This window comes from Gossypium arboreum, chromosome 6, assembly GCF_025698485.1.
Source record: "Gossypium arboreum isolate Shixiya-1 chromosome 6, ASM2569848v2, whole genome shotgun sequence".
Lineage (NCBI taxonomy): Eukaryota > Viridiplantae > Streptophyta > Magnoliopsida > Malvales > Malvaceae > Gossypium > Gossypium arboreum.
The window spans coordinates 10,781,955-10,854,043 of record NC_069075.1 but is presented as its reverse complement, the minus strand read 5'-3'; the positions used below and the strand labels follow the sequence as shown (position 1 = coordinate 10,854,043).

Here is a 72,089-nt window from a genome sequence, read left to right as displayed (position 1 = left end):
GTTAATTTCTCATCGCCAAAATCTGATGGCAAGTTTGCAACCCCTTTTGGTAAAGGTACTATCCCCTCCTCACTTCTTGGTGCTTTCAGTAAAGGGATTATCTTTACTATTTTTTTTTTTCCCTAAGGTATGGCCTGTTTTCATTGATACTGCGTAAAATATAATGTACAAGGTGGAAAAGGAGAAAAGATAGCGAACGGTGGAAAGACTCATGTGGCCAAAGAATCACAGTCATTGGAGCTCAGAGTTGAACAGGGTTTTTACTTGCCTTAACTACCATACATGTTTGTTTCGATGATTTGTTACTCTTTGTTTACCAAGTTAGTTCTTTGTCAAGCCTGCATTTAGGTTGTATTTTTACTTTTTTTCTTTATTTGAATGATTAACAGTATTTCCCTTGTAGGACGTGAAAACAATAAAAGATGGCATCTTTGCTAAGAATTTTAATTAGATTGCTAATTGTAATGAGTGTGCACACCCTGGCATCAATTTATAAATAGTAATATTTTTCTTTCAAAGAAGTAGAAATAATTTGTTTTCAAGGGAGTATCACTTTTATCGTAAGCATTTATGTTGTTAAACTGCCAAAGGAACATAAATTTCCTCTCTAGGTATCTTATTGTGCACTTCCGTTTCCCAATTTTTTCCCAATTTTTTTTGGTGAATCACAATAACAGGGCAAAGCCCGAACAACCAACGAGACTAGCACGACTCGAACCTAGGCCACACCTGGGGCGGTGAACACCCTTAACCATCAGGCCATCACATGGGGTTCTTCTTTTCCCAATTTTTGATATTCTTATTAGATCAATTACTTTCCTTGTTCTAATATGGCATTAATGTATGTTACATACTGGTTTTCATTTGGCACCTCGATTTTACTTTTATTTATTTTCTCATTGGTTGTTTAACTTTGTTGTCGTTCCTCTTCTGTTGGCCTCGTTGCTTCTTTTATTATCTTTTATCATGTACTTTATGGATAGTGTGTCTTGCGTTTTTAGATTCTTCTCTCTTTTTTCAAATAGTCTTGGTTTTAAGATTCATCTTTTCTTAAATTAGTATTGGTTTTAAGATCTGTGTCTGAAACTTTGCTTAACCTGGAAAGGTCCTTGCCATTATTTGCAGAACTTCCAGAAAATATTAAATGCCTTATGGACTGTGAGGCTGCCACTATCTTAGAAGGCATTCAGGATCAAATGGTTATTCTCTCCAGTGATCCAACTATTAAGCTCCCTGAGTAAGAACTTGCTTAGAACCTTTGATCTTGTGTGGAAGGGTTCATCAAATTGCTCTAACCCATCATCCTTTTCAGATCATTTGGTTCGGGACTGCAGTATGCCAAGACTGGTAGCTATTATACCAATCCCCAGTCTGTTAGAAAAGTTCTTCAGTATCCTTGATTTTCTGTTTTCCATGGCACTTATATAATAGATAATTTTCTTGTCATTCTTTGCTTTATGCGACATCCAATCTTTTTGTGCTTCATCTCCTGTTGAACCATTAACTCAAATCTCAGATCTCTTACAAAATATGGTGTCTCTAACAGTGAGGTATCATGTCTTAACCTGAGTGCTTAATTTGAAACAATCAAGCTACTGTCTCAGTTCCAAAATGTTGTTGTAGATTTGTGTGATTGCCAATACTTGTCCAGAAACTGTTGATGAAGTTTTTGCTCTTGTCCGATCCTTGGAGGTATGACCCATATGGGTATTTTCTTAAATCTGATATATAAAGAATAGGAGAGTAGGAACTTTATTATAAAATGAAGCAAAGATACTAGTTTGACATTTTCATTGTGTGATTTAGGCTAAGAGAAGCAAAATCACTGGACCACTTAAAGATGTATTGGATGAGCTAGCTAAACTTAAAACATCAACCTAATGGCATGTGGGGATGCTCTGGTAAGATGGCTTTTACTAGGATGTTACTGCTGTAGGTTCTAGCCTTCTAGGTTGTGATTATTGTTTGGATTCGATAAACCAAGTGTGTGCAGGTTACTTCACTGTTAAGAGGCAGGCGATGTGCTTTTTTTTTTTTTATTTTTTGTGGGGAAGCCTTGTTGGAACTGGTTTGAAAGAAATTTCCTCCTCTCTTAATTGGTGGTTGTACCGTTTCCATTTTAATAACCAGAGATTAACTAGACCTTGTGCAGCAGGTTTTATTAACTATTGGAATATTTTTATCTTATGATGTGAATTTGTAGTCGAATATAGATATTGTATCTGTAGCAGCATTGTTTGATGGGACTGCAGGATTTTATAATTTTTGGAATATTATATCTTATTATGTGAATTCGTGGCCGAATATTGGTATCGTATTTGGAGCAGCATTGTTTGATGGTGATTATTGAATCTGTCAGCAATCTCTTTCGATATGGAAAAATACGGTTGGATGAGTTGCTTTGCTTGCTAGTTGTGTAAGTAGGATCTAAATACTTGATGAACTCATCTTGGGGGTCTCTCTATGTCCATCCCACCATTTCTTAGGCTTAGGTGGTAATCATAGGGAGGCTTAAGAAGCTTGCTCTTTGATGTGCTTAATTGAAATAGTTTGGTTAAGAAGAACATGGAGAGATGATTTAGTTTTGTGTTGTATTGATATGTAAAAATAAGTGGCAAAAAAGAACATAGAAAGTTGATAATAACATCCTTACGAACAGGTGAATGTTGAAGATGTGCCGGTATAGGAATATGGTTGTGATGTAGCGGAGATATTGGTGGAGTTTGTTTGTGTTGCAGCTTGCAAGATGGAAAATGGTAATATGCTTATGGTGCATGTCTGTTAGATAGAGATGTTTTGACATATTGATTTATGTTTATGGAAAAAAGTAGTAATAAAAGTTCCATCATTAATGTATCAAGGACCAAAAAAAGAAAGAAGGAAAATTTAGAGATCGATACTGTTACTGCTAGATAGATGGTCCCTCAACAATAGTAAGATAGACGTGGTCGGTCAGGATTATTTGTATTTGGACACCATAGCGTAATGGTTCTAATTTCTTAGACATTGTGGTTATAATTTTTAAGAGATGTTTGGTATAGTTATATTCTAATTTCTCGTGTAATTTTTATAGGCCATAAAATGAACATTAAAAATATAAAAGAAGTCATAAGGATAAAGACTAGTTATCTGCAGCAATCTTTTCCCAAATTCCAACTCTTATAAGAATTAAAACTAGTAATTTGAACCTTCAATTATATTTAATTTAGTGGTGGTGATTCAAGCATGGTTTTTTAATTATACTTAATCTAATGAGATTCATTAATTATAATTATTAAAATGTCACATGTCTAATTACAATTAATTATCAAATCTAAGAATTAACTGAGTTTTCTAAATATACCCTTTAACTTATACGGCTCCGTTTGAACTCAACTTTTTATTTTTTTACAATTGTAATTGTAAAGGAAAATAAATGTAGGTAAGAGCATCATGTGACGGCTTGATAATTAAGGTGTTTATCACTTCAAGTGTAGTATTGATTTAAGTTGTATTAATTGTATTAGTTATTCGGGCTTTATTCAATTATTATAACTCTGATTGATTTGTGAATTAATATAAATAAATTGAAAATTAATCAAATTGATAAATTTTCTTTAAATCGACCAAATTAGTTGGATGAGTTCTAGTGATGGGACTGACATACCGGTTTCACTATGATGTAGCTCTGAAAATATTGAGCGTAACTCATTAGATTCGGTCCATAAACTCTAGCGCAAGAGCAAACTTGGAAGGCGAAGGGATGGAAGACTCATAAATATCACACCCTGCCGACACTTTTTCCATTATGATTTCCAATATTAATGTATGAATCTAATAATAATATGATAAATACCATATGTTTTTCTACTTAATACGTTGACCGGTGGTTTAACCAATTATTCGTTTTATTTTTAATTACTAATATCTTATTATAGTTATATTCTGGCATCATCTTAAATGTTGCTTGTTTTCTATTATATCTTCTATAATATTATTTACTACAACTAAAAATAATAAATAAATCCAAGACGAATTAAACCCAATTTGTATCTCTTTTTTATAAATAAATGCCATATGGCTAATAATTTATTATAACATTATGAAAATTTGAAAAAAAAAAAAAAGCAACGGGCAACGGACATAGTAATGATTGGCCATTGACAAATTAAAATAATTAAAGGAAATAAATTAAAAAAGAAAAAGAAAAAAAGAGAGCATCATATCATCTAGATCTAGAAGGCTTCAACTGAAAACTAGAAATAGCATCCATTCTCATTCTCATACTCATCTCTCTGTTGTTCTCCTCTGCAAACAAGTTTTACAGAAACGAGTGTCTGTGTGTTTTTTTTTCCTGCTCTTGGTTGTGGTGGTAAAGAAATATGAGCAAATTGTTCTAAAATTAGAAGGAAAAAGAATAATGAAGGTGAGGCATATAGTATTGGGTTTACTCTCGATTTCCGTCATTGCTCCCATCTTTCTTTACACTGATAGGGTCGGCTCCTTCGTCAATCCCTCTTCTTGTACGTCTATTTCTCCTTTTTTTTTTCTTCTTCTTCTTATTTTCCTGTTTCCATTCTTTCATGCTGATCTCTTCTTCCTCACGGTAATTTCTGCAGCAAGACGCGATTTTCTTGATGATGTTTCAGCTTTTGTAAGTTTCTTTCTTCTTTCTTTCCTGGGGTTTAAACAATTATAATGATAAACAAAAAAAAAAATTAATTTTTTATTATTTCTTGTGCAGACGGTGTCTGGCGATACCAGACATCTCAATGTTCTTCACCAGGTAGTAACATAGTAGAATGAGTTCCATTTCGTGTTCAGAGTATGCATTTCTATTGATTGATTTCAGATCTAACGCCTTCAATGTCCAATTCTTTGCCGCAGGAAATTTCCACCGCCTTGAAAGAACCCATTGGAGTCGTATATTCTGACCACTCTACAGGTTCCTTACCCAACGGTTATTTATTTATTGTTGTGTTTATTGAAGAATTAGGCAATGCAAATGTGAATTGATGGGTGTTTGATTTACTAATGACAGTGACGAGGGAGCATAAATCAACACGAGTGCTTTCTGCTACCGATGAAGAACGTCAACAACAGCAATTATATAACCCCATTAGGCAGGTCATCGATCGAGCACCCCCCGGTCTCACCACTACCCTGGATTCCCATCCTAATGCCTCTGACATCTCGGTAATTGCTTCCCCTATCTTGTTTTAGTATTTCATTTCATTTTCTAAATCTTCCCCCATTCTGTGTATGCCTATTACCTTTCACTTGCTATAAATAGGCCTATTTTATCTTCTCATATTGCCATAGCAGCGTTTTACTAGTAATTCCCGATTTTCTCGTTGATTTTATTACTTGCCTCTTATTTGAGACTGTTGTACTACTTTGGAAACTTGAATCGACCCCTTTCTGTATATACTAAACATTTGCTTTATGTTGTGCTTCAGTTGTCACCAAAACGGAAATGTGACTATACCCCTAATCCTCTTATTTTTACCTTATCATTTCTTTTTCCATGTCTTTGTGTTGAGCTGTTTCCTTCAATTTTGAATTGCATATCTAAACGAAAAATTCTCTTTAAAAAGGTTCAATGTAAACTTTAACCTTGAAGTGATTTTATTCTGTGACCCTTTTGAGCTTGTTGGCACCTTTTGCTATTTTTGTCTACCCATAATTGTTTCTCTACGGCTAAAAATAGTTTCTTGATGCTGCCACATTTCCAGGATTCACAATAAGAGTAAACGTTAAACCTAATTGTGAGCTTAGTTAACAGTTATTTTACCTTGTTTGCTTTACCAATAGGCTATTGAGCTTGAGCAGCAACCAACTCAGCCCTCTGGCAAAATTGTTCAGGAGCATTCAGATAACAAACATGACAGATTGACTGAACCAGCAGATGCTCAGGTCCGTCACCTCAAAGATCAGCTCATCCGTGCAAAAGTATACCTGTCCCTTCCTGCTATCAAAAACAACCCACATGTTACAAGGGAGCTTCGACTGCGGGTTAAGGAAGTTACACGTGCTCTTGGTGATGCAACCAAGGATTCAGATCTGCCAAAAAAGTATCTTATTTCTGAACATAGGGCTGCTGATCTCTATTTTAAGCTTTCTTTGCTTTCAGTTTGTTAAATTCCCACATCTGTTCCTTATTTCTTCAGGGTCAGCCACCACAGTTTCTATATCACTCTAATTTGTGTGTTTTTTGTTCAGTGCTGTTGATAAGTTGAAAGCAATGGATCAATCGTTAGAAAAAGGGAAGCAGATTCAAGATGACTGCGCTGCTGTGGTAAAGAAGCTACGGGCTATGCTTCACTCATCTGAAGAGCAACTACGAGTGCACAAAAAGCAGACCATGTTTTTGACACAATTAACTGCAAAAACGCTTCCCAAGGGTCTTCATTGCCTGCCTTTGCGTCTTACTACTGAGTATTATACCTTGAATTCTTCTCAACAAAACTTTCCAAATCAGCAGAAATTAGAAGACCCCCGCCTGTATCATTATGCTCTTTTCTCAGATAACATATTAGCAGCAGCTGTTGTCGTAAATTCAACTATCTCACATGCTAAGGTAATACTCTTCTATGGAGACTTAACTCGTACTTCCTTTGGTTGCTGGTGGAAAAAGAAACCGTTCATCACCTTTAATCTTAAGTTTGCCATTTCCATTTCAATTTCATTTTAATCTTTTACACTCTTGAGAGAAGTAAAGGTTGGGGTATATGCGTGTGCATGCATGTGTGTGTTTTTGCATAAAACAACTTGATAGGTACATAATTACAATTGAGCTCCTTGCTTTTGTTGACTTGTTGAACTCGTAAAATTTACTTGATTCTTTGCAGCATCCTTCGGATCATGTTTTCCACATTGTTACTGATAGGCTTAATTATGCGGCAATGAGAATGTGGTTCCTAACTAATCCACCAGGGAAAGCCACCATACAGGTCCAGAACATTGAAGAATTTACATGGTTAAACTCAAGCTACAGTCCAGTTCTTAAGCAGTTAGGTTCTCCTTCCATGATTGATTATTACTTCAGGGCACATTGGGCTAGTTCTGATTCAAATCTGAAGTTCCGGAACCCAAAGTATTTGTCCATACTGAACCATCTTCGGTTTTATCTACCAGAGATCTTCCCAAAACTAAATAAAGTGTTGTTCCTAGATGATGATATAGTAGTCCAGAAGGACCTTACTGGCCTTTGGTCCCTTGATTTGAAGGGCAATGTCAATGGTGCTGTTGAAACTTGTGGGGAAAGCTTCCATCGGTTTGATCGGTATCTCAACTTCTCAAATCCCCTGATCTCAAAGAACTTTGACCCACATGCTTGTGGATGGGCATATGGAATGAATATTTTTGATCTGGCGGAATGGAGGCGGCAAAACATCACGGAGGTATACCACAGATGGCAGAGGCTGGTAAGTGACGGAAGTTCCTTGCAAACCATGTTAGATTTAGTTCACATTGCAAGTCTTAATTAGTGTCACCTGAGTTACTAAGTGGAAGTTTGTTTGATCTGTCTTACCCGGTACAAGTATGCCAATCGCACTTAAAGTACAAATGAAAGGGGTAAAACCAAGTCTCGCTTCAGAAAACATGGGTATTGAAAATCTTTGAAACCTAGAGGTTCTTAATTTTAAAGGAGATGCTTGTTGGGATAACAGCTATTTATTGGAAGTAGCTACTTAAAGAAAGAAATACTTACTAGATTTTTAAACCCAGGTTTCCGCTTTTCCTTCAAGTGGGGTAATGGGAACTGCTGCCGAACAACTCTTTACAATTCTGTAACATATAATAGCTATCCCTCCTCAAATGGCTGTTTAGCATGGCTTGCTACACCCCTTAGGTGTTTAAGCCTCCTGATCACACTTGTACACGTAGAGAGATGTACGGTTAAGTGATTGGATCATACCCCACTTCTAGAATGGCGAAAAAAAGCTACATTTTATTTCAGTGATACTTTCCCATAAAGATTTAGAGTTTGGTTGTTGACCTTTACCCTCTATTTTGAGTGCCATTATAAATGCTAAAAAGGGTAGCTTGGAAGGTTCAATTCAGTATTTCTTCATTGTGGGCATATCCTATACTTTGTACATGGTGTCATACCGGTGTATTACCTTGTTTCTAATTTCAAAGTTAATTTTATATGCAGAATCGTGACAGGCAATTGTGGAAGTTGGGAACCCTGCCTCCTGGTCTTATAACATTTTGGAAACGCACATATTCCCTTGACAAATCTTGGCATGTGCTGGGGCTTGGCTACAATCCTAATGTAAACCAGAGGGAGATCGACCGGGCTGCTGTTATACACTATAATGGCAACTTGAAACCATGGCTGGAGATAGGTATACCCAAATATAAAATCTATTGGGCCAAGTATGTAGATTATGAGACAGTGTATTTGCGAGAGTGCAACATCAATCCATAGAAAGCCTTGATGGGATATTAAAGTGTGGTGGTGAGCCATGGTTTACCCGTGCATTTTGACATCAATTTGTAGTTATTTCGTTAAGAGGTAGCGGGTTGAAATTCATCATGCCTTGTATACATTGTCAATTTTGTTTTTGATTTTTTGGTTCTTACCGGAATGTGTGGAATTGACGTTGATGCGACTATTTTTTAGCTATTTAAGCAGAAGTGCAGCCGTATTTGTTTGTATATCATCCGTAATCTTTGTATTCCAATGCATGCAGCTAAGTTATATTCTTTGTAGCGTATTACTTTTTATGCATAACAAAATAAATAGAAGCAGAGGAGTTCACTGAAAGAGGAGCCAGTAGTAACACATTGGTTTCATTCAAATTCTACATTTAAGAGTCCCTTACAGGAGATGCTAATATTATTATATTATCAATATTGTTTATTTTAATTGATGAAATGGGATTGCTGTTGAACCCCATCTAAAAATTCCAATATCCTTGCTAGGGTGGTGAAGGCAGGTTTTTCTTGATCACTGCCAAGCAATTATCATTAGGCCTTGTATGAGGCAGATACCTAATTTTACTCTCAGGATTATGCCGTTCCAACCTGCATTGTAACATCACTCAACATCAACATCAACAATTTCAAGCTTGAATTGATCATGAAAAGAAACCCAACATTGCAAAATAACTTACTGATAGTTGAGGAGGAAATGGTGAAGAAAAATAGAAATTTCAAGCTTGGCAAGATCATTTCCAGGGCACAACCTGCTTCCTGCTCCGAAGGGAAGGAAAGTTCCTGCTTTGGCGTTATAGTCCTGCATATAGTTAAGAGACCATTATAATTTAACTAATAGGTTACGCTTTATGGTTCTTGTATACATACGTATAAAGAAAAAGATTGAAGGAAAGGTGAAAAGCGTTGTGAAACTTACATCCCATCGAGAAGGATCAAATTCTTTTGGATTTGGATAAATCTCAGGATCCAAGTGAATGCTTCTGAACCAAGCTAACACTTTCCATCCCTTTGGAATAGTATAACCTGAAAAACCAACAGCTTTGTGTGTGAATGATGTAACAATATCACTATATATCTTAATATAATCATATCATTAAAACTGACCGCTTATTTTGACGTCTGTTTTTGCCTCACGGAAGACCATCAGTGAGAATGTTATCAACCGAAGCGTTTCATCAATCACCTTCATATACATATAAATCAAAATATAAGCAGTGAAATGAAGGGTATGTTGAAGCCTTACAATTAACTGATATAACAGATGTGATGTACCTTGGAAAGGTATTCCATTTCTCGAATATCCTTAAGGGTTAAACCTTTTTGGGTGGGTGGTCTTTTCTTCACAATCCTCTCTTGCTCTGCCTGTATACAATAAAATAATACCGTCAAGTAATGAAAAAGAAGCACATTAATGCTTTGAGACTGCTTAAAAACCTTTGCTTTTTCTAGAAATTCAGGGTGTTGTTGCAGGAAAATAGTCGCCCACATCGTAGTATGGCCAGAAGATTCATGGCCTGCATTCAGGTACATCAACATGATATCAATGATTTCCTCATCATCTAGTGTTTCACCTTTCTCATCTTTAACATCCATCAGGGCATCCAACATGTCTTTCTTCTTCGTGGGCTTGTTCGTCTTCCTCTGATTTCTCCGCTCATTCACCACTGATTGAAAAGCTGCCACCAGGTTTTTCCTAGCCTGAAAAAAAGAAAATGCATTTCTCTATTATGAATTATCCCTTCTTAGCGTAAGATAAGTAACATGAGTCGCAAGAAAGATGTGAGAAAAACTCACCTTCAGGGCTCTATAGTAGGCAAATCCTGGGACATTGATTGCCATGGCTCTAACTCCATAGTTGAGAGTTGTGTATTCCCTCTCCAAAGCTTCCATTACTTCTTCGCTTTCCGAGCTTAGAAAAATATACATTATTATCCGAAAAGTGAGCTTCCGGAGCTGTGTCAAGAACTCGATTTTTCCCATCTTGGACCATTTGTCCAGGGTAGATATGACAATGTCCTCGATATATGGGACGTAAATGGACAGTGCTTCATGGCCATTGACAGGAGCTGAAGTTAAACGGCGGAGACGCTTATGTTCTTCATAAGGGATACCAATGAATGATTTTTTTCCAATGAGCTCCACCGTGGACGTTGGCCATCCAGGCTTAAATGCATCATCATCATTTAATACCCTTTTACATGTTTCAGGCATTGTTACGATTACACTTGGGTTCCCAAACATGAAAGCCTTGTAGATTCCAGTACGTCCAAATCTGCATTAAAATACATTGGTCATGAATGATGGTCAAGGATTTGATGATGTTTGATCATTTCTAAACTTGTTATCTAAGTAACATGTCGACTATTATCAGATTGGCAATAAAAACAAGTATTCAAAGAAAAACAAATGGTATCAATATTGTAGATTGTAGTAAAATGGAATATCTTAGCAAGTAGTACAACACAAAAAGACATTATAGAAGGCGACAAGAGAGGCAACTGCCCCATTCTCTAGACATAAGGTGGTGGGTCTGGGTCAAAAACATGTAATTCTGTTTTTTTTTTTTTAATGAAAAAGTTGGCATGTCTAAGGACCTCTCTTCCCCTGACAGGCTACGGCTCTAGCTGCTATGCTACTCTTGTGTCATCACACCCCATTCTTTTTTTTAAACAATGACACCACCATACTTATTTCTGCTAATATTTTTTATACCTTGTCTTGAAACTATACATAATCACATCGCTCTTTAATCTTTAAATAAAAATATAAAATTCGCTTAAATATGTTTAAATTCAAATATTTTTACATTGACAATAATACTATAACTTAAATAAGTTATAACGTTACATACTCTAAAAACTTATAACTAGGGTTCATAAAAAGAACTCCAAATTCGTGGGTCTATATGAGTTCAGATAAATTCCGTTAGTCCCAGTATACTTAACAAAATTGCCTCCCTTTTATTTTATAGTTATTTTTATATATTTTAACTATAATTTTAAAAATAGTTAATATAATACAAAACATTATGTAAAATTTTTGAGGAAATGTGATAGGATCGATGAAATTATTTTTGAAAGTCATCAACCACTAAAATATTAAATAACACCGAGTCAAAATCAGGGTGACAAGAAGCAATCTAATGTTGCCCCAGTCAAAGAAGTTAATTTTCTATAGATAACGATGGTACTCACCAGAACATCTCATTCTATTAATAAACCAAAACATTCAATTTTACTTTTTGTTTCAGCGTAAATTTAATTAGTATCGATCTATTTTGATAAATTTTTTCTGACCATCCGAAATATGGTATACCAATTAATATATTTATATTAATTTTATTATCGATATTTAGGATTTAATTTTATAATTCATATTTAAGATTTGTAACTATCTTTCTCGGTAATATTATATCTAAAAGTATTTTCTAATATTTATAAATATTTTTATATAAAATGAAAGATAAAATTGGAAACTATAGCTATACGTATAAATATGAATAGAAAAAATAATAGGTCTATCGCTACTAACTTGAGACCCCAAGCCATTTCTACCGAAGAGAGAGACAGGAATAAGAGGCCACCCTCTTCAATCAAATCAGGGTATGGAATGAAGTGGAATACAATGACGTCTCTCACTTCCCTTTCCACTCCATACTCCATTTCTATTTAGCTTTTCCTTCTTTTTCCACCATTTCTTTTTTATCTGCTGGTGGTGGTGCCCTTTAAAGCAAATAGGAAAAAAGAGCGGTGATAGGTGGCAAAGCAAAGTACCTGGAAACAAAAGAAGCGATGAAGGAATCGGGATCGTCGGACCTAAAGGCTCGGAGAAAGGACCACATGTTGCCGATGAAAGGCCACCCCAAATCCCCTGGCGGCAGAGAGTACCGCTCGTCGCCCAATCGGGTTTCATACACCCACGGATTCACTCTCTCCAACACCCATTTTAGAAAGGCGAAAGCAGCCAGAATTGCTAAGAAGGCGACCGTCCACATGGAGCCCGTGATTTCCATTACAACAGCAACCTTCACTCTATTACGGTGCAACCTAAGTTGTCAACATTTATATATGTGCTAGTACAGGAAGGAGGCATTTATGGAGAGTGGCACAAACATGGTAGTGACAGCGCACAGGCAAATAGGGAAAGTATATATGGTAGTACTAGAAATGTTAATTATATAGGATAAAGATAAAGGTAAAAGGCAGGGAATACTGGGGAAGTGAGCTTGCCTTGCTTACCCACCTCTATCTCTATGCATCCGCTTTCTACCTTGCTTTTGTCGTTTCCCAGTTTGGATTATCTCTCTCCACTCCCACTCTCTATATCCTGCTTATATTTTGTAATCATCCCTAATCTTTTTTCCTCTTTAAGCTTTAAAGGGTTGTACGCGAAGCGTATAATATTTATATATATATATATAATGTGATCCGTTTTTTATTATTATAAAAATACGTTAAAATATTCTTCATAAACTAAAAATTTTATTATACGCCTAAAAATATGAAAATTACATATTTAAACATAATGTGCAGTAAATGATAAATAATAAAAGCATATATACGAAATTAAATTAAAAAGATTGACACTAATTTAATTAATTATCGATATTATTAATATATACAAACAATGTAAAGAAAATAATTTGTATAATAAAATTGAAATGCCTAAATATATAGATACAAAGTAGGGTAAAAGAACATTTTATAAATATTGATGAGATGGGTAAAATCTTAATATTTTAATATTTTAATTTTTAAATAAAGAAAAATAAAAATATTATCATAATAATATAATGTGTGTAATTATTTTAATAAATTTCTTGATTAAATTGACTTATGATTACAACTGCAATAAAAGTAATGAGATATATTAATTAAAAGAATAGTAATTTTAAAGAATTATACAAAGCATTAGAAATAAAATGAGTAATAAGAAATCATACCTAAAAGGACGAAAACTTTAAGAAGACGATGCGAAAAAATCGACTTTAAAATTCTTTCCTTTTTATCTTTTATTTTATTTTCATTTTCTTTCTTCTTTTATACACTCTCTTTCCCTTCTTTTTCCTTTCCTTTCTCATTCTTTGGTTCGAGCCAAAACCTAGTCGGGTCTGATATGGTAACCTGCGAGGGTCCTCCTTAATGCCAAAACGCTGCGTTTTGCAACAACTTAAGTGTTTTACTATTTATTATTTAAATTTAATTTAATTATTTATTATTTTTTTATAAAATCTTTAACATTTCATTAATAATATAATAATATATTAATTTAATTTTAAAAATATGATATTGAGTTTAAATAAATAATATTTTGAAATTATTTTTAAATTTAAATATTATGATAATAGATTGTGTGAAATTTTATTTTATATATAATTACTAACTTAATTTTAATTATTAATTAGAAAATGTATATTGTTCATTAAATTTAAATATTACGACTTTGAATAATTTATTATAACATTATTTATATTTCTAAATATATGTTTCGATCTTAATATTATATTTAATTTGTAAAAATAGTGTTAAGATTAAAAATATTTTTTTTAAAACGGTTTTGAAATTTACAATGCACTATTATGCAAAGTTGTAAGTTGAATATAAAACTTTATGAAATTATAAGTTGCATATAACACAATTAAAATTTGTATAAAAAGGCGCATGGGTTTATGTTGCAATTTTCCCTCTCTAAGTACTTTCATTTAAATAAGTGAATACAATACTTGTGATTAAAATAAATAATTTATATATAACCATTAATTAAAAAGTAATCGTGTAATGATAATAATATGTGTTAATTAAGATTTGATTTTAATTATTATTATTTAAAATTTGGTTTTAGTTTTATACTTAAATAACAATTTTGTTATTGATAAAAAGGTGAAGGGGTTTAGGTAGCAAATTTCCCTCCACAAATATTTTCTTTCTTTCAAGTCAAATTTTATACCCTAAACCCTAAATTTTTATAAAGAAACTTAACAACATTGTAATATAATGCCATGTCATCTGTATGAAACAATGATATCACGTATAATCAGATCTCTTTTTAATAATTTAATGTCACACTAATATTTTTATCATGAAAAAAATTAAATTCAAATAAAAATTTTAAAATTAAATATGAAAATACTAATGTAGTATTAAAACATTGAAAAATGAAAATATATTTATTTCATACAATCTTTTCTCGTAATATAATATATATACATATATTTATATACGATAAAATATGATTCAACAACAATTGAAACAATTAATCAAACTTTTTTTTTTCATCTAATTCAATCTTTCAAATTTTATCTTAGCTATTTGACCCACATTTGTTTTTTCAAAGGTAAAATACCTGTATTAAACAAAACAAATCAACAAAGAAATGAGGGTTAAGAACAAACTAACCCAAGCCAACAGGTTCTCCCTATACCACTCTTGTATAATCCTACATTTTTTATCAAAGCAACAACAGAAAGAACATCAGATAAGAAGGCTGAGTAAAGTTTCCAATTATGCAGACGAGTATAAGATAAAGCTACCCCTGCTAAAGCATGAGTCGCTTTATTAGCTTTCCTGAGTACTCAAAACAACGACACATTGTTGAGTTAATTTATAATCGAAACGCAATATCTAATAATATTTTCAAACTCAGTTTGATGTGAAAATAGCACGGTAAACTTCAAGGCAATCCATCTCAATAATCACTATGTCAAGATGCAAACTTTCAACCAAGAAAGCACTTCTCGAATAGCCAAGGCTTCTACCATAACAACAACATCAGTTCCATGAACGTGGCCAGTGAGCCCTTTGATGAAGGCACCTTTCTCGTTTCGAATAATAATGCCATATCCCTACTCGAGCCTTGCACAACTAGCTACAGCATCAATGTTGCATTTTAACCAAGAAGCAACTGATGGCATCTGTCATTTAATTACATTCTAGTATGATATAACATGTGCTTAAACTCTATCCAAACACCATTCCAAAACCTTCTAGTCCTGCAAGGAAGACAACACAAATTGGACCATGTGAGTAGTAGAAAAATCTTTTTATGCCATACAAATAAGTTTCTAAAGAACCATAAACTCCACACTAGAAGGTTGCCCTTTTCGAACTTTGTCATAATCCGCAATATTCAGTAGATAAATCATCAACTCAGTCTCATTAATATTGGATAAATCAATATTACTTCACTACCAAACTTGGACTGCAAGAAGGCATTCAAATAAAACATGGTTGAGAGATTCGATTTGACGACACTGAAAAGAAAAAGGGACCGACATGCACTCCTTTGTAGACCTTTATATCAATTTTACGGTCCACTAATAAAATTTTGATTTATATAATTTATAGGCTAGATTGAGTTTTTGGGATTCTACCGTGAAGTCAAAGCGCTAGAAATTTTGGTAGTTTTGTTTGTTTGCCCAAGAGAGGCCAGCCCAGGCCATCATTTTAGGCGCTCACGTCGACAGCTGATTCCTGCGAACACTAATTGTCCATTGCGGATGTAACCTAATTCGTCTTCTAGCTAGCTATTTCGCTTTATCTTTGATTACTTTTTGCGCCATCGCAAATTAGAAGTAATTAATTACGTACAAGTGGTTTTGTCTTTGATTAATGTAAAGTGAGGTTTAATTAAGAGCTGGATACATGAATCTTTTTTGGCTATGCCCATTTAGGTTTGGTATAGTTTGAACTTTGAATTGGTGTCCGTCCAGTCCACAAACAAATCTCTTTATTCATCTTTCACGTCCCATCATCCGACATAGCCTACTTAGGCTTCTTTAGGCTACCTAATTAATTAATTAAGTTTTTCAAAAGAAAATTAATAATTAAGATGGATTGCTTAGCATCTTGGTTGGCGAAGAAAATAAGGGTGGAAGTGACACGATTAACGTTTTCCTCAAGTTTTACCGAGGAAAGGGCTCCCCCTATTTGGTAAATCTTACAAGGTGATTTGAAGAAATGTTTAATTATAAATATTTTGTTAAGATGTAACGGAAATTATAAATTTAACTATTTATAAAAAAATTAATCATTAAAAATATAATCAAATTGTTAATTGAAACATATATTTTCAAGGTAGTTATCAAGATTGTTAAGGGAGTTTGACAAATTTTGATAACAAAATCTTTTGAGTTATGATCTTTGCTGATACTCTGAACGTGTGTACGACCATTTATGATATTCAAATCGTTTATAGCAACATATTTTTAAGATCGGTTTGGATTACATCAAGAAAATCGACTTTCTTGCTTTGAAAAGATTGGATCAGATATGTTAAACTTTGAAGCATATTCTGAAGATTGAAGACTTATTATAGATATTATCAAAACTTACAATCCTGCAGTTTTGATGGGAAAATTGATTATAGTTGATCTTATATATTAACAAGTCTTAGTTGATTATAATTTAGAAGTCTTGTATAGTTGATGCACTGATTTGTGAGCACTTATTTTGTTCATTGAAAGCATTTCTTTAGAGTGCATTGTGTTTATAATTGATGACACTTGTATAATTGATGCACTGATCTTCAAATACTTATTTTATTCACTGAGGAACATTTCTTTGGATTTCATTGAATGTAAAATAAAGTGTTAATTGGTTTTTATCCTTAGTTTTTAGTGGTAAAACTTAGAGGAGAGTGATCTTGACCTTAGGTGCAAAAGTTATATTCTAATCTAGTCAGTGTTAGGGCTTGTAATCACTTGTTGTACGAGGTGTTAAGATAGTTGATTATCTCTTTGGGCAATTTCCCATAGACATTGGAAAACCGAATTGTATAAACATATAGTTGTGTTCTCCAATGTTCTTCATTAATACTTAAAGCAGTTGGTTCTATTTGTAGCTCTGCTTCTAGCATTGCTCAGTTTTTTTGTTGTTATACCTCCTTCACGTGTCCTTCTACGTGTCATCAATAGACAAGTAAATCGCTAACATGTCTACATTGAGCAAACTTCTAGCCAAGTGAGCCTAGTGAACCTTAGGTTACAGTACAATGGCAAACCTTCATAAGATTATCCTCGCTAGGTGTGCAGGGGATACATATGGGAATTCAGACTTATTGATTACCCAATTGTCTTAATGGGTCATATCCTAGAACGTCACATTAGTGTCATTATAAGGGAGCAATGTATAACTCCACTATTAGTGAGCTTAGGGCACGTAAGCATCATCGTCTCCTAATATATATAAACTCACCATAACACTTGAGAAAGACCAAGAGAAAAAAAAAAAAAAACTCCTTCTATCCTTATTTTTCTTTTACCTAAGCCTACAACTAGAAATATCCTTATGTAGTTGACCCAATGACTCTCTGCCCTAACCAAAGGTGAACCACCGTCAATTTAGCCTTCTTATTTTCTTTGTTAATCCAATCGGTTAACAAGAATAAAGAGAATGAAATATTATCTTAGTGAAAATTCATGGATCCTCTTATTCCTTTCCAACCATAGTAAATAAGTAGAAGAATTCCAAGCCAATCTAATAATAATAAAGAGAAGTGTTTTCCCCCACCATAACTCTAAATCCATTCCAATATCTATTGGCAAGATTACATATCAACTTAAAACCCCCAAGCAAGAATTCTAATTTTTGTTAACATGTCTTGAATTGCTAACTACAAAATAAAATGAGGGCCTGAGATGAAGAGAGACCCCAATTATAAAATAAATATAAAAACAATATTTTTATGTGATATAATAAGAATATCAAATGTCAAATTTATTTATAATGACAAACATAATGATCGATTTGAAAAAAATAAAAATATGTTATACTCCATCTGTGTTAGGACACGTCACAAGCTAAGAAAATGCCTAAAACAGTAAGTTCGCCATTAGAGAACCACAATGTCACTTGTGAGCTCACCCGTTCGACATGTCTACCTGGGCAATGGATGGCCTAATCTTTATTGGGAACATGAATTTGTTGGTCACCAAATGCCATGAGGGCTTAATTGCTTTATCCCATCAGAGTCAGAATGAATGAAAAGATCTGTCTTGTCACAAATATCCTCGTCCTATTGAAGACATCCCTCCCACACACTCTGTAATCATAGCTAGATGGTAAGTCCAACATGTTAACATTGTCTTGCATGGGAACTTTACCTATAATACTTTTCAAAATGATGAAGAAGGGGATCAACCCTTCAAGAATACTAATCCTACACTCTGTCAACACTCTTTCAGCCTTTGACCTTAACATCATCTTCACCACCACTCTTTTTAACCTTCGACTCTCCGTCTTGATAGGGCAAACTAGCTTCCATAGCAACCACTACCCTCATCTCTATACTCTTATTTTATTGTACACAGTATCAACAATTGATACGGTGAGTATGGACAATATAACCTCACATTTTAAAAATATAACCTCACATTTTAAAATTGGAACCTCAGCTAATTCAACCAACCAAACCAATAACCCAACTAACGAGATTCGAATTTGAATACTTATCTCCAAGGGCAAAGGCTTGATTAGATAAATCACTTAGTTTTGCATAGAATTTGCCAATTGTCTTATTCTTTTACATTCTTAAAGTTTCAAATTTGGTTGTAAGCATCTATAGTTTGAATTTTTTTCATTACATTTGTACCTTGATGAGTCGTTTCAAGAATATCACATGCTTTTTTAGAAATTATGCATTTGAAGATTCTCTTGAAATCTTGAGGGTCCATTCTATAGAAAATTGCATGGAGAGATTTAGAGTTGGGTGGACAAACTTTTCCCCCTCAATGGTCTAAGTCAACTCTGACTTTGGTGTTCTGACTTCATAAACTTAAGTGAATGGACGTTCCATCTAGTAATAATAGATATCCAAGCTTTTTCATTGAATGACTTAATAAAAACCATCATCATTGCCTTTAAGTAGGCATAATTAACACTATCGAGTATAAGGGAATGAGTCCGTGAAGAATATTCCATTTCAAGCAAATATCAACACTAGGAGATCCACTAGATGTGTTTAGTGGGAGGCTCAAATACCAATTGAAAGTTCCAAACCGATATTTGCAAGCAAAACACGAGTAGTGCCAGAAGCAGTCCTAAAGACTACTGCCAATTTCTTCAGACACTAAGTATGGACAAGGAAAAAGAACAATGAACACTCAATATGTTCCCATACTTCAATTTTCTACATTTGCATGACCTTGCCCAGAGAGATAGTCCGCTATCTTAGTAACTCATACAAGAAGTGATTACAACCTCTAACACTCACTACATTGGACTCTTTACTTTTGTACCTAAGATCTAAACAACTTTCCTCTAAGTTTTCTCATAAAAACTTTGGACATTAACCAAGTAAGTCACTTGATTTTTCACTCAATGCACTCAAAAGAAACATTCCTCAATGAACAATATTAAGTGCTCTCAATTCAATACATCACCTATACAAGTCTCCTTAATTTATAAGGAATTGAGACATGCTAACATACTATATAAATTAAAGTTAGTCTTCCCATGAAATAAGAAAGATAATAAGCATAAAGAATATCTTCAATTAGCTCAGGATGAGTCTTAAATATCTAAGATATACTTTCAAGTTTCACCCGATTTGATTTGGCCGGCCAAACTTAGGGAGTCGATTGCTTGATCCAAATCCAAACCAATATCCAATATATGTAGCCATTTGTAGTTTGGATATAAAAAATAGGCTGGTTGTCGTCCAAAGTTTGACAAGTTTCTGAGTAGGTAGTGCCAAAACTAGTTGGCATTGGTCCTTACCATTACTTAGAAATTGGCTCAACAAATTTGATAGGCCTTGAGCTTGTGATGTCTCTCAAGTTAATTTAGTAAAACTATATATAGAAGTAGAGGTGGAAGGTTGAAACCAAGGTTTTCAAGTTTGCGATGTCTCAACAAATTATCTATATTGTTTTATATTAAATCAAATTAAACTAGTTATTTAAAATAAATTTTATAACTTTATCCGTAAATTAATTGATTTAAGATAAAAATAAGTAATAAATTTTAATTTTAATCCGAGATAAAAATTTAATTTAATCAATCTCTCAAGATTACAATTTTTTTTGGTCAATATTAAGATTACAAGTTTGTGAGTTATATTTTATTAAAAGTATATTAAATTATAAATAAAACTATAAGATTTATTTTATGGATTAGTTTAATATAAAATATATATATTATTATAGTTTAGTATTTGTCTATATGGTTTTACATAGATAAAACATAACAATTTACTTTAATTACTCCCAAAATATACTTTAATTAAAATAGGGTTAATTCTATCAAACCATATCAAATTATGGTATATATTCTAGATTGTTCTTTAAATTTTTAACATGTTCTATTTAAGCCTTCAAAGTATTAGTACTAGATCAATTAGGTCCTTCCGTTAACCTAGCCATTAACTTGAGTGTTAAAATTTCGGCTAAAATTTAACATAGAGCATATTTGAAATGTGTGAATGAAATTGTAGACACGTTTGTACCTAGTGCATGAGTAACTTTGATCCGGTGTGATAAAAGAAATAGCCTACTTTAATTTTGTTGATATTGTTTGTTATTTTAACATTTTAAATCCAAATTATCCATGAGGTAGATACATACATATTTACAATTTCATAAATGTCTTCTAAATATATTCTAGGTCAGATTTGAACTTCTATTTAATGATAAATTAACGATTAGACTGAAGAAAGGATTAGATTGATACAATGATGATACTTTAAGAACTCAATTAGAATGTTTTGAAGTTCAGAGATCAATTTAAAATCTAAGCAATAGTTTGGTGAAATTAACTATAAAAGTCAAAAGTGCTCTCTTAAAGTTTCCTAGAGAGACAATGACTACTATGGTTGGCTTGGAGGTGAGTGGTGACTTTTTAGAAAATGGCGAGGGATGAGATCTCCCTCATTGAAGAAGAACTTATTCAATTGTCAGTGAAAAGTTCGTTAGTTGTTCCGAATGAGAACCCGAAGCTAATATTTTCTGTCTGGACTAGAAATCTTATAATCTTGACAATTTTCGTGCCCAATTCAAGAGTAGATGGAAGTTAAAAAGAAGTTTGAGATTCAAGCGGCAGAATAGAACTTATTCTTGATCTCTTTTGAGGCCGAGGAATACCTGGAGATGATTATGAAAGGGCAACCATGGTTTTTTCGTTAGCATCTGATTATTTTTGTTCAACTTCTCTGTCTAGTCGAGAAGAGTAAAATCCAACTTGTCTCTTTACTATTTTGGCTAAAGATAGTTTTGTGTCCGTCAGAGTGTGATAAGAAGGATCTTATGCATGTAGTTGGTTTTACTTTTGGTGGCTTGATCAAATCAGAAGTTAAAGGGGAGTTTTGTCTATTAATGGTTCATTTGGATGCTTAGAACTGTTACGGAGAGGAATCTTTATATCTTAGAAAAACCGAGAAAAAATGTGGCTTTCTTTTAAGTATGAAAATTTGTCGATTTTTTTTTGCTTTGGATATGGTCGAATAGGACATGGGGTTAAGGAATGTACTTGGATTTTGATTGCAGAACGAGAGAAATGGGATGATGAATATCCCTATTCGATGGCATTAAAGGTTGAATCCAATTTGATCAAAAAAAGAAAGTTTACAGTTCGGGTTTTTTACAAAAAGAATAATGAAGCAATGTTTCTATACAAGTGCTAATGAGTTTGAAAAGGAAGATGTTTTGTCCAAAAAACCATCGAAATCGATCATCGAAAGGAGGAACAGATCCGACCGGAAGTGATGGATTTGGCAACTGCTAAAGTGTAGCAAAATTTTGAGGATCATGCTAATTTTTTTCTCTGCCAATTAAGGAATTGATTAATCCGATTAGGGATTGGTGTTGCCATAAATCAAAAAAAGAAAAAATGGCACATATTCTTGAATTTAAAATTGACAGGTTAAGAAAGACAAAGCCAATATGCTATGGTGGATAAGTTAGATAGAGGAATATATTTAAATGGGTTGGTTCAACCACTACTTGGCAACTTCCATGATTGTAAGAAGAATAGTTGGTGCATATTAGGTAGAGATAAGACTTTGGATTTGTGTATGAATGAAAGGTAACCGGTAAATGTAAAAATTGTATGGAGAACATAGAGATTTTTTACAAGCCCAACTATGATAAGAATGAAAATAAAAGACCTAGAGTTGATATGAAGGACTTATATGTTTCTATTTTGCTAAATTCAAAGAGCCCCAATTTGAAGCAAACAAATGCTCTACTTCAAAAAATATTGGCAGCTGCCAATAGGTAAGTCAATCGAGAGCAATGAAACTGTTAAGTTGGAATGTTTGTAGATTGAGGAATCCATGGGCTATTTGAAGACTTCAACATTTGTTGAAGAAATATTGTCCCCAAATAGTATTCTTTTTAGAGACCAAATTAAATTGTCAAAGAATGGAAATATGTTATTGTAGGTACGACTTCTAAAATTTTATTCTTTTTCCGATTGAAGGAATTCGAGGGGGTTTATGCTTAATATGGAAGGATGGAATTTCAATTGTGTTGAGAAGCTAATTAAAAAACCATGTGAATGTGATTGTTAAGGATGAAATTGATAGCTTGGAATAGAGGATGACGGGATTTTATGGGGCCCTTGACATTTGTGAGAAGGAAGAGAAGTGTGATTTGTTTAGACATGTAGGGAAAGATCAAACTTATCTGTAGATGATCTGTGAGGATTTCAATGAGATCCTGTATATGCATGAAAAAAAAAGAGAGATCTCGAAGGAGGAAAAAAGAATGGAGGATTTTCGTAGCACACTTAAGGATTTTTCTTTTGTTGATATAGGTTTCACAGGAGTCTAGTTTACATGGGAAATAAGAAATCTTTCTGACACGAATATAAGAGAAAGGCTCGACAGAGGTGTGGCGAATACAGAATGGTTGAATTTGTTCTTGGACTCTTCAGTTAAACATTTACGTCGCTCGTTCTCAGACCATTGTCCTTTATTTATCCAAACAAATAGTGATGAAAGCAGAGGATCGTAGAAAAGGTTTCAGCTTGAACCATGGTGGATATTGGAGAAATCGTGTGAGGGTGAAGTTAGAAAACTTTGGGAGGCTACTTTTGGAAATATATTGGAACGATTATTCTTGTTGGTAGAGGGTATGATTAGTTGGGAGTGAAAAATCAGAACAAAATATAGGGGACTTGTTGATGGTCTTAAAAAGGAATTGAAGGCTTTAAATAAGCAGGAAAGAGAGGAGGACAATTTGATGAAGTTGATGGAGGTAAAATTACATCTCAATATGGAGATTGAAAAAGATGAAGCTTTTTGGGAGTAAAGAGTGCGAACCAATTGGTTGAATCATGGCGGTAGGTATACCGCTTTCTTCCATAAATTTTCTACCCAAAGAAGAAGGAGGAATAAGATTTCATTTCCTGGATGATGAGTATGGATAGAAATAAAAAAGGGATTCGAAATCAATGAAAACAATTATTTGAAATTATTTTGAAAATTTATTCATTATTAGTGGGGTTGGAAATCTATATCACATTGTAAGAGGTGTGGGAAATTGCATATAGAAAGATTTGAATAGAAGGTCGATTGAGGATTATAGGATGAGGAGTTTTATTCAACGTCAAAGGGTATGGGTTCCGCAAAGGCATTGAGGACTGATAGATTCTCTGCTTTATTTATTCAGAAATTCTGGCATATTGTTGGATGAAATATCAGTGCTTACTACTCGGAAATTCTTAATCGAGGTATGTCATTGGAACCTATTAATGTCACAAATATTGTTTTGATTCCAAAGACATCCTACTCGACAAACCTTAAAAGTTTGACCTATAAGCCTTTGTACTGTCTTGTATAAAATTATATTTAAGCCTACTGCTTATAGGCTTCAAAAAGTTTTAGAGCTCTGCATTGATGAGGCACAAAATACGTTTGTACAGGGGAGGTTGATTACTGACAATGTGATGCTTGCCAATGGACTTTTGCACACTTTTAAGAACAAGAGATTGAGAAAAAAAAAGGTTATTTGGCATTGAAGGTGGATATGAGTAAGACGTATGACTGAGTGGAATGGGGTTTTTTGAAGAGCATAATGTTAAATATAGGATTTGATATCCGGTTGGTAGAACTAATAATGTGATGCATCTCAACTACATCTTACAAAGTCTGTATGAATAGGGAAGAGGGAGATATTTTTTACCCTTCAAGGGGGTAATGTCAGGGAGACCCGTTGAGTTCGTATTTGTTTCTATTTTGTAGTTAAAGTTTGTCAGACTTCATGCAATTAGTTCGGGATGAAGGTTTATTAAAGGGTGCAAAGGTTTGTCATAGAAGCCTTCAAATTACTCGCCTCATGTTTGCAGATGATTGCATTTTATTTGGTGAGGCAAGTGCTTTGGGAGAAAATGTTCTTAAAAATATTCTAAGAGAGTATGAAAGTTGTAATAGCTCGATTTTGGGTCTAGTCGGAATAATGGTTTCAGGACCACAAATCCGAAGTAGAAACCGAAGTAGAAAAAATTGTTTTTATTATATTTTTATGGTCTACAATTTTATGGAATGGTTTTGTGAAAATTTTGTTCAAAACTTTTGACGTTTGGGCGCTCAATTTGGTCAAAAGGACTAAATTGTAAAAAGTGCAAAACTTGAGTTCTACATGCTAGAGGTGTCTAATTGCTATGAAATTTTAAATTGGAGGTCCTTAAATGGTAATTAGACCATTGGTTAAGTTTTTGGACAAAAATGGATATGGTTAGGCATGTTTCTAAAGTTTTTCATTAAGGGCATTTAAGTAATTTGGTAATTAAATGAATTAAAAAGCCCAATTAAAAACCAATTTTTGTCCATCTTCCTACCATGGCCAAATTTCACAAGAAGAAACCATGGATAGGGTTTTTCAAGCTTCCAAGCTCGATTGTAAGTCCGTTCTAGCCCTGTTTTTAATGATTTTTATGTTTTTGAAATCCTTGTAACATGATCTATCTATTTCTACCACTAATTTAAGACATAATCAAAGTATAAAATTTTAACCATGATGTATATTTGTGTATTTTGATGTTTAATGGTAAAAAATGCATATTAGTTGTTTGATAAATGACTTTTGCTAAGCGATTTTCGATGAAAATGCCTAAAAGGACCTATTTGTAAAAAGTTGTAAAAATGGGTGTTAAATTCAAATAAAAGAAAATTTTGAGCTATTATAAGCATGTATAAGATTTGGCTAGGCTTGGGTAATGAAAAAATTTGATAAAAATCATTTTACGAGCGTAGGGACTAAAATGTAAAAATGTGAAACTTTTGGGGCAAAAATGTAAATATTTCCATAATGTGATTTTGGGCTGATTTGAATAGTATAATGATTAAATAAGTTAAATGTGATATTATAGATCAAGAAAAACAAGATTCGGAACTAGAATAGGAGAAAAACAAGTATTTGACGATTACAAGCCATTACATTGGCTAAAATCATATGACGCATATAACAAAATGACCAAGTCCCTATACATGCCATAACTCAAAATACTTGAATTTATCAATACCCAAAATGATAGCTTGATAGTGTGATAGGATCTCTAGCGATCTCCAACCCGAGCTAGCTTGACGACACTATAAAACATGAGAAAGGAAGGGAGGTAAGCTATATAGCTTAGTAAGTCCGTATGAAAATAATAAGCAACTCTTATTAATATTTTATCAAGTCAAACAATTTAAACACAAGATAGTACTAATAGCAAAACAAGTTATGGAATATACTTAGGCTTGTTTTGCTATTTGCCCATGTAAGTTGGCTTATAGTGGCAACATGGTATTAAGCCTAAGTATATTCATATATGTGTCAGTGTCTATGGTGATATAATCATGGTATACTTGGTGAATGTGAAATATTTGGAAATGTGATTTATGGCATGATTGTATAATGTTTGGAATTGTGACCTATTGATGATATGAAGAATTTGAGTATAATTTGGTAACTAGATAGTAATTGAATGAAGCCTAATGAATGTAAGATTTGTATGTTTGATTTAGGGCTTAATAAATGTAGTGAATATGATAGATAAATACATAAAGTTGATATGTTTTAACCATGAATGTGGATGTTTTGGTTGCCTAAGTATGTATTGTTTTGTGCCTTTAAATTAGGGTAAGTGTATGTGTGAATAAAAGTGGCAAATGACTTGGTAAATAGCCTTATTATTGTCCACACAGGTAGACACACGGGCATGTGTCTAGGCCGTATGTGACACGGTCAGCCCCATGGGCGTGTGATTCGGCCGTGTGTCACCTGCACCTAAATCGTTGCAAAACAGAATGCTCAGTATCGAGCACACAGGCATTAGACACGGGCGTGTATCTCAGCCGTGTGAAGGATACGGCCTCGGGACACGGGCATGTGTCTTGGCCGTGTGACTTCAATTTGTTCTTGGGTGACAACTAGAGACTTACACGGGTTAGGACACGGGCGTGTGCGACCACACGGCCTGCCCAACGGACGTGTCCTAAGCCACACAAGCGTGTGACCCCTACTTTAGCAAAAATTCTCTAAGTGTTGTAAAATTTTCTAAGGTTCTCGTTTTAGTCCTGAACCACTTCCAAAGCACGTTTTGGGCCTCGCGGGCTCGTTTTAGGGACGATATGAATGTATGTGAAAAGTTTTAAATTTGGATGGAAATTTACGTCTCAGTTTTGTATGTTTCCTTGTGTTTAAGTCCGGTAATGCCTCGTATCCTGTTCCAACATCGAATGCAGGTAAAGGGTGTTACATTTAGTGGAATCAAAGCTATGGTTTAGTCAATTCTCAGACTAACCTAGTATGTGTGAGAGTCTAGCTATACATGTCATATATAATTTGTGATAGTGTGATATCTCCTAACTTTGATGAAATTATTTTGTTGAGATAGAGATACTTTCCAACCGATCTACTTTTAATAACGTTGAAAGTAATACTAAGATATTTAAAAATGTGTTTGTGATGAGTCGAAACTTGGAAAGGCATGAATAAGAGTTCATGATATGTATGTGATGATGTACAAAATGAAATAACCATAAGTTGAGAAATATGGGTAAAATGTCATTGTTCCGTTTGAACGTTGTATTCCGATGGATTGTGGTGATTTATGAAACGAAATGAAAGTTTATATTGTGATAAGCATCCATGTTTGTTTGGCATTCATATGATGTTACGTGCTTGACTTGTTTGATTAAGTGAATGCGATAACTAAACTTACTCGAAATTTATATGTATAAGTGCACTTGTTTTAATAAGATAATTGGAAAGTTTGTGTGATATAAATATGCATGTTAATTTTCCTGAAGTAAATTGTATAACTGTGATGATATTATGATGATAATGAATGTTAAGTCACATATGTGTATATATGAGAGTCGAGTTAGAGGCTTTACGACCTCACCCCTTTACTAATGTGGTATTTTATACCGAAATTTCATGAGATTTATGTTGAATAAGCTCACAAGTGAGAGACTAAAGAGTTTAGTGGAGGAATAACAAATAATGTGGTTAGAGTTGAGAATAGTTTGGCAAGTGAATACAATTTGGAAAAAGATGTCAGGTTATTCTAAAGATCATTCAGATTTCGCAATGTCACAATTAAAGAAAAAGTTAATCTCGGCTAATCGACTTATTCAGGTATGATGTCTAAAATATGTATTTGCTGAAATTTCTTCTGGATTGATTTTCGTTAGTGAATGGAATAATACGGGATTAGTGATGACAAAATTAGTCATAGAAATGATATTTGAATCGTAAAGATGTCTGAGTGTAACAGTTGTAATTGAATAGATTATGATGATCTCTTCTGGGTATTTTATATTTTCATTAATCCTAAGAGATATATGTGATTACTCGTTTTCTAATGAAATTCTTAACGTATGAGAATGGTATCTGATTATAATGTTAGATGAAAGCACTGTTGGTCTGGTTGGTTGATGATCAACATATCCTAACTCTTTCTTTGGGGTTTTATTCTATTGTGTTTGGAATAAAAGTTGATGGTGAAAATTTATGTGAGGCTATTCTTCTGTTTCTACTGGATGTTGTTTTGTTTTATATATATATATTTGGAAAATATATTATTTCTGTTACAATTGATTCCAGAGTGTGTAAGCATTGTTTTTCTTCTGATTTTCTCTGAGGAATCATCAAGATCTTTATTATTTTCATATGAGTTATGTTCTCGGACTTCCAGTACGGTATCGTATCTTGGATTTCTTTATCTCAGTTTTCTTATCATCCTTGTTTCGTAAATTATCAATCATGGCTCATCTTTAAAGTGTGTTCTTCGGCTTGTGATAACTATGTCTATTATGAGTGTATTTCTGGTTCGATCATAGGAACGTGGTGATTCTGGTATTAGAATTTCTCTAATTTTCGTGAAAGGAATTGACATCGAAAAAGGTATAGATAGTGAAAGTTCAAGCTCAAATTGTATGATGGTTTTCTTTTCTCATGTAAGTTTGATTAAGGTCAATGAGTTCAATTAGGATATTTTGTTTTCTTGAGCTAATACAATTGTAAAGATCTTTGATTAGCATGTTAAGGGAATTATAAAAAATTGTATGTTTGAGTTGTTTAACAGTATAAAGAAATGAGTATTTTGATATGTTATTATTTTATAGTTGAGATAGACTTAGTTGTTTTTATCTGAGCGAGCTGGTCAATTGAAACGTAATTTGAGTTATATGCATTTAAGTTTATCCTCAGGCAAGAAAATAAAATCTTGTACATTCATGGGTGAATAGATGGACAGTATGAATGAAGAATTCATATTTTAGAAAGTATGATACTGAAATATACCTATTAGATTTGTTTTAATCAAATGATGTAGTTATAAGTTAAAGCTGTTCCGATTGATAAAATTATCACATTTGTGAAAGTTTGAATGGTCTGTTGCATGTTAGCAAAGTTGAAAACAGTTGAAGGTATTATTAACCGAAACATTGGTTCTGGGTTTTGTTTGAATTGAGTAAAGAATTCGTGATTTTTTAGCGATGCACTATTGAACGGATTGGAATGTGTTTAATATAAGAATGTAAAGTGAAAGTTTATGCTTTCAGACGATTAAAGTCTCATTAAAAGAATTGTTCGAAGAGTGAATTAAAGTTGACCGCTAGTATGTTTGTGTTGAGAAATTGATGACATTGTTTGTTCGACGAAAAATGCCATATGCTTCTTGATTCCAAGAGTATAAAGTATCTAATGTTACAAAAAAATCTGAAATTAAGACAATGTTGACGGCTTGACCTATTGAAAGATTGTGAATAGTTAACGATTAACCTTTGGGAAGTAAATATGGTTACAGATGCTTGAATGGAAAGTATTTGTTCATTTTTGTGAATTTTGGTTACATGATTAATCGTATTTGATGGAAGTCTGAATCTAGCAAAATTAAAAAGCTAAAGCGATGTTTTCTTTGCAAGATTGAGAACCTCAGGACTGTGATAGTAAGTGGTAAACTAAACGAGTACAGTTTGATACGACCTTTGATTTTGATCTCTGCTATTATTACTCCGAGATAGAATTCGTGCAATGAATTATCCAGAACTTATGCAGAGAATGTTGTATGAGACTGAGTAGTAGCTCGTTTGTTTAATCAAAGAGTAAGTCAAATTTTTGAAGATATACTCCGACACCGTGTTTCAGAGTTCAAAGATGATTGGAAAGAGATATACGAGGTGACATTGATTTTTGATTCTGAGGGAAAAAGGCGAAAGTGATTCATGAAAGTTGAAAGCAACTTCAGACTGATATAAGTAGTATACAGATTTGAAAATTTAAGATATTGGATTCCTGATTGACGAAAGAGTGCTTATGGAAGTATTGCCCTCGAAGTGGACTCTTTGATGAGGTAGAGAAAACCAAGAGAACATTACCCTAATCTTTGTTTTTTGGGAAGATTTTCGGGGACGAAAATCCCTAAGGGGGAGAGTTGTAACAACCCAATTTTGGGTCTAATTGGAACAGTGGTTTCGGGATCACAAATCCAACGTAGAAAATATTATTTTTATTATATTTTTATGGTTTACAATTTTATGGAATGATTTTGTGAAAATTTCGTTCGAAAATTTTAACGTTTGGGCACTCAATTTGGTCAAAAGGACTAAATTGTAAAAAGTGAAAAATTTAAGTTCTACATGCTAGAGGTGTCTATTTGCTATGAAATTTTAAATTGGAGATCCTTAAATGGTAATTAGACCATTGGTTAAGTTGTTGGACAAAAATGGACATGGTTAGATATGTTTCTAAAGTTTTTCATTAAGGGTATTTTAGTAATTTGGTAATTAAATGAATTAAAAAGCCAATTTTTGTCCATCTTCCTCCCATGGTTGAATTTTATAAGAATAAACTATGCCTAGGGTTTTTCAAGCTTCCAAGCTCGATTGTAAGTCTGTTCTAGCCCTATTTTTAATGATTTTTATGTTTTTAAAATTCTTGTAGCATGATTTATCTATTTCTACCACTAATTTAAGACATAATCAAAGTATAAAATTTTACCCATGATGGATACTTGTGTATTTTGATGTTTAATGGTAGAAAATGCATTTTAGTTGTTTGATAAACGACTTTTGCTAAGTGATTTTCGATGAAAATGCCTAAAAGGACCTATTTGTAAAAAATTGTAAAATGGATGTTAAAATGACAATAAAATAAAATTGGGCTACTATAAGCATGTATAATATTTGGCTAGGCTTGGATAATGAATAAATTTGATAAAAATCATTTTACGAGCCTAGGGACTAAAATGTAAAAATGTGGAACTCTAGGGGCAAAAGTGTAAAATTTTCCATAATGTGATTTTGGGTTTCTTTGAATAGTATAATGATTAAATAAGTTAAATGTGATATTATAGATCAAGAAAAATGAGGTTCGAAACTAGAACAGAGGAAAATAAGTATTTGACGGTTAGGTCCTTTTTGCCATTTTTATGCCGAGGTAAGTTTGTATGTTTAATAAGCATTAAATTATATATGTATAAATGCTTAATTGATATAATAGTGGTAAATGCTATATTATTGAAATGAAATGTGAATGTTATTAAGTACGATACTACGGAAATGGCCGACAGAGATTCGATACAGAGAAAGTTCCGGTTGAACCTTAGGAATAGATAGGATACAAATGTCATGACATTAGGGTTATTGAGATTTCGTGTAAGACCATATCTGGGATATGACATCGATATGAGACTTCATGTAAGAACATATTTGGGATATGACATCGATATGAGACTTCGTGTAAGACTATATCTAGGATATGGCATCGATATGAGACTTCATGTAAGACCATAGCTGTGCCATTCGCATCGGTACAAGATTACATGTAAGACCATATCTGGGATATGGCATTGGTACGGTACTATGAGTATAAGGTTCTCTAGTATCCTTTAGTATTCTAAGTGGTTCAACGGGTAATTTATTAGGTATGTCAAAGAAGAGAAAAAGCATGTAAGTATTACGAATTAGTATAGGAATGTACATAAAGTTTATAAGCATTGACTTCATGATATTGTGAATTCATGGTTTTCATGAGAATGTTTTTGTGAAAGCCTTGTGATTATTGGTCTATATTTGTGATGTATGAAATACATGGTAAATTCGGTTGGCGATTGTGTAATTGGTTTTCAGGCCAAATTGATTTATGATATAACATGTTTTATTCACACAAATTGTGATCTATCGGTTATGAGAAAAAGGAAAGATTGGTATAATTGCCTATTAAAGTGATTATGGAAGTATGAGAAGATATGAACTTGGAACAATTGAAAGATGTTAAAATATATACTTGAAATGAGAATACTCATAATTCATTTGTATGTTTACTTTGGGGTTTGAAATGACTTGTTAATTATTGTAATATGTTACAAAAGGGGAGTTTACGGTTGTTAGGCTAATGCCAAGATATTAGCTAAGCAATGGTGGTGCTTAATTCTTTATCCAAGTTCAATTTCATTGTTTATCCAAGTTCAATTTAGCGTTATTAGCTAAGCAAGGGTGGTGCTTAATTCTTTAGCCGAATTCGTTGCTAGCTAGAACATTAAAAGCGAAATACTACCCGTTAACAAATTTCATCCACGTAGGTTCAGGTAATTTACCTTCCTATACCTGGAAAAGCCTGTGGGTTGTGAAAAGGCTCCTTCATGAAAGCCTTTGTTAGAGAGTGGGTACAAAGACTTCCATTTCTACTTTGGGTGATTCTTAGGTCCCAGAAAGTGTTAGCTACAAAATTCAAGATGGTGTTAGAAATCAGAATGTACAGACAGTGGCCGACTTGATTAATCCTAACACTAGAAGATGGAAGAGGAATGTGGTTTTCAATACCCTTAGTGAGAGGGATGCTGAGATAGTCCTAAAAATTCCTTTTTCAGGGTGCCCAAGAGATGACCACTTGGCATGGAGTGGTGAAGCTTCTGGATAGTACTCTGTGCGCAGTGGTTACAAGCTTTTAATACAAGGTTTTCGAAATCCTACTCTTAGACAAGTACATAATACAAAATGCAGCCTTTACAAGAAATGCGGTTGCTCAAAGTGCCACCAAAAATTAAAATTAAAATGTGGCGTATTATACACAATTTTATCCCTACTTTTAGTAATTTACACTAGGAGACTAATAAACACTGCTAGATGCCCGCGATGTGATGATGACACAGAAACACTCCTACATGTGCGCGACTACAAAATAACAAAAGAGGTATGGGAAAGTTTAGAGTTTAAATGGCCACAAGACTTGAATAACAAATGCCATATTGAATGGATTTCATACATATTTTCTCAGTGTTCACAAAGTCAGTGTCAATTGTTTATGTGTGTTCTGTGGGCAATATGGATGAATCAGAATAAATGGGTTCATGAATGATGCTTTCAAGATGGTTTATCTACTGTTAGATTTGTTAATAACTATCTTAAGGAACTAGATGACTTGGAAAGAGTCTCACCTTTGCGAAGAGAAGCAGTGGAATAGTGGAAGGGCCCGAAAGATGATTGTATAAAAGTAAATTTTGACGTTGCATATTGTCAAAGAGAAGCGATTTCATGTTCGGGTATATTTCTTAGAGATCAAAGATGGAATGTAATTGTTTCAAAATTACCTATCATGAGAGTATCCCATCGCCTTTTGCCACGGAAGAAGTGGCTTGCACAGTGGCCATGAAGTTGTGCTTAGATCTAGGTTTAAGGAGATTAAGAGTTGAAGGGGATTCCCTCACCGTGATTAAAAAAGTGAAAAGCAGTGAGGATGATAGATCTGAAATTTCACCATATATTGAAGATATGAAAAAGATGACTAAGGATTTTCAGGTCTGTACCTTCATGCATGTTCGGCGATCCGCAAATGGAGTGGCGCACCAGTTGGCGAGTGAAGGGCTTAAACTGAAACTGGAGTTTTTCTGGTCAAATGGTGTTCCGGATTTCGCAGAAGAGTTGGTTGAACAAGATCGGTACTAGATCGAGGCACTGGACTGAACTTTACTAATGCCGAGAGAAGGGGAAATAAAATGATGGTTTGCCTGTTGGGTGTTTTCATAGAAATCGAAGGTTTTCTCTCATTGGTTTTGTTGTTTTTTAGGCACTAATATATTTATTTCGCAAGTTCTAGATTTTCTTATTTTTCTGCTTATTGAAGCAATCTAGAGTAAATAGTTGGGAGTTGGGTTTATTTTTATTGTTTCTTTTGTTTTGATGTACAGGGCAGCCCAATTTGTTTGGGGCTTTTATTTTAAATTCAGCTTATGATTAATATATATAGGGGTGAGTATTTGATTGAGTCGAGTTGAATCGAGTTAAAAAATTTCGAGTTTGTTAAGTTGACGAATCCTATTTTAACAACCAAACTCAATTTGAATTTTTTTTGAATCGAACCGAATCGAGTAAAAAAATTTCGAGTCAAGTTGAGTTGAGTTAACGAATTTAATTATTTATACTCAATGTTGCATTTACATGGACCGATTATTTAACTGGTAGACAAAGTATAAGATTATTTTAACTACATAAACAAATATAATGGTTTTGCCTTTTAACTTAATGAGTAAACATTTATCAAAATGACGTAGTTTTGACTTTTAACTTTAGAAGTAGTAAACATTTATCAAAACAACGTTGTTTTGCCTTTTCTTATTTAGATTTTTAGATAACTTGAATTGTGTAATTCATATTCGAATTAAATCGAAAAACTTAATATTTTATTCGAGTTGATTCGAATAACTTAATTAATTTAAATAACACAGAACTAATTAATTGAAAATTTAAAATTTTTATCGAGTTTTTTGAATCGAATCAAATTTTCCTCGCTCTTAAATATATATATAAATTCTATTGTAGTGATGACGTATGATAAGAATGAGAAATAGACATTATTATCTTGGGGCTTGGCTGCTACCCCGTCGAAACGGATCTGAAATCTCAAGCTGTATCGGCAAAGTGTATATATACACACACACGTTCCGTATGCGTTTGGATGCATTCATTTAATAAATGTATCCTTGGGTTTTCTAAATGTATCCTTGGGTTTTCTCGAAGCAAGCTTTCATTAATTAGTAGAAACAGTGGCTAATGTTGTCTTCAACCTTCCTAGCAAAAGTCATGCTCAACTTGTGGTGCAAAACTCTTACTCTGCTAGTGCTAGGCTAGGAGGATATGGACTATTCTAAAGAGAAAACTCCGATAAAACGTCCAAGAAATGTGATAAATACTTCTCTAAACAAACACCCTTTGCTAGATAGGTGATGACGCATATAAATATATTAAATTTACATTTCACACATTAATAGTATTTAATTTATGGATTTATATTTCATCCTTCAGTGAACCAGCTGTCATATATTTATTTTTAATAATTTTATAACTATTCATTAATTTATCTTAACCTTTTCTTTGATAATATATAAAACTATATATCAAATACAAACTCTTAATTTATATGCCGTTGTAAAATAAATTAAGCCACGCTAAATAAATAAATAAGGTAGCAGCCAACTTTGTCCGCACTCCATTTCCCAGTTTACGTGGCCAAAAATCAGCTTGAAAAAGGCAGGCAGCTGATTAATGGTCAAATTTCCCTTCACAAGGAAAATAAATTGAGCTAATGTCGATGAGTAATCTTCGAGGGTCCTACTCGCTCCAAAACCAAATCACAAGGTGCAAAATATAGCTTGTTGTTGAATAAGTGTGAGTAAAATTAGGTTTAATTGAAAAAGTAATATATATATTTTTTAAATTTTGAGTAAATTAAGTTGAGTTATTCAATTTTTTTAATCAATTTGAATAAGTAATTCGATTTTTTCGAATTCGAATTTAGTTAAATTTTACAATTCAATAAATCAAATAACTCGAATAGTAAATTTATGTAAATACATCTAGGATCTATGATAGTTTTGAAAATGTGTGAATTGGTCCCTATAATAAAATTAAAAAATCAAAACAAATTTCAAAATTTTATAAAAATATATAGATTCAAAAATTATGAAAAACCTAAAAATATATAAAATGTTAATTTATTATGAATATTTTTATTATTAAGTAGATATCCATTAATATCAAGTTTGATGTATTTTAGAACTCTAATAGTCATTAAAAGTAGAGTTTTATATCGTGTATATTTCTTATATCTATAAATATAAATTTAAATAAGTTTTATAATTATTCCTATTTATCAATAAAATTCATACAATTCTTGTTTACTCTCTAATTTCTTATTCTTTTATTCTCTTTATTATTTATTTCATAACAAAATGATATATGTTTTGTTTTTATTCAAGATGATACATTTAACGCATTAAAAGTAAATTATCAAATAAATTTATCATACTAATACTCTTGTTTTTTTTCTCTTATTTGGACTTAAAAGAAAAGAGTTTTCACACACATATATATGTATATAATATTTATGTTTTTAACTCGAATTTAGTCATATTGTCAAGATTTCAATATGGTTAGTTTAATTTTTTAGTTTAACCCAAACAAATTTATTTTACTTGACATGATTTGAATTTTAGTTCACTCGATTTGATTAAAAAAAATTTAAATCGAGTTAAGATGATAAAATATGACTCATAAACTTAACTAACTCAAACAACTGAGGTATGGGTTATTAAACTTGTCTTGGACATATACATTGACTTTGGGTGGCATGTGAAGACTCCTCTTATTATTGAATTTAGTTCAATATGGTCTTGAAGTGGTTGTTAAATAGGGAAGTTAGACCGAAGTTGTTGCAGGATTTGCTTATAGGTAATGGTATGGCTATAGTTTTGGCTATTGCTAAGTGAGAAGATTAGAATTATTTAAAGTTTGGTGGTGATATATTTTTATTTAGACATTCGGAGTTCGGCTTGATAAGGGATGTCTTATTCTTTATTTATTTGGGTGTATTATAATTTTAACTTTGAAAGAGATTAATTTTTCCAACGTCATTCTAGTATCATATATACACATTAATTGAAAAAAAAACTCAAATTTTTTTACTTAATTCAATAATGTTATGTTATTCAATAATGTTATGTTTAAACATGTACGAAGAAAATTGCTTGCTTTTTTTTCTAAGAGAATTTTGATAAATGAAACTGTAACGCCCCAATTTTCGGGAATCCTGTGAATGTTGGCATAGGTTTAATTATGTTAGTGGGCCTCTAGAAAGCCCAAACTTAAGATAGAACCCGACAATTTTAGTTAATTTTTGTTCCATAAGAAAAATGGGGTGAAATTATGAAATAGAACCTATGTGAAAATGTTTGAAAATGCTATAGGCTAAATTGAAGTGGCCAAATAAATAGGAGTGCAAAATAGGAGGATTTGCATGACAAACCTCCCATTTTACATGAAGTGGCCAGCCATCATGTTGTTGTAGACAAAATGTACACTTAATATCCATAATTTATGGTACAAATTGATACAAATTGATAATAGGTTAGGTAAATGTTCCATGATAATAGGTTAGGTAAATGTTCCATGATGGGTTAGGTAAATGTTTCATGATAATGGGTTAGGTAAATGTTTCATGATAAGAATTTCATGTCTTTTGTATTAAAGAATTAAATGGATGAAATATGAAGCTTTATTAAAAGAAAAGGGTGAAAAGAACAAAGTTTTGTCCATCTTTGTTCATCATAGCTGAAAGTTAGAGAAGAGAAAGGAGAGGAGAAAGCTCTTGAGTATTCGGTCATTAGGAGGAGGAAAATTGAAGGTAAGTTCTTGGTACCTTGCTTCTATTTTGAGGTTCATGAGTTCTTCTTGATTCTACCTTAACTCTTGAAGTATATTTTGATTTTTAGTTGTGTTGTGAGCATTTAGTCATGAATTAAAATGAAGGAAATGGTTGTTGTTTCATGTTCTTTTGATGAAAAATGGAAGATAGGTGAAGTTGGGCCAAACAAATGAACATGCATGTGCCTTAGATGCTAAAGGGAAAAATCGGCTAACATGTTGTGCTTTAAAATGATGAAATGGAGATTATACTTAAGTAAAATCATAGATATGTGATGATTGATTGGTGATATACATGTTTAAATAACAAGCATGCAAGTTAGGTGTGAAAGAGTGATTTGGTGATAAATCTGCTTGGGACAGCAGCAGTAACGTGACTTTGGAAAATCACCATAAATTGTGGGAGATGATTTAGAAGCTGAATAAATTATGTAATTAAAGCTTAATGAGTCTAGTTTCAAATGGAATAAACGAGAACATATTTTGAATTCTGTACAATGAGAAATTTGATTCGTAATGAAGGGTGGTCAGATTAGTCAAACAGTGAAACATGGGAAACTTTGAGAAAAATCTGGTATTGATTGGCTAAACCAAAAATTCTGAAAATTTTATGGATAGAAGATATATGAGTCTATTTTCAGGGAAAATTAACGGAACTTGATTTGGAGTTTCGTAGATCCAGTTATAAATAATTTAGTGACTGTTGCTCAGAAAGACAGCTTGCAGTGAAATTATGATTATGTGGTAAACATTGACAAAAATTTGTTAATGAGTTGCTTATTGTTTTCTTATAAGCTCACTATGATATGTAGGTGTGGTTGGCCGAATATTGTAAGGGGTTAATACGTAGTTCGTATTTGAATAGTTAGATTAACGTGTTAGTAATCCAATTGTAGGCGGTTCGTGTGTGGATCTCGTCACAAGATATCGTCATAAATGTGTGTAACTAACACCCTCTTTCTTAGTCTGGATCGGCAAAAGTCGAAAAGCGAAATGCCGAAAACCGTATTTTGTAGATTTGCGAGTGTGCGAATGCTCGTGAGGTAAATCGATTAACGTTTTGGTAAGCTGCAAAATTTGGACTGCAAAGTGCATGATTTACGTGCCCTCGATATTTTGGGCTTAATGGGCCAAAATTGGAATGATGGGCCAACGGCCCAATTCGTAAGAACCCTCGGTAGTGATTCATTAGTACTTGAAAGGTAGGAATATGCATGAAAAACCCTAAAATAGATAAATTACTGAAATACCTTTAAAAGTGGAAAATTTACAGTTTACCCCTAGGAGATAAATTACAAAATACCCCTAGGTTAAATTGACCTAAATGCATGTTTGATTGTTGTTATTTACTGCATGCCATGTTGTTATTATCTGATGCATGGGACTGGGATATTGACGGAGGAAGTACTAAAAGTGGCTTGTCCACGTACTGGAGACTTTGCCTCAATTCTTTGATTAATCGAGCGAAAGTAAGGCCCAATGGAGTGTTAAATTTGGGTGGGTTGAGCTATTCCCACATGGAGTGTATGGCTGGTACGGGTGGAGTGTAGTGGTTGGTGGGTTGAGTAGTCTCCCCAAATGGGCTTACATATGTTTACTGATGTTGCATGTATTTTGAAATGGGCCTATGGGCCATACTGTTATCTGAATAAGGGGCTAAGACCCAGTTTATTGTAATCTGAAAAGGGCTCTGGCCCAGTATCACTGTTACCTGAATGGGCTTAGGCCCAATAGGCTTGAGCTGACTTGGGCTTTGAATGGGTTTTCCTTACACACTGAGTTTCCCCAAACTCATCCCTTTTATTTTCATCCACGCAGGAAATCCCCAACCATAGTGGGCTTGGAGCTGTGAGGGAATTCGGAGTGACCACCCGTTCTGAAAGTTTGATTTTCTTCTGGTGAACTGGACATCCTTTTAATTACGTTTGAGGTTTTGGGCTTTTAAATGTAATAAGGCCGCTTATTTATTTTTGATGGTTTTTAATATGTATTACTAAGATAGGTAATACTTATTTTAACTGTTGAAATTGGATAGCTTTAGGGCGCGTTTTCAAAAACAACAGTTGATTTTAAAATAACACGACAACAAGCAAAGCTTCCATAATGAAAATATTTTCCAAAATTAATCACTTTTCCTAAAATGACTTAATCGAATCGGTTTCCTAGAAATATCCATGACGTTAAGGTGTGGCAATGGCGATATGCATGTCTAGGATTGGATCCGAAGGAGCTTGGTATAGCGATCCGATGGACTCACCACCTCTTTTCCGGTTTCCTACGGTGCATGACTTCCATTCACTTTAACCTTTAATGAATTAATCTTTTGAACATTAAGTACGATTTTACGGACTTAGAATGGAATTTTTTACGTTTTGATGTGGCATGCGGATCGGCCATAACTTCGGGCGGGTTTGGGGTGCTCTGAAACTATATTACAAGAACAAGCTCTTAAAGCGAGACCAGCGAAGTATCAAAGTCAGAATCGAAATAGTTGCTTAGTCACGTTAAGAAGAGAAATATACATTATTTCAGTCATTGTTGAATGTAATGATGCATGATGGCCATCTTCTCACTCTATCAAACAATAGGACGCTTCTTTAATCTTTATTTTGTCCCCCCCCCCCCCAAATCTAATCTCAAACCCTATTCCCCTTTGCTTCCCAAAGCTTCTTCTTCTTCTTTTTTTTGCATTCTTTTTCATGTTCTAATTTCCACCTTCACAACTTGTACATGGACCATCCTGTTGTTCACTCCCATGAAATTTCAACCATCCATTAAATGCTGCCATCTTCTATATATAAGGATACCGTAATTAACCCATCTTTGCAATTCTCATTGCCTTCAACCAGTTCTCCTCCTAGGCTTTTCTTCAGTTTCTTGTCTCCATTTCTACTCTCTTCTCCAAAACCATTATTTTTACAGATTATACGTCTTGTCTAAATAACATTTGCAAAGAGGTTGGTTGGTTGTTTTGTATGTATCTATATATTTCTTTTTGCCTTTTAAGTTTTCATCATATATGAACAAGCTTTGCTAGATCCTGATATACGAACCTTTACAGAACGGCTACATACATACATACATACATACATACATACATATATATATGCATGGTGATGCCGGATAAATCTCCATAATATTAGATATCCTATGTGTATATATGTGGGAGGTTAGTTCTTTTGTCATCTAAAAGTTCGTTTTTATCTTGGAAGAGCAAATAATAAGGTCCAGTATACGTTGCAAAGAATAGAGAAAAGTCCTCTATTTTTCATTACAGACTAACATGACCTAATTTCATGAACTAATACTTGGTTCATGAAATTACTATCCCATGGACATAGTTAATATTCCACCTCAAGACAAATTTTTTTTTTCTTTTGGTATGGCAATGGTATACTTATACTCCTTTGATGTATATATGTGTGTGTGTGTTTTCCTTTGGATTGGATCGAAAAATCGGCATCTTAAATTAAGTTGTGAACTGACTGAAACTATATATCAGGTGAGTATTGAGAAGATGGAAATGAATGAAGAGGCCTACACCTTAGATGGAACTGTGGATCGACATGGTCAACCTGCTATTAGAGGCAGAACTGGAACTTGGGTTTCTGGAATTCTACTCCTAGGTAAATCTATCTATACATACTACTTACAAACTGCAATTAAAGCAGCGGCAGATACATCTGTGTGTATACTGATGAAAGTTCTGTTGTTATTTAATTCAGCTAACAAGTCATTAGTATGGCAAAGTCTAAAGTTGGTATTAGTTCCAAAGTTTAAATCCTTAATATACTTTTCTCCCTCCTAAAATTAGCCAAAAAGAAAAAGAAATTAATTCTTCAAAACTGTATTACCATGCACCAACTTTATATAAAGAATAAGTAACGGTTAAAATAAGATTTGAGATTTTGTCACATTTATTATTATTAAATATGATTTAAGGACATAACATAAAATTCTAATCCTATTTATGAAGTTAAAATTTCTTTTCACCAGTATACTAAATAATTATCTTTAAATAAATAAATTTATATTTAATGTATTAACCGCGAACCGATTTAGTGAATTTATTTTATATCAACTCATTTAAATTATATATACGTGAACTTGGGAGAGTTTTTTAGTTCTGAGAATAGACTTGTTTGGCATCCATAAAGGTGGCAAGCTATACCTATATTAACATATTTTCCACCTACGCGTACATAGCTAAGGGAAAAAAATTGCATAAAGGTTTCTTGCATTGTAGTTGCATGCATGCAGATAACATAATATAAAATATAACATATTGCAAAAAGGAAAAAAAAGTACAATCACAATATATTATGAAAATATTAATTTTCAAAATATATAATATAAATTAACAAGCAATAGCTAGTGTGGATTTTTGACTGTTCATCTTCCCTAGAAATAATTTAGGTTCGAATCTAAGTTGTTCAAAAGAAAAGCTAATGTAGATTTAAATATTCGGATATTTTATTACAATTTGTAATGAGTTTATGTGTACTAAAAATTCTACTACAAATATATACATATAAAAACTACGTATTTAAAATATAAGTGTGCATTTAAAATAATATACAATTAATAAATATATGTAAGGCTTGAAAATAATAATAATAATTGTACAAAAAAATAAAATAATAATAACAATATGTAATATATACGAAATTAAAATAAAATAGTTATATTGTGAGTAAAGTAGAATTTAAATAGATAAATATATTCGATTAAGAATTTTAAATACACATAAATTGTTTATCATGGTATTATCATTTTTTTAGTCGGTATCAATCTAATTTGTGACACCAAGTTAATCAATGAAATTATCAATATGTGACGCATCCACGAAGCAAGTGAAAAAATTAAATAATATACTTAGTAAAAATTGACATAAAAACTAAATATTATTTTTCTAAATATTATATTGGTTGAAATGGTAAGATTGAGAGAGTTTATGTTTAGTGCTTTGAGTTCAAATCTGATCACTATCTTTTTATATAGAAAGACAAAAATATCCTTAAATAACGTGTTATCCCCATTCCCTACTTGAATATTATATATAAAATAACGGTATTGACTTGTTTAAAAAAACCCTTTAAATATTGTATTTTTTTCATCCAAAAAAGGCAACAAATCGTAGTATAATGTTAAAATGATTGAAACTATAGGATTACGAGTAAGTTATTCATATATGTGATAAGGAGGAAAAGTGCAATTTTCCTAATTTTGTTCTTTGTTTTTTGATGCTTAGAATTAGACATAGTCCCTTCTCAATTTTTAAATATGAGGGTAATACGTTTTAACGCACTCGAATTCATGTCCTCCTGCTTTGGCAATAATACCAATACCAACTGAGTTAAAACTCAATTGGCTTTGAAAAAGTTAATTTAAATTGAATGAATAAATTAACTTTTATTTTATATTTAACTAATTAATTATTTAATATAAAATATTTTATCCATTGAATTTATTTCATTTAAATTTGAAAAATTTAAATAAATAAATTTATTATATTGAAAAAGTTAGTTTACATTTGAAAATTAAAGCTTTATTTAAATTTAAATTGAATGGATAAATGAATTTTTAAAATTTTATATTATTTAATTATATTTTTAATAAAAATATTTTACACATTGAGTTTATTTAATATAAATTTGAAAAATTTAATTAAAATAAAATAAAATATATAAATATTTTATCTAGTATTTGAAAAGTTATGGTAAATAAATTAACTTATAAAAATATTTGAAAAACTTAAATAAATTTTAAAAGTTAATTTAAATTTGAAAAGGTTAATTAAAATTGAATGGACAAATGAAATTTTTAAAATTTATATTTATCTAATTTTTAATATAAATATTCTATTCATTGAATTTATTTAATTTAAATTTGAAAAATTAATTTAAATAAATTAACTTATAGAAATATTAGAAAAAGTAATATTGCGTCATATATCGCAATATAAAATCTTGTATTAACTTGTTATATTAAATATATATGATTGGTTGCATTTGAACTTTAATATTTAACTTCAGCAGGGTATTGGCACTTGTGTCGTTTTCTTTACATCTCATTACCAAAGTAACAAATATTGACTGTTCACCTAGGTAGATACCTCCCATCTATACTCTAATTAGTCATCTTTTTACATTATTATTATCCAAGATTCCTTCTTATGTAATCCTCTGCTCACAGCAAAGAGGCTAATTTCCAACCAACAATCCTTAATTGAAATGAACCATATATGTATACATGATGATGTTCAGTTAACCAAGGGCTGGCAACATTGGCATTCTTTGGAGTGGGGGTCAACCTGGTGTTATTCTTAACGAGGGTGCTCGGCCAAGACAGTGCAGCTGCTGCAAACAACGTCAGCAAATGGACTGGAACTGTCTACATTTTCTCTCTGCTTGGTGCCTTCCTTAGTGACTCTTACTGGGGAAGGTACAAGACTTGTGCCATATTCCAGGCTGTCTTTGTTGTTGTGAGTTACATCTAATTTTTCTCATCTACAAACATATATGCATGCCTATCTATTTATCTATCTATCTATCTATCTTTCTATACAGTAATCTGTTATCCCTGATATATATACAGTAAAATGTTGATGCAAGTTTGTTTGAACACTACAGGGTTTGGTGCTGTTATCAATTTCAACCACTCTATTCTTACTCAAGCCTAGCGGCTGCGGTGATGAAGAAACTCCATGTGGATCTCACTCCACTTTCCACATTGTCTTTTTCTACTTAGCCATATACCTTGTAGCCCTAGGTAACGGAGGTTACCAGCCTAACATAGCCACCTTCGGGGCTGATCAATTTGATGAGGAAGACCCTAAAGAGGGGCACTCAAAAATAGCCTTCTTCAGCTACTTCTATTTGGCTTTGAACCTTGGATCACTCTTTTCAAATACCATTTTGGGCTACTTTGAGGATCAAGGCATGTGGGCACTTGGATTTTGGGCATCCACTGCATCTGGTGTTGGGGCATTAGTCCTCTTTCTGATCGGGACACCCAGGTATAGGCACTTTGAACCCAAGGGCAACCCTCTCTCAAGGTTTTGCCAAGTATTGGTTGCTTCAACAAGAAAATGGAAGGTTGAGAGGACGCAAGGGGAAGAGAATTTGTTTGAAGTGGACAACAAGGAATCTGCCATGAATGGGGACAGAAAGATACTCCATACAGATGGTTTCAGGTAGGTTCATGTGTCTTATTCATTTCCGAACCAGTGATCTGCTACTGGTTAACTTTATTAACTGTGGTAGTATTCATTTTAATTTTCAGATTTTTGGATAAAGCAGCAATTATTACACCCAAGAATTACGCTAAGCAAGGTAAAAAATTTTATGGTCGCAATCCATGGCGTCTCTGCACAGTAACACAAGTTGAAGAAGTAAAATGCATATTGAGACTCCTCCCAATTTGGCTATGCACCATTCTTTTCTCCGTGGTTTTTACTCAAATGGCATCACTCTTTGTTGAACAAGGAGCAGCCATGAAAACCAAGATTTCCAACTTCAACATTCCGGCGGCGGGCATGTCTAGCTTCGACATACTCAGTGTGGCAACATTCATTTTCCTTTACAGGCTAGTTCTTGACCCTGTTGTTGCAAGAATAAAGTCAAAACCGAAGGGCCTCACCGAGCTTCAAAGAATGGGAGTTGGGCTTGTTATAGCCATACTGGCAATGGTGGCAGCAGGAGTGGTGGAAGTGTTGAGATTGAAGGACGCCAAAAAAGATTGCCCCAACTGCGTAAACGCAAGCTCTTTGAGCATATTCTGGCAAGTTCCACAATATATGCTTATAGGAGCATCGGAGGTATTCATGTATGTTGGTCAATTAGAGTTCTTTAACGGGCAGGCACCAGATGGGTTAAAGAGCTTCGGAAGTGCGCTTTGCATGACGTCTATATCACTTGGAAATTACGTGAGTAGCTTGCTGGTGTCAATTGTTATGAGAATATCTACAAGAGATGATATGCCTGGATGGATCCCAGGAAACCTTAACAAAGGTCATCTGGACCGATTCTTTTTCATGCTAGCTGCTTTGACAACGGCTGATCTTGTGGTCTACATAATATGCGCTAAGTGGTATAAATATATTAAGTTTGAAGGAAGAAAGGGAGCAGATGATAATAGCGATAATGGGCAGGCAGAAGCAGCAGCAGCAGCGGAGCATAGAGTTTAAAGGTCACACATAGTGGCAATATGGCATGCTTTTATAACGATATTGTCGGCCTTATGATTCTCTCATCATTTGATCTAAATAAAAGCGCAAAAGAAGGGAAAATATTGCTGTGGAGTAGTGGAGTGTGAAGACAACTAAGAAGGAATTTAGCTGGCTGTGCGATGAAATTGGGAGAAATTAATTAACTCCATGTGATGACAATGGAGATTTTCATTTCTCTGCATTCATTAAAATTTATCATATATTCTAAAGTAAAGATGAATTTATTTTATCATCATTTCTTATTATGCTATTTTTTTTTTCGCAATCAGATTCATTAGAAATAAAAACAGTCCAGTCATACAATTAGCATAGCTACATCATAAACGAAGCACTTCAATCCGTTGGATTTTAGATGTGGAAAGGATTGAAATAGAAGCAAAAAGAATCAAGAAAATGGAGAAAGATCAGCTTTTGATAAACTGTTTCGTTAAAAAATTGATTCCTCTGTTTACAGGAGAGCTTAAATAAGTTCAAAATAATAATAAAATAATTACAGCCTGATTAATCTTGAAACTTGATTAATTCAACTTGTTTTTCTATTGGTTGATTTTAGTCTAATTAGCAGCCAAAACATCTTATTAAAAAATTATTATCATTTCAGTACAATTTGACAAGTTGCAGAGTAAGGAGCTCACAATCTTAGTGAGCTCGTATTCTCAATCACTTCGTGTATAAAATAAAGTGATTGTGCTGAAGTGATTTTGAAACTAACAATAAATACTAACAATAAACATTTGGTGCGTCTATAATAAAGTGATTATGATAAGATATAAAATTTTTAAGTGTTGTATTTAAATGAAACTAACAATAAATGCTTAGATAGGTAATAGAATTCGTGTGAGTATTTTTACTAAGCTTCCATGAAACTTAACACAATTTCAAACGCGTAGAATGTAGAAAAGTGTTCGTGTGAAAAAAAATCAAATATGGCTTGCCAAATCACATATCACCAACAGGGTAAGAGTTGTGAAGTGAGAATTAGTGTGGCATGTAAACAGGTATCCAGTAACTGTGAAAATGATAGATAGTTAGTGCATTGGCACAAAGGTTAGTTAAGATTAAATGGAAATGTTTTGAAGTATTTTGTAGATTTTTGTTAGTAACTAGATCAAGATGAATATATGATGTTTTGAATGATATTTTGAGGTAATTTGAGGTTTGATAATGGTTGAGAATTATTGGAAATGTTTGGAGTATGTTATGATATGTTTTGGGGTGTATTCAAGCTTGATTTTGGCTTTCTTGCACCTAAGTTCCGATTTGTAGAGGATTTGTATCGGTATAATTCTAGCAAAATGCAAAAAAAGAACAATACTGGTGCAAAGACATCGATATCTTTGCAAAAGGCACCGAACAACCCCCGAATGCAACCGGAACATAGAGTAAGCTTAGAGATGGTTGAAGAAGTCTTAATGAACTCAGTAGGTCTAAAGGATGAGTGGAAGTAAAGTGATGTGTTTGGTTTTTAAATGTACCATTTCTTGCTTGGGTCTAAGTCTGGGCTCGAGTAAAGGATATTACAAATTTAGTAAATTAAGTAACAATTGAAATTTTCTATTTTTTTTTGTAAATTTTATTAATTTTAATATGATAGGTTAGATAAATACTTAGTTAGTATTAGTTTAGATAATTTACCATTTACCAGAGATTAATTAATTAATTTGTAAATATTATAAATAAATTAAATAAATTGTAAAATTTATTAACTTGTAATGGAGTCACTAAATTAGGATGATTAGATTAAAAAAACTAAAAACCTAATAAAAATGTCAAGAGTTAATATGGTATTGTTGTAGGACATGTGTCGTAGGGATGTTAAAACTTTCCCTTGAGTAACCGTACTCCTAAGCCAAGATCTAACAAAGTAGACTGAGTTAATTCTTTTACGTTTTCCTCGGGTTTCACCTAGGTTAATCATAAAACTAGTAGACTCATAGGTGAGTGATCACACCTAAGCCAAATTAATTAGTGGTGACTCCTAGTTAGGTATTTTCATGTTTAGCTTATTAGAATTCTCTGACATGTTATGATAATATTACTGTGACTATGATGTGATATGTATGTTACTTAAAGACCTACTATATTGAGTTGTTATAGTATATGAAATGAAGCATGTGAAATCGTCATAACTCAAATTTGTAATTAATAATGAATACTCTTTTTGTTATGCACTCTTAATGTTTGTGCTATTAAAAGTTATACTTTATTGCAGCAAGAGAATATAAAATTTTAGCCAAACTTATGGACTAATTAAAGCAAAAGTTAAGTGGCCAAATTTAAGGTGATTGATAGTATAATCTAAGGTAAATTAGTTATTTACTTTAGTAGCAAATTAATTTGTATTCATTCATTTAGTTACTTATGGACGTATAAAATTAAAAGTTGATTATTATAAATTGATCCTCTTTTTACATATTAAGGTTGCAAAAAAAAAAAATTAATAGTAAAATTATAACTTCCATCACTTAGGATTTGTGTAACAAGAAGGAGAAGTTCAAGAGAGAGAAATTAATTTATCGTAGTTTTTTTTTTCGTCAAATTTAATTATCTATTCCAATTTTGAATCAAGTACACTACAGCAGAATTGATTTTTAGCGGCGTTTTTTGGGCCTATAGCGGCGCCGCTAAAACTATTTGCGGCGTTTTTATTAGCGTCACAAAAAACGCCGCTATAGACAATGCCGTTAAATTTCGCAGCGTTTATTTGAAAAAATGCCGCTATAGAACATGACCTTTAGTGGTGTTTCTCACAAAAACGCCGCTATAGAACATGACCTTTAACGACACTTTTACAACCAACGCCGTTATAGAACATGACCTTTAGCGGCGTTTGTTGAGAAACACCGCTATAGAACATGACCTTTAGCGGCGCTTTTACATCAAACGCCGCTATAGAATGTTACCTTTAGCGGCGCTTTTACCACAAACGCTGCTATAGAACATGACCTTTAGCGGCGCTTTTACTACAAACGCCGCAATAGAACATTACCTTTAGCGGTGCTTTAGTGAAAAACTCCACTAAAGGTCACATTCTATAGCGGCATTTTTCATGGAAGCGCCGCTAAAAGTCTTATTCTTTAGTGGCGTTTTTTTATGGAAGCATCGCTAAAAGTCTTGTTCTTTAGCGACGTTTTTAAAAAACGCCGCTAACTTTACAGATTCCTAACTACACATTTTAATTCATATACAACCCTTCTTGTAACAATCAAAAACAACAAATACAAAGCCATACAGTAAATACAAAGCCAACCAGAAATAGCAAATCTATATGATCAAATCCAATGAAAGATATATGATCTAAAATTAATAAATGAAATAAAAAAATATTCTTACAATAATGTTAAAAGTTATAATGTTAAAAAATATGCTTACAATAAGAAAACAAATGTCTAAAATGGCGGATTCTACAACTGCTGAAACATCTTCATCATATTTTGAAGCTGTAGCTGGAGTTCATCGTATTTTTTGCTCTGCTCTGCTTCTCTCGCTGCTGTCTCTGCTTCCCTCGTTGCTGCCTTCGCTCTAAGTTGTAGCTGGAGTTCTTCATATTTTTTGAACCTCTGCTTCTCTCGATGCTGCCTCCGCTTTAAGTTGAGCAATTTGCTCAACTTTGCTCGCTTGCATTTGAGCCATTTGGCCTTTTAATCTCTGAACTTTAGCTTGAGCCTAACTCCTCGAATGTATATATTACTGCGAGCTGGATCCAAAATATTTCGTTGGATTAACAAACGATCCTTGATGTAGCGACGTAAAAAAAATTAGTTTCGCTTGGTCGCTAATTGTGGCGATTTATTAAACATTTGAAAACCAACTTTCGATTTTATTAACAAAGGAGTCACCACCGATCCTTTTTATAGGTGTGATCGAACACCTAATAAAATTATTTTAAAACAAAAAGAAGGCCAAATTTAGGTCTACGTGAAAGTCCGAGAAAAATTGGGGTTCGGAGTCGATTCACGCTCGAGGAAGGTATTAGCACCCTCATGACGCCCAAAATTGGTATCTCATAAACATTTGTTGACTTGATTTTCAAAAATACGAGTTCAATATAATATTTAATCGTGATCCGATTGAAAAATGAGAATTTTAGTTTTCGATTTTTTTAGAAAGGGTGTCCTTTTTTTAACACAAGCCAATTAATTTCACCCAACATAGCGATGAAATCGATGGCTTAATATTAAATCGGTACATTGCCTTATTTTTAAATTAATTAAAACATGAGAAAAATATTCCTAAAGTGAGAAATTAAAAATAGATAAAGGACTTAAAAAAATGATATCATTAATGAAAAATATTAATATGGAATACTAGAATATTAGAATAATAATAATAATGATATTTACAAAATAAAACAAATCATGTACTAATAATAAAATAGGAAAAATGATATATTTGGTAATAATAATATAAAATAATAATATGTACATAAAATACATATATATATGCATATAATAAAAGTATGTAATAATAATAATAATATCTACAATAAAAGAAAATATTAGGAAACGTTACCTAAAAAATATATACATAAAAATTTACAACAATAATATAAAATAATGATATGTGCAAAAATATATATATATACATATGTACATAAAATATACACTAATATAATAATAGTTATAATAATACTAGCAATAGTAATAATTTGTAATAATAATATATACACAATATGGTATTTAAAATATATATATATATATATATATATATATATATGTATATAATAGTATTTAAGAATATATACATAAGAAATATATAACTAATGGCATTAAAAATATATACATAATATATAAAAATACCTAAAAAAGAAGGGGAAAGAAGAGAGAGGAGGGGAAAGGAAATCCGGCCAAGGAGGGCCGGTCACGGTTGATCGTCGGTCGTGCATGCCAAATCGTCGACCGCATGCCACCACCGTGGTGGTGACCGGAAAAGGTAAAATTTTTTAACAATATATGTATATATAAAGAAAGAAAAAACAACACAAAAAAAAAAAAAAATTTGAAAGAAGAGGAAAAAGAAAAGATGCAACCTTTTATTGATGTTTCTTTTGTGTTCAAAATTTGAAGGAATTTTGTGTTTTTTTCAATCTTTGTAAAATTCCCTCCTTTTCCTTTTTTACATGATTTTTGAATGGCTTTTATAGCCATCTTTTACATGATTTTCTTTTTTTTTTTCTATTTTGTAGGTGGTGGTGGTAGACAATGGGAGGAAAAATGGGGCAAGTGGGAAAGTGGTTAGGTGGCTAGGTTTTTTATCTTTTTTGTTAAGTTTTTCTTTTTTCTTCTTTTTTTTTGGGGTTAGGTTTTTTTGGGGTAAGTTTTTCTTTTTCTTTTTTTTTTTTTGTTTTTTTTTGGGTTAGGTTTTTTTTGGGGGGCTTAATGGGCTTTTGAATTGGGTTTGGGTAGATGTAAATGGGTCATGGGTTAAGGGTTTTAGTGGGTTTAGAGGTTTGGTTGGGTTTTCATATAATTGGGCCCGGGCAATTTGGGCTTCTACACTTGAAATCAAACTCGACCATACCTTTCAAGACCCAAAACTTCAGTAATTATTCGGTTATCAATGTTGTCAAGATTAACAGAGCTATCACTCGAAGCAGTCGCTTCATACTCCACCTTTTTATCCTTTAGTTTCTCTTAATAAATCAATAAAAAAGTTAGAAACGAAATATATAAAATAAACAAATGCAACACAACATTATTTGCAATACAAACGACAAATTAAACCACTATAATTAAACATTATAAATATTTAAAATAATTCAAATTTTATTATGTAAATATACCATAATTTCTACATCTTGATGAGTCATAGGAGATCCATCTTTTTTTCTATGTGTAATGTCAAAATGCTGAAGGCGTCCAACTTTTTGACCAGATGATTGTTCCTACAATATAGTAGTAAAAATATTATTTAATAGAGATTAATTGATATTTGAAACAATTAATAAATTCAAAAAACCTCGTCCTCAGCTACACAAGCAAAACTTTTTGACCCAGCTGTGTGCGTGAATTTTTGCTTTTGCCTACTTGTAGTTCCAATGCGCTCACGATTCTACATTATGAAATCATTATTACTTATATAGTAAATACTATAATTATACGAGTTTGGAAGTATGTAATACCTCTCATTTCTTTGAATTTCAAAATCTTACTGTATCTTCCCATTGGTACCTCAGCATTCCCGGTGGGATATTTCGCAGTTTCTCTTCGAGACTTATATTTTTCTTAAAATATTCTTTCTTTAAAGTACTTTTATGGTCTCTCTATTTCTTGCCTAATACCTTATTGACATAATTATCCGAGACCTCTAAAGTAAATCTCTCCTGTAAAAAAAAAAAAGCACAAGTTTAGATAGTAAATATAAATGAAACTTAAACAAAGTATTATAAATTACATTTACGTTATTACCTTAATATTATCAAGAGCTTGATTTTTGTTACTATCAGGCATATGATGCAATGACTCGTAGTTAATGGGCAACAGATTGGCATTTTGTGCTATAGTGCCCAAGTATCCTACTAAAAGTCGAGCTTCTGATCCAACAGGCTGCCAAAGACTGTTTCTATCTACTTTGAGCGCTCGACGAAATTTAACTCGTATAAATCGTTTAGTAGCGTACGTCTTCGAGTTTTGCACGTCCTACCGCTCTCAGCTGAAAAATGTTGTATTATAATATAAGAATTTGAAACACAAATCAGTAATAAAATTCAATACGCATGTAATTAAAGTTTAACATTACTTTGAATTTCTACAGGTTCGTTATGTGTATTCGGAACATTCGAAGATCCAATAGCAGTTTGTTGCTCACTATTTGTTTCTTCCGAATTTGGAGGATTTTAAACAATACTTAGATCTCGTAATTTTCTTTTGGGCATTTTATCTGCAATACACATAAAATAATTGAAATTTTAGTAACTAATTACAACAATAATAGTACATATAAAATAGATGAAATATTTAACAATATCAAGATTTAAAATATAATATTACATATAATTAAAAAATCGTAAAATCTTACTACATCATAATTCGTAAATATCTTCATCCACATCCCGGCGAACCCATTGAAATTGTGTACTAGTACTAGGGATATTTTCATTTAAGTTTTGTTCTGGAAAAGGCAAAGTTTTTAATCTTTCATTGATGTCATCTCTACTTCCATTGCCCATGTCAAACAAGTCTCTAGGGGTGTTATAGAGTACAACGTACCAACCTTCATCAGTTGGATCTTTCGAGTAAAAAACCTGTTTCACTTGTGAAGAAAATACATACGGCTTGTCTATCAATTGTTGTCCAGTGTGAATTAATCGAGAGAAGTTCACCATTGAAAAACCAAATTGATCTTTTTTAATTCTGCGAGCAGTATTAACATCAGCCCAATCACATTGAAATAAGACAACCTTCCGTTTGCTATAGTAATCCAACTCAATAATGTCAGTAAGAAGTCCGTAATACTCCACATTTCCCTCAACAGGATTACTGTCCCTAGCACTAGCATAACTTGTAATTGAAGAATTAACAACTATTCCACAATTTTGAGTCCTCCTCAATCTTTTGCGAGATTTTGTATGAAACATGAATCCATTGATGAGGAAGGCACTATATCTTTTTACTACTCTATTCAGACCTTGGGAATGCCATTTAACTTTGTCAGTGATGTCCTTTCCACTCCAAACCTATTGAATCAAAAGTAAATTGATTAATTATAAATGTTATGAGCAAACATTATTATTTGTCGATGAAAGCTTCAGTCACATACCGTTTGCCCTAACCATTCATGAAAAGATTCCGTGAATAACTTATGAATCTCTCGATATTGTAATCTTCGGGAGCGTGAACTAGATCTCAAGAGTTGTTTGTACTCGCTATGTTAAAAAGTGGATTACTTGGTTAAAAGATAAACAAATTAAAAAGATAAATATTAATCAAATTCTAAAACTTACTTGCATAATGGTTCAATTGAATCATGGTGAAAAAGAACATATCGATTTGCTTGTACCCAAGATCTATCATCTAAGTATGCAATTTCAACTTTACTGATGGGTTCTCCATAACTTTGAAATAAATAAGTTTCGGCTACATTATGTTTAGTAAGCTCAGCATTTCTACTTGGTCTATTCAGTCTTGTTTCAACATCTTCTAAATATCTAGAACAGAAAGTCATACACTCCTCTGCCAAGTATCCTTCAGCTATTGATCCTTCTGGAAAATGCTTATTAAGACAATAAGACTTCAATTTGAATAGGAACCTAAACACTATATAGAATTTTATCAAAAGTTGTAACTAAAGGTATATTCATGAATTAATGAAAAACTTTACAAATAAATTAGCACATCTCTATAGGATAAATCCACCGATAGAAAATCGGTCCACCAAGTTTTGCTTCATGAGGGAGATGGATTACCAAGTGCACTATAATAGTGAAGAAAAAAGGTGGAAAGATCTTCTCCAAATTGTATAAAGTCAATGCGGTTCGATCTTGTACTTTCTCAAGTTCTTCAACATTCAGAACTTTGCTGCAAATAGCTTTCATTATATTAGATAGTTCAATTATACAAGACGTCACCTTTTTTGGCATACAACATCGTAAAGCAATTGGCAGTAAATCTTGCATCAAGGTATGATAATCGTGTGATTTTAGGGAATATAGTCTTTGATCTTTAATACTCACACATTGAAATATATTTGATACATACGCATCTGGGATTTTTATGTCCTTCAACACCATGTAGAATATTTCTTTTTCTTTCTTCGACATTGCAAAAATAGAAGGTGGCAACCTATATTTCCCATTTGGAAGTACTTGTGCATGAAGTTCACGTCGAATTCCCATGTCAACTAGATCAAGTCAATTCTAAAGGTTGTCTTTCGATTTTTTATCGACATTCAGAATTGTCCCAATGATGTTCTCGCAAACATTCTTTTCAATATGCATGATTTTAAAATTGTGTCGCAAAATGTGATGCTCCCAATAAGGAAACTAAAACAATACTTCTTTTCTTTCACAATTCTACCTCATTAGTATCATCCTCTTCATCAGATTCACCATCAATCTCCCTGTCAACATAACCGACATACACCTCCCTCGGTCTTCTCTTTGTTTGCGTATTATGTGGTTGATTTTTCTTCCCATAACTAAAATTTATATCTTTTAACATGAACAAGATTTTAGATCTAATGGTCTGCTCAGGAGCTTCTCTGAACTTTTCAGTACCATCAAATAGTGTCATCTAAAATCTAAATCTATAATTTCCATCTAACCACCGACGATGCCCCATATAAGGGAACTTCTTCCCATTATATAACCACTTCGAACATGTTTGCGCCGTACAACAAGGATAAGCATAACGGCCTTTGGTACTCCAACCAGATAAATTGACATAAGCTGAGAAATCATTAATAGTCCACAACAAGGCTACACGTAAATAAAAATTCTCCTTTCTGAAGACATCATATGTTTCAACACCCGCCCATAACTGTTTCAACTCTTCAATAAGTGGCTGCATATAAATGTTAATATCATTTCTGGGACCTTTCTCTCCAGGGATAATAATAGATAAGATAAAAGAATATTGCTTCATGCAAATCCACGGAGGCAAATTGTAAGGAACAAACACTACAGGCCAAGTACTGTATGAAGTACTCATGATTTTAAAAGGATTAAATCCGTCAGCTGTTAGCCCAAGCCTCATATTCCGAGGATCACTTGCAAAGCTTGGAAATTTACTGTTAAATGATTTCCATGCTAAAGAGTTCACAGGATGCCTTAATAATCCATCATCGGTTCATTGATCATGATGCCACCTCATAGACTCAGCTGTCTTTGACGACATTAAAAGCCTTTGAAGCCTTGGTATTAGTGGACAATATCGCAAAGTCTTGACTGGCTTCTTTCTTAACTGTGCCTCACCTTCATCCGCATTCACATGTTCTGTATTCCTATTCATCCAATAAGAATTACCGTAAACATGACAAGACTGTTGGTTTTTCTGATCACCCTAGTACAACATGCAGTCATTTGGGCAACTATGGATTTTGTCATACCGAAGGCCTAAGTCTTTTATTAGTTTCTTCATATCTTGACAAAATTGAGGGATTTTTGCAAATAAAAACATATCTCTCAAAAACTCTAACAGCATTGTAAAAGAGTTTCCGGTCCACCCTTGCAAACATTTTAAGTGAAATAGGCGAATACAGAAAGATAATTTCGAATATTTTAATCCCCCGTAAAGTTCTTAGTTCATTTCATTAAGTAAATTGTAGAACTTCGCCGCTTCTTTATTTGGTTCTTCATCAAGTACACTTCTTCTCATTTCGGTAAAAAGCATTTCCACCAATATTACGATCATCGGATGCAATAAAGTCAGGTGGAAATGGTTACAAACCATGACTGTGCATATTAAATGCATTCCGCAACATAACTTCCATGTCATTTTCTCTAACAGACTCATTATGAGGATAAGTCGGATTAATCGTTGAAAAGGTTCTACTAGGTGTACACTTTCCATGGAAAATTCATTTTTTATACCCCCGAATAAAGCCATCAACAGTTTGATGTTCATAGACAATTTCACGAAAATGTCAATTGATGTTGCCACAGTTCTTACATGGGGAAAGAATCATATTCTCTGAGCTTGCATTTTGAAATGCAAAATTTAGAAAAGTTTGTACTCCATTTCGATAGTCGTTGCTTGCCCTTGACAAATTCATCCAACTCTTATCCATTTCATAGTTCTTGAAGTCTAAAGTTGACAATAAATTATGTAAGTTATGATATATATTTATGTAAGTTATGTAAATTACGTGGGTTATGTAAGTTATGTAAGTTATGATATGATATTTATTTATGTAAGTTATGTAAATTATGTAAGTTATGTAAGTGATGTAAATTATGTAAGTTATGTAAGTTATGATATGGTATTTATTTATGTTTTATGTAAGTTATGATTAGCATCTTTATTTTAATTACGTTTGGTACTTGTGTGATATTTATTCGAATATTCATAAATTAAAAAATTTTAAGGAGAATGCTAAACTGATTAGAATTGTACAAAATTAAAAATATTTGCAATCCATTTCTAAAAAGGAAGAAGAGAAGAAATGGAAAGTGCAAGAAGTGAAAAAAAGTAGAATTACTAGAGCAGCCCAATTTAGCCTTATTGAAATGCCCTTATAAGAATTAATTATGCTTTCGTATTCGAATGTGTTTATAGAAGTATATTTAATAATTCAGTAGTTACATTTTCTTGATTTGTTTTACTTGATTATATTAAAATATAACAACTGAATTATTAAATATTTTAATGAAATAAAAATGAAAAAAAAGTAAATCTAAAACTTGAAGTGAAGATGAAAATCCTCAAACGTGAAATGTGAATGATTTTAAAAAATTCTAGATAGACTTATAAAGAAAAAATATTGAAGATAGCTTTAGTACCTTTAATATCTAATGAGCCTTGCAAATGGTTGCGGTACAAAGTCAAAGACGTTAGGCTTGAAAGCCCTTCAAGAAAGGAAATTGTGTTGTTCGGACAGAGATTATAACTCAAATCAAGTTCCTCCAAGTTTGTTAACCTCAACCGTGTTCCATCTATCATAGGACGAAAATAATTTGTATAGTTAATATGTAAAAATGTTTCGTTCAATATATACATACACAAAAAAAAAAAAATTATGGACAACTCTAGGCAAAAAATTTGTGTCATTTATGCATAACAATCCGTGTTATTTATGCATTTATATATATTATTCTATGGCTTATAAATTTTATTATATTATATACTTTCTTTAGAACCTTCATATATATTATTTTTAAAAAAAAGTGGTTGAATCGGTGTTAACTAACTAAATCTTGGGACTAAAAACAAGAAAAAAACAAGGATGATCATGCATCCTGTGATATAAGCTTAAAAGTAAATAATAAAGGAAAAAAAGGTTATAGCTTTAATACCTTCAATATATAATGAGCCTTGCAAATGGTTGTCGCACAAAGTCAAAGACTTTAGGCTTAAAAGCCCTTCAAGAGACGAAATTGTGTTGTTCTGAGAGAGATTATTACTTAAATTAAGTTCCTCCAAGTTCGTAAGAAGAATAATTTATATAATTATATGTAAGAATTTAGGTACTTGATTAAATATAACCTTTAAAAGATTGAAACCTTTCAATTTGATTCTCACTTAAATCGAATTTCTTCAAAATTTTCAAATTGCTCAATCCTATATATATTCACGTCCAATTCAAATAATCACTATGTTAATAATCACAATGCTGAAGTAAAGATCCATACACTATAATGAAAGAACCGTGACACGAAACAACAAAAATACAATAGAGGGAAACATAGAATTCAAAAATAAAAAAAAACTTAAAACAAATTTAGGTAAGTGACAAAAACCCTCAGAAAATAGATGTAAAAAGACAAAGGATTTATATTTGCTGAAAACCAAAATCCCTGGCAAATAGAACCTAGTGGACTAGTTTAATATACTGTTCTACATTTTAATACAAAAACAAAAATAACTAAAACATATTTCTTTGCATTTAGTAACAATTTAAAAAAAATGATTTTTCTCCACATTATATATTGAACTATTAAAATAGTTAAAAAGGGTAGTAAACCATAATCAAGAAAAAACAAAACAAAATGAAAAATCAAAGTGGATGGGAAATGGGAATGTAATGTGGGATGATGCTCTCCTTTATCAACTAGCTAGGCAAATTAATCTGATATATATTTGTATCTTCTTACAAATATTACCGAATTATCTTTCTCCTCCAGTAGTCTGTTCTTCAAGCAAGAAATGGAATTACCTTTAATGCCCTCTAACTATTACCAAATTAAGGCTAAAAAATAAGCAGCGGCGGAGTGTACAACTGTAAAAACTTACCAATTGGTTGCAGCAAAGGACAGCAACGCAGCAGAAGGGACACTCGAAGGCTATGCAGTAGATTCACGGGGCAAATGAGATGCACGGCTATGCAGCAAATGCAGTAGATGAAAGAGATTGGGTGCGATTTTTGTTTGGGGAAATTTTAGGGATTTGGGGAAATTTTTTAAGGGAAAAAAATGGAAAATTTCGAGTATATTGCTGGGATACAGTAGAGGAGACCAAAATGACAGTTTTGATTAACTCAAAAGTGACAGTTTATGGCGTTTTCACAAAGCGCCGCTATAGGTCGATCTTTTGCAGCATTTTTAACCTAACGTCGCTAATGGCACTAAAAACGAGACCAAGCACGGCACTGTTTTGTTTTAGTAAAATGATTATTTGCGGCACTTTTTATGAAAAACGTTGCTATTGCTTACCTTTTGCGGCGTTTTTATCATAAACGCAGCTAATGCCTTTGATACTAATAAATATTTATAGTTTAATTATTTAAGTAAATTCCTTTAAATTATGTTTGTTTTGTTTCAAACAATATATTTAATTTTAAAATTTTATAATTGTGTACAAAATAATTTTAAAAATGAAACCAAACTTCTTTACGAAGAGTTTGTATCCACGAGTTTAATTTTTTATGCACCTGATAGAATTTATCCAAATTGATCGATTTTGATAAAATTTAACTTCTCAAATTCTTTTTTGATATTATGTCTAAAAGTATTCATAATACCTCCCTAACTCATAAACAAGAGGATAATAATTATATAACCTTAAACCCTAAAGTAAAATGATTTTCTTGTCAATTTTAGTAACACTTAAAACCTTAAACCCTAAACCCTAAACCCTAACCCCTAAACCATATAACCTTAGCCCTAAAACCCTAAATCCTAAACCACAAACCCTAAACTATATAGCTATTAAACATGAAACCATAAATCCCAAACCCTATAATCACTAAACATAAAACCTTAAACCCTAAGTCATAACCCCTAAACCATATATCCTAGCCTTAAAATCCTCAATCCTAAACCACAAACCTTAAATCCCAAACCCTACAATCACTAAACACAAAACCCTAACCATAATCCTAAACTTTAAACTTTAAACCATAAACACTAAACCTTAAAATCATAACTAATAAATTTGAAACCCTAAACCTTAAACCATAGCCTCTTAACCTTAAATTCTAAACCTTAAAATAACATATTTATTATGACATTTTTTTAATAAAAAACTAAAGGATTTGGAAATTGGGGAAAAGGATTTAGGGAAGAATTAAAGGGTTTTGTAAAATATTTTAGGGAAATCTGATTTGGAAAAAAAAACTAAAGGATTTTTGGGCCTAACAAAACGAAGTCGTTTTAGTCAAATTGGAATAACATTATTTGCGGCGTTTATGGAAGAGGCCACTAATGCATAACATTTGCGGCATTTTCAGCAAAAACGCCACTAAAACTTAATTCTTGAAGTGCAACAACATCGTCTAGGGCAAATGGGTATTGCAATTTTGCGGCGTTTTTTAAAGACGCCACTAAAATTTTTATTCCTTGTTCGGAAACGTTTTCGTTTGAGGCAAATGGGTATTGCGATTTTGTGGCGTTTTCTAAAAACGCCACTAAAATTTTAATGCTTTGTAACGAAACGACGCCGTTGGAGTCGAATTGGTATTGTAAATTCGCGGCGTTTGTGAAAAACGCTAGTAAAAATTTTATTCCCTATTCTGAAACGTAGTCGTTTGAGGCAAATGGTATTGTAATTTTGCGGCGTTTTTTAAAAAATTCCACTAAAAGTTTAATGCTTTGTAATGAAACGACGCTGTTGGAGACAAGTTGGTATGGCAAATTCGCGGCGTTTGTGAAAAACGCCACTAAAAATTTAATTCTCTGTTGTGAAACGATGTCGTTTAAGGCAAATGGTATTGCAAACTTGCGGCATATCTTAAAAACGCCACTAAAAGTTTAATGCTTTGTATTGAAACGACGCCGTTGGAGTCAAATTAGTATTGCAAATTTGCGGCGTTTGTGAAAAACGCCACTAAAAATTTAGTTCCATGTTGTGAAACGACGTCCTTTAAGGCAAATGGTTATTGCAATTTTGCGGCGTTTTTTAAAAACGCCACTAAAAGTTTAATGCTTTGTAATGAAATGACGCCGTTGGAGTCGAATTTATTATTGCAAATTTGCAACGTTTGTGGGAAACGCCGCTAATGCTGGACCTTTTGCGGCGTTTTCCTCATAAACACCGCTATAGCTCTAACCTTTTGCGGTATTTTCCGTTTAGCGCCACTAATGTATACGTTTTGCGGCATTTTTGGTCCAAACGCCACTTAAAACGCTGCTAAAAACCTGTTTTGCTATAATGGGAATTCTTTATATTCATGAAAATTATATTATTCTAAACATTCTATGATTATTGATTATGCAATATTATGTTTTAGTTTTCATAATATCAAGATATTAAAATTTTACACTAATTTCAAATATATTTTGGTTTGTACTTTGTACTTATAAATTTAAAATTATTTGATGTTCGATTGGAAACATGAATTTGAATTTCATTATTATGTAAATGGTGAGAAAGAAATGTATATATTATGAGTAAATTAATTAAAATTCAACATAATTTACATTTTTGTCAAAAATATTTTTTAAATGTATAAAATATATTTTTCAAATCTAAAAATATTTTAAGAACTTCAAATTCATTACTAAATAAATATCTAATAAATCAATGGATTTGAGAAATTATGATAAATATTACATTTCTAAATAATTTACTATGTATTAAGAATATATTATTAGGTGGATGTTCATCATGATTAAGATAAAGTTTTGATGTACTTTAAATTCTAATAGGTATTAGAATTAGATCTCTATTTCTTTTATACTTCTTATGCCTATAAATAGAGACTTTGATGAAGTATTATAGTCATCCCTTTTATTAATAAAGTACATTATTTATTGTTTTCATATTTTCTTTGTTCTTTATTCTCTCCATCTCTCTTTATTTTATAAGACTATACAAGTTACATTATTTTTGAAATCCAAATTCAATAAAAATTCCAAGTTCTCATTTGGGATCTGAATTTAGATTTGGATTTCAAAATTTTAGATTTGAAAATTATGATTTACAAATTCATTATTACCAAATTCTTTGTTTGAGAATTAATGTAATTGAAATTCAAAATTTTGAATTTATTCAAATTTTTTTCGAATAATACAAATTTATATATACTACCTTCAAGCTTCAAAAACATTTTTTTTAGAAATATTATACTTGCATATAAAATTATTTTACTTAAATCAAATATAAAGTATTTTTATATTTGAATTTAAATCCTAAAAAATAAATAAAACAATAAATTAATTATATTTAAAAATATAAAAATTTCTAAAAATAAGAAAATTTATTTGAGTTACAACTCTAAAAGCCATTGTATAACACTTCTATCTTGTTATTTCAAAGCATAAAACTAATTTTAGTCAAAAAATTAGTAACACTTGTAACAAGATTATTATTAGTTAAAATTTTTGTACAAAGCCATTGTATAACTAATTTTTTAGTAATATAAAGTTACAAAAAATAAACAATTCCTATGCCACATAGCTTATAAACTAACATTTGTTTAAATAATAATTTGTGATGTATAGTTATAGACTATATTTAAAATTTTATTTTATGATAAATTTTTATAAAAATATAGCGAAAATTTTGGAATAAGAAATTCCATATATTTTGTTAATATCTCTAGCATCCTCATCGTATAATAAAAATTATTAAACTATATTTGGTTTAAAAATTAGCTATGGAATAAAATTTCTAAATTACAATTACAATTTAATTTTGTTTGATATAAAATCTGACATGGAAACTATAAAGTTTTTAATAATTATAATAATACGAGATAACACAATATTAACAATACATGTTGCTTTATTCAATTCATTAAATAAATTTTTTAAAAGAAACATTTATATTTATTGCTTATAATATCGATTCATTTAGACTTATTTTATTTTCAATATATTATTATACATTATATTTTTTTGAATAAAATTAGCAATTTTATATGAATATAAGATTATGCATATATAACTGTAATTTTTTGAGTTTATTTACATCAATGTTTTTGTGTGATATATTGAAATATAGATGGATATATTACATACACTAAAAATATAAAATTAAAATTAACTATAATTCTATCTATAATTAAGTTAAATAAATTATAGGAAATACAAACTATAAAGTAAATTGACACAAATATATATTAAGTAAAATTTTAAACTTCAATTATATTTTAAAATTAACCTTTAATGTGGATAACATTAAAATTATTTTATAGAAAATTGTTGACACATTTTAATAACATTTGTTAAAGTAAATTTATATTATTCAAATATCATTATTTTTTAAATAATTAATTAATTTAAACAAGAACCGAATCTATAAAAATATTATAATATTAATACACACAAACAACCCGTGCATCACACGAGAATCCAAACTAGTTAATATTAATCCAATGTGGATTTCTTACCTTGCGTGGGGCATTTGATAAGTAGCAGCAATGAAGGGCGATAGATGCAGCGGAAGGGTGGTGTTGGGTGAAGCAAACGAGAATGGATGGTAAAGGTTTATGTTTTTGAATTATGGTAGTTAGTATTTTAATGGTATCATTAGTACTAGTCGATGCATATAGTTCCAATCAGCAACCTAAACCAAGGAGTTTAGGTTTTGTGATGGTTAATATTCCGATCTATTTCAACCTTTTTGGTGTGTTTCAGCTTGTTTCACTCAATATCGGCTTGCATCGATGTGCATCAATTATTCTAGTTGATACTTAAAACGATATACTCAAATACATCGATACTAGTATGTATCAATATAAGGACTAAAATGATATGCTCATTAGTATGATAGTACCTTATTTTAAAATCAAAAGTGAATGAAGAGAGAAAAAATTCCCTTATTTTCTATGAATACACTAGAACAAACTGCCATTTACTGACGGAAAGAATCCGTTGATATAAGCATCAAAACCATCAATATAAAAGCCCAAAGACTAATATTGATGGTCAAATGGGATACCCCAACGAAATATGAACAGTTTCTATAAGGGTGCGTCGATATAGGATTTAATTGACAATGTGAATCCATTAGTATTTACTTGTGTCCCTAATAGAACATCCAATAATTGAATGAAATACTGACCAAATAAGCCCAATGGTGCCATAAAGAAATCCAATGTTCAAATACCAGCAAGTCAGGTTTTGACTTCCTTTCCTTTGGGTCCTTTTGTAGACTGCCATGAATAAAAGAACCCAAGGCCTATATAAACTTGTATGATCAAATAATTCTATAAAACCCAAACAAAATAGAAAATAACAATTGCAGAGTCTAACTCTCTATTATAGAAATGAAACAGACAAATTATCTTTTTGACAGTATACCAATTTAAAGAAAATATTTTAGTTAAATACAACACTCAAAAACACATTATAGTGTCAAAATGTAACGCCCTGAATAATTAATTTTTGATTCTGTAAATATTTAACACAATTATGTATCTGCTTCAGTAGTTAAGTATTTTGGGTGTGTGTGAGAGGTCTTAGGTTCAAGTCTCACCTTTGGCAACTTTTGTCATTTTTGATCCAAGACTCACCCTTGTTGAATGAGCTTATAGAAAATTATCTGTTAATCCATATTAGAATGAGCTTGCTGGTTTGAGTGGTAAGGGGGTCGATGTGATAGAGGTCCTGTGTTTGAATCCTTGCACAAGCGTGGAGGTTATATTTTTGGTCGGTTGTCTGATAGAGTCTTGGTAGAGTTGGATTTTGAGAAGTTGGTTGTTAGTGGGTTAGTGGGGAGTAATCTGAGGGATTTGGGGAGTTATCTTTTATTTTTATTCTTTTGGTTTTCAAAATTTTTCTCTTTCCAGAAAAAAAAAAATGATATCGATTTGGTTTTTCTTCCCTTTGTTCCTTTGTTTTTATTTTCTTTTGATGTTTCCCTCTCCTTTGTTTCGATCGGTTGTCAAATATCAGTAATCTACTTTTTTCGTTTTCCCTTGGTTGGTGGTAAGTGGGATTCTAGTGCTTTGTAGTTTTCGATTTCCAAATTATCATTTGGAACCTTAATTTCTGTTTCGACAGCAGTGAATCGAGTAGGACATGGTTCTCCTTTCATGGAATTGTAGTAGAAATCGCTCGGGAGATTGGGTATGTGACGAACGCTTAATTTTTCATCGCTGTTGATTTCTTTGGTTCAGTTTAATTGTGGATTAAGACTAATTATGTGAGTTTGGTTTGTCGATTTTAGGTGTTGTGTGTCTCAAGAGTGTTTTCGCACCAGAATCGTACCAGGTGTGTTCTTAAATAGCAAAAAAGGAAATTTCAACGAAAGCTAAAATTGCCACTGTCAATGCCACACGGGCGTGTGATCGCCATTGTGGTTGGTCATATGTGAAGACACGGCCGTGTGGTTGACGAAAGCATGGTCGTGCGCAATGACACAGTCGTATGGTGCTGTGGGTGTGGTCGTGTGGGCTACGGGCTAGGCCAAGTTGGGCATGTGGGCTACACGAACGTGTGAATTTTGGGCCAGGGCCAATCTTGGTGTGTGGGACCACACGGGCATGTGGGCCCTTTTTTCTAAAATTCTCCCTAGGGTCGCACAAGTCGTTTTGATCGACTGTGGGCCTACCGTAAGGTTGGTAAGGGCTAACCAAACCCTAAAATTATGAAATTTGATAGTTTGATATTCTGTTCCAAGTATGATACTATTATGCATGTTTAATTATTCTGTTAGACGTATATTTGTTAACTGTATTTAAGCATGTTGAGCATGTTTAATCTGTTATTTCTGTATCTGTTTTCTGTAACTATTTTGGGGTGGGATTAGTTATATATGGATGAAGTGTTTTGAGAGGCGACTCTCGCCTATATTCTGACAGCTTGGCTGCATATTATCTGATACGCGTCAAAATGGCACAATATGGTATGTAAGGATGGGTGAGTATTTTTAACCCCACATGGTGTGTTGGGATGGTCGGAGATGCTGTGTAGAGGATGGGGGTAGGATTTTGTATATCTGATTCTGTTGACTGTGTTTGAAATGGGCAAGAGCCTGAATCTATATTTGATTTTATATGAGGTCTCTGTATGTTTGCATGCTTAATTCTGTTAGGTTACACACTGAGTTTACTAAAACTCACATCTGTTTGTCGTTACGTTTAGGTAATCCACAGACTTAGGCGGATCAGTGCGACAGAGCCTCTCGGTGATCACAAGTTCGTAAACTGATTACGTTTATAGTTTTTATTTTAATTTAAGGATTATTTTTGGAGTTTTGTAATAATTAGACTTTCCAGACTTTTTAGTTGATTTTTAGATTTCGGTTTTCGTTTTAATACTTTATTTACAACTAATATCTAAAAACGGTGGCTTTTACTAAAACAAAGGTTTTCTAAAAATGTGAACTGCATTTTTTAAAAATATAATGGTTTTAAAGACTTCCGCTACAAATTACGTTTTGGCAAATAAATGGATTAAGTAATACTTTAAAAAATTTACATAAATGAATATGAATTATGAAACGTGAATGATTTGACGAGATGACTCTATTTTCAAAACTCTACCTTGTGACACATCCGGCTTCGACTATAACGTCTAAGCCGGGTTTAGGGTGTTATATTTAATGGTATCAGAGTTAAGTTGCAAAACATGGGCTGTGAAATTTGGGTTCCAAAATTTTGTTTCAAAAGAATTGGTTTTCAAACAATTGAAATAATTTGAAAAGGTATGTGGTACACCGAGTCTTCGGCGTCGATCCTGTAAGTATTTCTAAAACTTAGGTAGTATATTCTTAAAACACTATAGATAGTACTTTCTGAAACTGTACTAAAATAGTTAGAGACTGAAACCTCTGAAAATATTTCTGAACTTCTTATAATTTATGCAAAAAATATCTACTAATAAAAACTAGAATTAATGCATAAATTTTATAATGTAAACAAAATTTGAAAATTTACGATGAGCGCTCGTGGAACTCGCGGTCATGGTAATTGTGGTTATGCTAGAGGCCGTAGAGGGCTCGAGCTGAGTCTTCCTCTCTGGGTAGTATACTACACTTAGATATGAGTGAGACACTGGTTTCGTCTGCTACTAAGACTGGGTTTCAATGCCATTCGGCTGGGGACGACTTACTGTCCCAAGCCATGTTAAGAATATTGGAGAGGGTCGCTAGAACCCATTCTAAATCTTGTGGCCGTGGGTCGGTAATTGAACGAATCCGGTCCAATGGTGCTGAGCTATTTAGGGGTGTCACTAGAGTCTCCCCTACTGTGGCTGAGTATTGGCTGGAGGCCACTGAGAGGATCATGAATGATTTAAACAGTACTCCCGAGTAGAAATTGAAAGGTGCAGTCACTGTGCTTCGCAAGGAGGTATACCAGTGGTGGTTAACGGTTGAAGAGGGTACTCGGGCTGGTCGTCTAAACTAGGATTTCTTTAAGGCTACCTTTCAAGTAAAGTATGTGGGGGCGAGCTATGTAGATGCTCGTAGGTGTGAGTTCATGAATCTCACGCAAGGTGATAGATCTGTGACTGAGTATGAGGCTGAATTTCTGAGGTTGAGCCGCTACGCTCGAGGCATGATGTCATCTGAGTATAAGAAGTGTGTTCATTTTGAGGACAATTTGAGAACGTGGGTTTGCAATTCTAGTTGATAAGGCAAAGATTGTTGAAAAGGTTAAGTGCGTAGAGCGCTAGAATAGGGACCGTGAGAAAAGCAATAATAAGAGGGATTCGGAGCTCTTTAGTTTTGTTTAGAGGCCTAAGAAAAAAGCCAGACCTAATGGACCGGTTAGAGTGGGGGTTCCTGTTTCTCCTACTGGGATTCAGCCTTATGAGGATTGTGGTAGGCACCATCCGGGGGAGTACTGGAAGAGGTTAGGGGCTTGTCTGAGGTGTGGGTCTTTGGAGCACCGTATTAGAGAGTGTCCATAGTGAGCAGATCAGATGCAAGCTTTGGGACCGAATTCTGGACAGCCTCAGAGGGCAGTTCAGTAGCCACTTAGGGGCCGTGGACCGACTAGGGGTGGTAATGGTATGAGCCGTGGACAGAGAGCACTGGGCAGAGGTGCTAGGCAAGCTGAAGAGAGGCAGCTTGTGTTGGTTTATGATGCTCGACGCTGAGAGGATAGAGATGCTCCTAATGTTACCACGGGTATGTTCATTATTTTTGATGTACCTTATACTGCTTTGATAGACATAGGTTCTACACTCTCCTATGTAGCTAGTTCTATTTCTGGAAACTTAGGGATGTTTGTTAAGAGCACTTCTAGTGAGATCATTGTACTGAGTCCATTGAGGCAGCTTGTTCAGGCTAGTAAATTCTATAGGGACATTTCGTTAGAGGTAAAAGGGGTTATATTTTTGGCAAATTTGATGGAGTTACTTTTTAGGGAGTTCAATTTGATTCTAGGTATGGATTGGTTGGTTGAACATCGAGTCAGTTTGGATTTCGTGACTAAGAGGGTCATTTTGAGGACTAAGGATGATAAGGAGGTGGTTGTAATCAGTGAGTGTCGAGATTATCTGTCTAATATGATCTCGGCTCTTATAGCTAAGATACTAGTTCGGAAGGGATGTGAGGCGTATTTCACTTACGTTAGTGTTTCTGTTTCTGAGGACTCTTTTGTCGGGGATATTAGAATAGTGATGGATTTTTTAGATGTCTTTCTTGAGAAGTTATCAAGTTTATCTCTGAATCGAGAAGTTGAGTTTGGCATTGAGCTTCTACCAGGTATAGCTCTGGTGTCCATTGCTCTCTATTGTATGGCACTGAAAGAGCTTATAGAGCTTAAGATGTAACTTCAAGAGCTTTTGGATTGTGGTTTCATTCGTCCTAGTGTATCTCCGTGGGGGGCACCGGCTCTGTTTGTGAAGAAAAAGGATGGCACCATGAGGATGTGCATCAATTATCGGTAGTTGAATAAACTGACTGTGAAAAACAAGTTCTACTTTTAAGGATCGATGATTTGTTTGATCAGTTTCGAGGGGCCTCTTTATTTTCGAAAATTGATCTTCGATTTGGGTACTATCAGCTTAGAGTTAAGGAAGTTGATGTTCATAAGACTACATTTAGGACTCGTTATGGGCATTACGAGTTCCTAGTTATGCCTTTTGGTCTATCAAATATTCCAGCTGCATTCATAGATCTAATGAACTGAGCCTTTCAACCATATCTGGATCAGTTCATCGTGGTTTTCATCGATGATATTTTGGTTTACTCTAAGACCGAGAATGAGCATGATGAGCATATTAGAGTAGTGCTTCAGATACTCCGAGAGAGGCAGCTCTACGCTAAGTTGAGCAAATGTGAGTTCTAGTTGAGTGAGATAACTTTTCTAGGGTACGTGGTTTCTGCTGAGTGGATCTGAGTTGATCCTAGGAAGATTTAGGTTGTGCTTGATTAGAAACAGCCCAAGAATGTATTAAAGATTTGTAGTTTTCTGGGCCTTATGGGGTATTATTGGCGTTTTGTTGAAGAGTTCTCTCTGATTGCAGCTCCTTTGACTAAGTTTCTGCGTAAGGGTGTTCTTTTTGTTTGGACTGATGCACAGCAATCGAGCTTTGAGAAGCTCAAGTCTGTTCTGACTTAGGCTCTTGTTTTGATACAGCCTAAATCTAATAAGGAGTTTGTGGTGTACAGTGATGCGTCGTATGTCGGTTTAGGATGTGTATTGATGCAAGATGGAAAATTTGTGGCTTATGCGTCCCGTCAGCTTAAGACACATGAAAGGAATTATCCGACGCATGATCTCAAGTTAGTTGCGGTGGTTTTTGCGTTGAAAATCTGGAGGCACTAGCTGTATGGTGAGAGGCGTATTATCTACACTAATCATAAGAGCCTCAAGTATCTCTTTACCCAGAAGGATGGCGTTGGATTGAGCTGCTCAAAGATTATGACTGCACAATAGAGTATCATCTTGGTAAGGCCAATGTAGTGGTCAACGCTCTCAGTTGTAGAGTGATGATTGATTTGAGAGCGATGTTCACTCGCTTTAGTCTGTTTGATGATGGGAGTCTGTTTGCCGAGTTGCAAGTTAAGCTGACTTGGATTAATCAGATTTGGGATAAGCAATTATGGGATGAGTCTCTGGGTTTACGATTTTATCAGATTGAGAGTGGTAGCACTTTAGATTTTGGGAAGAATAAGGATGGAGTTCTGTGTTTTCGAGGTCGGATATGTGTACCGAATGATTTTAATCTGAGGCAGTCAATTCTGAAGGAGGCGCATAGCAGCCCTTATGTTATGCATCCTGCTGGTAATAAGATATATCGTGACCTCCATGAACTGTATTGATGGCTGGGTTTAAAACATGAAGTTATAGATTTCGTTGCTCGTTGTCTAACGTGCCAACAAGTTAAGCCTGAGCACTAGTTGCCTTCGAGTTAGCTCTAACCCATTAAGATTCTCTTATTGAAATGGCCATTAAGATTCTTTTATGGAAATGGGAACAAGTGACGATGGACTTCGTTGGTGGGTTACCCTTGACACCCACTAAAAAGGATTCTATTTGGGTCATTGTAGATCGATTGACTAAGTCTGCTCATTTTATTCCGGTTCAGACGGACTACTCTCTGCAGAAGCTAGTGAAGCTCTATATCTTTGAGATTGTAAGACTACATGGGGTTTCTATTTCGATTATTTTTTATAGAGATCCTCGCTTTACTTCTTGGTTTTGGAAGAAATTACATAAGGGTCTAAGTTTGAGATTGGACTTCAGTACTGCGTTCCATCCTCAGATCGATGGTCAATCTAAGAGGGTGATTTAGATACTGGAGGATATGCTTTGGAGTTGTGTGATAGATTTCTAAAGTAGTTGGGAGGATTTTCTGCCGCTAGCTAAATTCGCCTACAATAACAGTTTCCAATCTAGCATCCAAAAGACACCTTATGAGGCTTTGTATAGTCATAAGTGTCATACTCCCCTATGTTAGACTAATTTGGGTAAGCGTTGAGTTTTAGGTCCTGAGTTGGTTTCTGATATCGAAGATAAGGTTAGACTGATTCGAGATCGTCTGATAGACAAAAGTCTTATGCTAATCTAAAAAGGAGAGATATTGAGTATTCTGTGGGTGATTCCATGTTTCTTAAGGTTTCTCTGTGGAAGAAGGTTCTAAGATTCAGTCGTAAGGGCAAGTTGAGCCCTAGGTTTATTGGGCCATATAGGAATCTAAAGCGTATGGGACCAGTCGTTTATCAGTTGGAGCTACCTCCAGAGTTGGACTGTATCCACTATGTCTTTTATGTCTCGATGTTGAGGCGATACCAGTCTGATCCATCTTATGTTGTCTTTGTTAAGAAGATCGAGGTTAGACCGGACTTGACTTTTGAGGAGGAGCCGATTTAGATTTTGGATCATGATGTTAAAGTTCTGATGAAGAAGTCCATACCGTTAGTGAAGGTTCTATGGCGGAATCATGGCACTAAGGAAGCCACGTAGGAACCTGAGGACTCAATACCTCAGTAGTATCCTCATATGTTCTGATCAAGTAAATTTCAAGGTCGAAATTTCTTTTAGGGTAGAGTGGCAACGCCTTGAATAATTTATTTTTGATTCTGTATATATCTAACACAACTGTGTATCTGCTTCAGTGGTTAAGTGTTCTGGGTGTGTATGTGAGGTCTTGGGTCAAGTCTCATCTTTGGCAATTTTTGTTATTTTTTATCCAAGATTTACCCTTGTTGAGTGGGCTTATAAAAAATTATCTGTTAATCCATATCAGAATGAGCCTGCTGGTTTGAGTGGTAAGGGGGTTAGTGTGATAGAGGTCCTCTGTTTGAATCATTGCGCGAGCTTGGAGGTTATATTTTTATTTGGTTGTCTGATAGAGTCTTGGTGGAGTTGAATTCTGAAAAGTTGGTTGTTAGTGGGTTAGTATGGAGTAATCTGAGGGATTTGCGGAGTTATATTTTATTTTTATTCTTTTGGTTTTCAAATTTTTTTCTCTCTTTTTAGAAAAAAAACTGGCGTCGATTTGGTTTTGCTTCCTATTGCTCCTCCGTTTTTCTTTTCTTTTGTTGTTTTCCTCTCCTTTGTTTCGATCGGTTGTCAAATATCTATAATCTGCTTTTTGAATTTCCCTCTGTTGTTGATAAGTGTGATTCTAGTGCTTTGTAGTTTTCAATTTCCAAATTACTGTTTGGAAACTTAATTTCTGTTTTGGCAACACTAAATCGAGTAGGACGATATTCTCCTTTTGTAGAACCGTAATAGAAATCACTCGAGAGGTTGGGTATGTGACGAACGCTTGATTTTTCATTGCTGTCGATTTCTTTGGTTCAATTTAATTGTGGATTAAGATTGATTATGTGACTTTGTTTGTCGATTTTAGGTCTTGTGTGTCTCGGGA

The 72,089-nt window shown here is 33.0% G+C and overlaps 4 protein-coding genes and 2 long non-coding RNA genes across 9 annotated transcripts in view; 4 read left to right on the top strand and 2 right to left on the bottom strand.

Moving 5' to 3' along the window:
- LOC108458059 (DNA-directed RNA polymerases IV and V subunit 4) overlaps positions 1-3,018 on the top strand; it is a 3,980-nt gene extending 962 nt beyond the window's left edge. The window contains exons 4-11 of one of the 4 annotated variants that reach the window (XM_053030194.1): positions 1-55; positions 173-256; positions 1,126-1,237; positions 1,313-1,390; positions 1,517-1,550; positions 1,624-1,692; positions 1,807-1,901; positions 2,660-3,018. The exon at positions 1-55 is cut by the window's left edge and continues 11 nt beyond it. In XM_053030194.1, coding sequence (XP_052886154.1) covers positions 1-55; positions 173-256; positions 1,126-1,237; positions 1,313-1,390; positions 1,517-1,550; positions 1,624-1,692; positions 1,807-1,881 — 507 coding nt within the window. In that variant the 3' untranslated portion in view covers positions 1,882-1,901; positions 2,660-3,018. Of the gene's footprint in view, positions 56-172; positions 257-1,125; positions 1,238-1,312; positions 1,391-1,516; positions 1,551-1,623; positions 1,693-1,806; positions 2,209-2,659 lie in introns of those variants that run through there. The other 3 variants (XM_017757298.2, XM_017757299.2, XM_017757297.2) reach the window with 3 other exon arrangements.
- A 1,021-nt stretch (positions 3,019-4,039) lies between these two features.
- Positions 4,040-8,651, top strand: LOC108460314 (probable galacturonosyltransferase 4). The gene is made up of 9 exons (XM_017759761.2): positions 4,040-4,502; positions 4,599-4,633; positions 4,724-4,765; positions 4,867-4,924; positions 5,021-5,175; positions 5,794-6,053; positions 6,202-6,559; positions 6,831-7,406; positions 8,141-8,651. Exons 1-9 carry the CDS (start codon positions 4,400-4,402, stop codon positions 8,414-8,416), a joined length of 1,863 nt encoding a protein of 620 aa, XP_017615250.1. The 5' UTR covers positions 4,040-4,399; the 3' UTR covers positions 8,417-8,651.
- Positions 8,330-12,813, bottom strand: LOC108460315 (ent-kaurenoic acid oxidase 1-like). The gene is made up of 8 exons (XM_017759762.2): positions 12,201-12,813; positions 10,222-10,699; positions 9,862-10,125; positions 9,700-9,789; positions 9,532-9,610; positions 9,344-9,450; positions 9,105-9,226; positions 8,330-9,015 (listed from the first exon to the last, which is right to left on the bottom strand). The coding sequence occupies exons 1-8, from the start codon at positions 12,437-12,439 to the stop codon at positions 8,910-8,912; spliced, it is 1,485 nt and encodes a 494-aa protein (XP_017615251.1). The 5' UTR covers positions 12,440-12,813; the 3' UTR covers positions 8,330-8,909.
- Positions 12,814-14,745: 1,932 nt separating this feature from the next.
- LOC128294203 (uncharacterized) lies at positions 14,746-15,722 on the bottom strand. Its single transcript, XR_008284507.1, has 2 exons — positions 15,533-15,722; positions 14,746-15,415 (listed from the first exon to the last, which is right to left on the bottom strand). It is a non-coding gene; the product is annotated as an uncharacterized LOC128294203 (long non-coding RNA).
- A 21,669-nt stretch (positions 15,723-37,391) lies between these two features.
- LOC128293911 (uncharacterized) lies at positions 37,392-39,611 on the top strand. The gene is made up of 2 exons (XR_008284047.1): positions 37,392-37,531; positions 39,370-39,611. It is a non-coding gene; the product is annotated as an uncharacterized LOC128293911 (long non-coding RNA).
- Positions 39,612-40,378: 767 nt separating this feature from the next.
- On the top strand, positions 40,379-46,084 carry LOC108459109 (protein NRT1/ PTR FAMILY 7.2-like). Its single transcript, XM_053029474.1, has 5 exons — positions 40,379-40,508; positions 41,054-41,177; positions 43,818-44,035; positions 44,184-44,746; positions 44,836-46,084. The coding sequence occupies exons 2-5, from the start codon at positions 41,069-41,071 to the stop codon at positions 45,737-45,739; spliced, it is 1,794 nt and encodes a 597-aa protein (XP_052885434.1). The 5' UTR covers positions 40,379-40,508; positions 41,054-41,068; the 3' UTR covers positions 45,740-46,084.
- The last annotated feature ends 26,005 nt before the right edge of the window (positions 46,085-72,089 follow it).

Excerpts from the sequence above, each read along its gene's own strand:
- LOC108460314 (XM_017759761.2), top strand. The coding sequence starts at position 4,400 with ATGAAGGTGAGGCATATAGTATTGGGTTTACTCTCGATTTCCGTCATT. Across the intron at positions 4,503-4,598 it reads CTTCGTCAATCCCTCTTCTT|CAAGACGCGATTTTCTTGAT; the intron begins GTACGTCTATTT and ends TAATTTCTGCAG. Across the intron at positions 7,407-8,140 it reads ACCACAGATGGCAGAGGCTG|AATCGTGACAGGCAATTGTG; the intron begins GTAAGTGACGGA and ends TTTTATATGCAG.
- LOC108460315 (XM_017759762.2), bottom strand. The coding sequence starts at position 12,439 with ATGGAAATCACGGGCTCCATGTGGACGGTCGCCTTCTTAGCAATTCTG. Across the intron at positions 10,126-10,221 it reads CCTACTATAGAGCCCTGAAG|GCTAGGAAAAACCTGGTGGC; the intron begins GTGAGTTTTTCT and ends TCTTTTTTTCAG. Across the intron at positions 9,016-9,104 it reads CATTTCCTCCTCAACTATCA|GTTGGAACGGCATAATCCTG; the intron begins GTAAGTTATTTT and ends GTTACAATGCAG.
- LOC108459109 (XM_053029474.1), top strand. The coding sequence starts at position 41,069 with ATGGAAATGAATGAAGAGGCCTACACCTTAGATGGAACTGTGGATCGA. Across the intron at positions 44,036-44,183 it reads TCCAGGCTGTCTTTGTTGTT|GGTTTGGTGCTGTTATCAAT; the intron begins GTGAGTTACATC and ends TGAACACTACAG. Across the intron at positions 44,747-44,835 it reads CTCCATACAGATGGTTTCAG|ATTTTTGGATAAAGCAGCAA; the intron begins GTAGGTTCATGT and ends TTTAATTTTCAG.